At 34.7% G+C, this 72,089-nt stretch overlaps 1 long non-coding RNA gene across 5 annotated transcripts; it reads right to left on the reverse strand.

Annotated features, from left to right (window-relative positions):
- Positions 1-36,677: 36,677 nt before the first annotated feature.
- On the reverse strand, positions 36,678-43,133 carry LOC145132725 (uncharacterized). 5 transcript variants are annotated; one of them, XR_013718215.1, is made up of 7 exons: positions 42,127-43,133; positions 42,004-42,053; positions 41,827-41,913; positions 41,541-41,741; positions 40,881-40,935; positions 40,524-40,600; positions 36,678-37,386 (listed from the first exon to the last, which is right to left on the reverse strand). It is a non-coding gene; the product is annotated as an uncharacterized LOC145132725 (long non-coding RNA). The 5 variants fall into 5 exon arrangements; XR_013718214.1 differs by lacking the exon at positions 40,881-40,935 and having other exon boundaries at positions 36,680-37,386; positions 42,127-42,189; positions 42,400-43,130; XR_013718216.1 differs by lacking the exon at positions 36,678-37,386 and adding an exon at positions 39,468-39,834.
- Between the last annotated feature and the right edge of the window lie 28,956 nt (positions 43,134-72,089).

Raw genomic sequence — 72,089 nt, forward strand, 5'->3', positions numbered from 1 at the left:
GACGTATATGGTGATAGGTCAGGGATCATCTCATGGGGATTCCATGACACTCTGAACATATGGATCGTGAGAAGGAAGAGTGGAAATACCGAATTGTATAAAGATGCTCACGACTTCCACTCTTGGACCAGGGTTGACCTTACGGAGTTGTCTAAGGATCCTTTTGCAAATCCATCACATGAACCCAAGGCGACTCAGTTCAAGTCATTTTTGGAAGATCAAGTGGCAAAGGGCTTTCCCTCAATGAAGACTGCAGAGTCTATCATCAAGATATTGTCACAACTAGGAATTTTGATGCTTTGTAACAACAATAATGATAACATTTGTGAACCAAAAATGTGAGAGCATGTAAGATGCTTATTCAATAACAACAAAACTTCCATCAAACACTTTATACAAGCACTGCAAATAGTCAACAAAGAATTGGAAACCCTAGAAATCCCGGTTTAAGTCCATTTTGGATTAGGATTTTCTTATTGGGCCTAATGGACCAATAAGCTTCCAATTTGACTATTTTGGGCTTAGAACTCCTATATGGACTCTAATTGGACCCACTTTCATTTATTTTGACATTTTGGGCCATAATGGGCCTAGAATGAAATAAACTACCCTAATGGACCTTATTGGGCCATAACTAACCTAATTAGCCCTAATGGGCCATAAGACTCATACTTGATGAATATTGGGCCGTGAATTTATCTAAAAGGGCCAATGGGCCAAAAACCATCAAATTAGGCCCATATTATGGACTCAAACTCAAAAAGGCCCAACACATTCCTCTCCTTAGCCATTCTCGGCCAATATATATATATATATATATATATATATATATATATATATATATATATATATATATATATATATATATATATATATATATATATATAAGAAGATTAATGGAGTTGACTTCTAAGTTGACACATCATTATTACTCAAAGGTTATCAAAGTATAGTACATCTCATGCATCTAGGGCATCTCATGTTCCCATGCAACTTCTCTCCCCTCTCCTCTCTTTCTTCTTCGGTCGAAACCAACTCAAACACACACACACTTTCAAAAATCTCTCTCAAACACATAAGAACTCTCTTCTCCTTTTCATCAAAATTTTCGAGAATTAGAAGTATTCCAAGGAGTTTTTCATTCAAAAATCACTTCTAGTTACAAATCTTGGTAAGTTCTTACTTAAATCCAAAGTTTAACTTCTATAGCTCATCAAAAATCAACTTTTAATTCATTCAAATTCATGATCTTGCCTCTCAGAACACATCTAAGCCAAAGATCCTCCAAGAAGCTTGCTAGGCCGAGAATAGCATCAAACTTCTTCCATTCTTCTTCAAAACCGAACCCACAAACTCAAGGTGAGTTCATACCCCTCTCGTTTCGGTTTTCACAAGTTTTATGGGGGAGAATACAAGTAAAATGTGTAGATCTATGAGTATGTGTATGCTATGTATGATTTCATGTATGTATGTGTGATTTTATGTGCTTATGTGTTGAATATGTAAACAAAAAAGGAATGAAATCTCAAGATCTATGGTATAAGAAGGAAAACAAACATGATCTAAGGTATACTACACTAAACAAGTCAAGAAAAGTACCCTCTAAGATTAAAATCAAAATATAGCAACATAAAACCAATTTTTGGGCTTAAATTGTCAAATAAACAAAAGTTGGGTTAAAATTGCCATTCACGGTTTTTCTTAAGGGTCAAAGGAGTCAAAACAGTTAAAATAAATGTTTTTATGAATATTATGCTCTTCAAAGGACTTGAAATGTAAATTGTAGCTTATTGGGCCAAATTTTGGGCTTTTCGGCCCATTAAGCCCAAAATTGCGAAAAAAACAAATTTTCAAGGGCTGAATGATAAATTTCACAAAACAGGAGGTAAAAAGTGTAAACAAAACTATTTCAAGGGTTAAAATGCTTTTCTTTTCCAAAAAGGATAAAAAATGTAAAGTTTTTGGAATTCGGGCCAAAATTGTAAAAGTTGCAAAAAGTTTGGACTTTAACCGAAAAACACTTTTCTGGAAGGGCTGAAACTGCCAAAGAATAAGCTTTGAGCTAAAAATACCACTTGAACAAGTCTATCGGTCCATTGAGTTGTATCAGACAATTTCGTGTGTGAATTGTATGCAAGCTCAAGTTTCATTCCACTTCTACTCCATTTCTTCTTTATTTTCATTTGCTTGATTGATCATTGGTGAAGATCCTTCCATCAAGGACCTTACACCTGCTTATTAAGAATTTGATCAAACAAACTTGGGTTAAACGTTTGTTCATTGAGGGGTGGATGTAGCCTGATCAACTACATTTTCTCCGAAGTACAACTATTACATACCCCGATAAAAACCTCGATGGACGGTAAACCTAAAAACATACCCCTTGTTACCAAGAAAAGAACATCAACTCAATCTACATAATAATTAAAACATCTTAGGAGTAATAATAGTTTATTCATATACCTCCTCTCAGTCACCATGGAAGGAGAACACCAAGGCATTCAGTTTCATCAGGCCTTAGTGGCCCACGGAATGATCGAGGACGAACCCGAGGGAGACCAAGGGGGAGCACACGGCATTGGGCCCGACGAGTACACGGACACAGACTACGAGTTTGATGGGACCGACGACGATATGGATGAAAAACAAGACTCAGGCAAGGATTCTGCCACATCACCTACCAGTGAGATGCAGCAGGACCACCCCGCCCCCCAGGAAACCCCTCGAGGGAGAATCGCTCTCCGGAAGCTGAGATTGCTGCTCTACGGCAACAGCTATTCGCCATGGAAGCACGAGCGGTGCAAGCGGGACAGGAGAGAGATGAAGTCATTAGAGAAATGACTGAGATGGCCCAGTTGTTGGCACAACACTTCGGTATATGACCTCACTACCGTTGTCGAGCGCTCCTTAGAGTGTTAGGACTAGTCATATCTATCGTTAGTATTATGCTTATATGATCTATGCTATGTACCATCGACTCTATGTTTAAGTGATTACACTACTCATAGAGTCGTTACGCTGCCGAACCTACACCACTTATGTATGCTCCTTCGAGCAAATTTTCATGTAACAAAAATGCGGATAATATTAATGGAAAATTTTATGTGTTCTATTGTGATGTTGTTATCCGTTATGTGTTATGTATCCATGATTGTATGTTAACATGCGGAACCATTTAAGTATACACCATACACCTAGTTTATAGGACCACAATCTCACAAAAAAATAATAGGCGCTCAACATCTTGCCGTTCAATGACAGAAAGATGCCCCAACGACCAACCCGTGGAAACCCTGTACCAACCACACCCGAAGTCAACTCAGCTGCATTCCAAGCAGCTGTATCTGCTGCGGTTATTGCGACCATGGCGCAAATCCACCAAGGGAACAATGGTGGAGTTAATGGACAAGGAGCTGGAAGTTCGAACAACGGAATAAATCAAGGACCTACCAAGACATGCTCCTACAAGGATTTCACCAACGCCAAGCCACGAACCTTTAATGGCACAGGTGGAATGATAACCCTAAAGAGATGGATGGAAAAGGTGGAATCAGTATTTGAGATATGTGAATGCCCCGAGGAGGTGAAAGTGAAGTTCGCCGCATGCACATTTGTTGACCAAGCTCTCACCTGGTGGAATGGACATGTAGAGGCCATGACTCTCCCCGTAGCCAACGCTATGCCGTGGGCGGAGTTGAAAGAAATGCTGATGGCCGAGTACTGCCCACGAGGCGAAATCCAGAAAATGGAGCAAGAGTTATGGAATCTCACCGTCCGAAACTCCGACATAGATGCATACATGTCAAGGTTTAGTGAGCTGTCACTGTTGTGCCCTGGCATGATCACTTCAGACGGAAAGAAAATCGAACGATTCATCTGGGGATTAACCTCCCCAATTCAAGGAAATGTAATAGCTGCAAATCCTGAAACCTTCGACAGTGCCAAGAGGTTGGCTAAGAAACTGTACGACCACAACAACAAGAAGGGCGAGAAGCCAGTGGAAACTGAAGGCAAGAAGGAGAGTGACAACAAGAAGGGAAAGAACAACAAGAGAAAAGGGCGACAAGGCTCGGAGTCGTCAAAGAAACAAAAAACAGTGACAGTCAATGCTGCAACCACCCATGTACACTCCACACCACATGCTCCAACTTCAGCTAATCCAAGTGCCCCTAGGCAGTATTCTAGGAATCTCCCAAAGTGCAACAAGTGCAGTCTTCATCATAATGGCGAATGCAGAGAGATGCATTGTACCAGTTGCAATCGGAAGGGTCACACGGCAAAGTATTGCAGGACCTATCCTCCCCAAAATCAGCAACAAGGAAACAACAACCGCAACAACAGCAACACCAACAATAGCGGCAATAATGCAGGATCAAGCCCCACCTGCTATGGATGTGGAAAGACTGGGCATATCCGTCGAAACTGCCCCAACATCAACAACCCTGGGAATGGAGGAGCAGGAAGAGTGCTGACCATGGGACAAGGAGAAGCGGTTCAGGATCCCGCTGTTGTCACCGGTACGTTTCTCCTAAACCACACTTATGCATGCATCCTATTTGATACCGGGGCAGAACGAAGTTTTGTGAGTAATAAGTTCAAACACTTGTTAAAACAACAATCCCAGAAGCTTAATGAAACCTTTACGGTTGAAATGGCTAATGGGAAAACAGAATCCACTGGGGAAATCTACATCGGATGTACCCTGACCTTGAACCATCACGTCTTTCAAATAAACTTAATGCCTGTTTCCATTAGGAGTTTTGATGTGATTATCGGCATGGACTGGTTAAGCCCCCACCATGCTGAAATTATGTGTCACGAGAAGGCCGTTCGCCTTCACCTCCCAAATCACGAAACCCTAATTATATACGGAGACAAACCCAACACGAACCTTCGTCTTATCTCGTGCATTAAGGCATAGAAGTATCTACGAAAGAAGGACTTGACGTTTCTAGCTCATATAGTGGGTAAGTCCAAAGAAGAGATCAATATTCGAAACATCCCTGTGGCTTGTGATTTCCTGGATGTATTTCCTGAAGACCTTCCGGGGATACCCCCAGAAAGACAAGTCGAATTCCGAATTGATCTAGTGTCAGGAGCTGCTCCCATCGCCAAATCACCCTACAGATTGGCTCCTGCGGAAATGCAAGAGTTATCCAGTCAACTCAGCGAGCTTTTGGACAGAGGATTCATCCGACCCAGTTTCTCACCTTGGGGAGCTCCGATCCTCTTTGTTAAGAAGAAAGATGGTACATTTAGGATGTGTATTGACTATAGGGAACTTAATAAGCTCACTATCAAAAACCGCTATCCACTTCCGAGAATCGACGATCTATTTGACCAACTCCAAGGAGCAAGTTACTTCTCTAAGATAGACCTGCGATCCGGATACCACCAACTCAAAGTCCGGGAGGAGGATATTCCCAAAACCGCCTTCCGAACTCGTTATGGACATTATGAATTTGTCATAATGCCCTTCGGTCTAACGAATGCCCCTGCCGCATTCATGGACCTAATGAATCGAATCTGCCGACCATTCCTTGACAAATTTGTCATCGTCTTCATCGACGATATCCTCGTCTATTCTCGAAGCGAAGAGGAGCACGGCCGACACCTCCGACAAATCCTGGAAACCCTGCGAACCGAAAGGTTATACGCAAAACTCTCTAAGTGTGAGTTTTGGCTCCGTAGTGTGAACTTTTTGGGTCATGTTGTTAGTCAGGAAGGGATACACGTGGATCCTTCTAAAGTTAAAGCTATCGAAGGATGGGCGATCCCAACAACACCCACCGAAATTCGTCAATTCTTAGGTCTCGCAGGCTACTACAGGAGGTTCATTCAAAATTTCTCCAAAACAGCCAAGCCACTTACCTTGCTTACACAAAAGGGCGTACCCTTCGAATGGACAGATAAGCAAGAAGCTGCATTCCGAACTCTGAAGCAAGCACTCTGCAGTGCGCCGGTACTATCACTACCGGAAGGAACAGAAGACTTTGTAGTTTACTGTGATGCGTCGAATCAAGGTTTAGGCTGTGTACTCATTTAGCATGGAAAGGTGATAGCTTATGCGTCCCGGCAACTAAAGACACATGAGGTGAATTATACCACCCATGATCTTGAATTAGGAGCTGTGGTCTTCGCCCTGAAAATTTGGAGACACTACATTTATGGTACCAAGTGCACCATTTTCACCGACCACAAGTGTCTCCAGCACATTTTAAATCAAAAGGAGTTAAACATGAGACAACGAAGATGGGTTGAATTGCTGAACGATTACAATTGTGAAATCAAGTACCACCCAGGTAAAGCTAACGTAGTAGCTGATGCCTTGAGTCGGAAGGATTACTCGAATCGTCGTTTGAAGACTCTCTCCATAACCATCCAATCCCACCTGACCTCGCAAATCAGAGCAGCCCAGTCGGATGCCATGAAGGCAGAAAACGGGACGAGCGAAGCGCTACGTGGAATGGAAAAGAATTTCGAAGTGAAGGAGGACGGAGCATATTACTTCATGAACGGCATTTGGGTCCCTAAACTTGGGGGATTCAGAGATGTAGTCATGAATGAAGCCCACAAGACGCGATACTCCATCCATCCGGGTTTAGATAAAATGTACTTGGATGTCAAGCAACATTATTGGTGGCCTAGCATGAAGGCAGAGATTGCCACTTACGTTAGCAAGTGCCTCACATGTGCTAAAGTAAAAGTGGAATATCAAAAGCCCTCGGGATTACTACAGCAACCAGTAATTCCCGAGTGGAAATGGGAAAGGATTACTATGGACTTTGTGACCAAACTACCCAAGACGACTGATGGTTTGGATACCATATGGGTAATAGTTGATAGGTTGACAAAATCCGCTCATTTCCTGCCAATAAAAGAATCATACAAGATGGAACGTCTGACAAGGATCTATATCAAGGAAATCGTGAGACTCCACGGAGTGCCCATATCTATCATCTCTGATATAGATAGTAGGTTTACTTCACGCTTTTGGCAATCGCTTCAGAAGGCTATGGGAACGCAACTCGACATGAGCACTGCCTACCACCCACAAACGGATGGGCAAAGCGAGCGAACCATTCAAACGCTAGAAGATATGCTTCGCGCATGTGTGATAGACTTTGGAAAGTCGTGGGATATCCACTTGCCTTTGATCGAGTTCTCGTACAATAACAGTTATCACTCAAGCATCAAAGTCGCTCCTTTCGAGGCATTGTACGGGCGTAAATGTAGATCACCGTTGTGTTGGGCTGAGGTAGGAGACACCCAGCTAGCAAGAGGACAAACCCCAGACAATGCATTAACGGGACCAGAAATCATACGCGAGACGACCGAGAAGATAATTCAGGTTAGAGCCCGACTGCAATCATCACGAGACAGACAAAAGAGCTACGCCGATAAGCGACGAAAGCCCTTGGAATTTAGAGTCGGGGATAGGGTGTTATTAAAGGTCTCTCCCTGGAAAGGGGTGATTCGTTTTGGGAAACGGGGAAAACTAAACCCTCGATACATTGGACCCTTCGAGATTCTTGCCCGAATCGGTCCAGTGGCTTATAGACTGCAGCTACCCGCTGAGCTCAGCAGTGTACACCCCGTATTCCATGTTTCCAATTTAAAGAAGTGCTTATCCGACGAGACTCTAGTCATTCCATTAGAAGAAATCGAAATCAACGAGAATCTCCTGTTCATCGAGGAACCAGTTGAAATCATGGATAGGGAGGTGAAGCGTACTAAGCAAAGTCGCATTCCGATTGTGAAAGTTCGATGGAACGCGAGACGCGGACCAGAATTCACATGGGAACGTGAAGACCAAATGAAGCAGAAGTACCCTCACTTATTCTCGCATTCTCAAATCTAGCTTTCAAAAGAATTTCAAGACGAAATTCCCTCTAACGGGGGATGATGTCACAACTAGGAATTTTGATGCTTTGTAACAACAACAATGATAACATTTGTGAACTAAAAATGTGAGAGCATGTAAGATGCTTATTCAATAACAATAAAACTTCCATCAAACACTTTATACAAGCACTGCAAATAGTCAACAAAGAATTGGAAACCCTAGAAATCCCGGTTTAAGTCCATTTTGGATTAGGATTTTCTTATTGGGCCTAATGGACCAATAAGCTTCCAATTTGACTATTTTGGGCTTAGAACTCCTATATGGACTCTAATTGGACCCACATTCATTTATTTTGACATTTTGGACCATAATGGGCCTAGAATGAAATAAAATACCCTAATGGACCTTATTGGGCCATAACTAACCTAATTAGCCCTAATGGGCCATAAGACTCATACTTGATGAATATTGTGCCGTGAATTTATCTAAAAGGGCCAATGGGCCAAAAATCATCAAATTAGGCCCATATTATGGACTCAAACTCAAAAAGGCCCAACACATTCCTCTCCTTAGCCATTCTCGGCCAACATATATATATATATATATATATATATATATATATATATATATATATACATATATATATATATATATAAGAAGATTAATGGAGTTGACTTCTAAGTTGACACATCATTATTACTCAAAGGTTATCAAGGTATAGTACATCTCATGCATCTAGGGCATCTCATGTTCCCATGCAACTTCTCTCCCCTCTCCTATCTTTCTTCTTCGACCGAAACCTACTCAAACACACACACACTCTCAAAAATCTCTCTCAAACACATAAGAAATCTCTTCTCCTTTTCATCCAAATTTTCGAGAATTAGAAGTATTCCAAGGAGTTTTTCATTCAAAAATCACTTCTAGTTACAAATCTTGGTAAGTTCTTACTTAAATCCAAAGTTTAACTTCTATACCTCATCAAAAATCATCTTTTAATTCATTCAAATTCATGATCTTGCCTCTTAGAACACATCTAAGCCAAAGATCCTCCAAGAAGCTTGCTAGGCCGAGAATAGCATCAAACTTCTTCCATTCTTCTTCAAAACCGAACCCACAAACTCAAGGTGAGTTCATACCCCTCTCTTTTCAGTTTTCACAAGTTTTATGGGGGAGAATACAAGTAAAATGTGTAGATCTATGAGTATGTGTATGCTATGTATGATTTCATGTATGTATGTGTGATTTTATGTGCTTATGTGTTGAATATGTAAACAAAAAAGGAAAGAAATCTCGAGATCTATGGCATAAGAAGGAAAACAAACATGATCTAAGGTATACTACACTAAACAAGTCAAGAAAAGTACCCTCTAAGATTAAAATCAACATATAGCAACATAAAACCAATTTTTGGGCTTAAATTGTCAAATAAACAAAAGTTGGGTTAAAATTGCCATTCACGGTTTTTCTTAAGGGTCAAAGGAGTCAAAACAGTTAAAATAAATGTTTTTATGAATATTATGCTCTTCAAAGGACTTGAAATGTAAATTGTAGCTTATTGGGCCAAATTTTGGGCTTTTCGGCCCATTAAGCCCAAAATTGCGAAAAAACAAATTTTCAAGGGCTGAATGATAAATTTCACAAAACAGGAGGTAAAAAGTGTAAACAAAACTATTTCAAGGGTTAAAATGCTTTTCTTTTCCAAAAAGGATCAAAAATGTAAAGTTTTTGGAATTCGGGCCAAAATTGTAAAAGTTGCAAAAAGTTTGGACTTTAACCGAAAAACACTTTTCTGGAAGGGCTGAAACTGCCAAAGAATAAGCTTTGAGCTAAAAATACCACTTGAACAAGTCTATGGGTCAAAAGTGCCAAGAAAATAGTTTAAGGGCTTAAAGTGTCTTTTGTTTGTATAAAGGACTAAAATTGTTATTTTATTAAAGAAGGGCTGAAAAGGTCAAAACCAACATTTTGAACCAATTATTTTATTGTTAAGATAATTGAATCAAAAATACCAAAAACTACAACTCATGAAAATAGAAAGATGAATATACGTATAAATCCAAAATCGTTAGAAACAAATCGATCGGTCTCGTGTCGATACAAAAATATCAATCGTCCAATCAAACCTTCCAACAATTATACAATACCTAAAACAAGTAAACATTCGAAACTTTGGGCTTGAAAGTTACAATCATGCTTGTTGGGCCTTTGTGATCCATTAACATGATTTTTGGGCCCAAGGGATAATAATAATAAATGTTATTGGGCCTTCTATGACCCAATTTCATATTTAAGGGACCCTCAATGGCTTTAAGTGCTATTGGGCCTTAGTGGCCCATTAGCATTGCTAGTAAGGTCCAAGTAAATTAAATGCGAAATGGGCCAATGTGTCCTTCGTATACCCAACAGCCTAAAATAACTCACGAAAGTAGCAGGACTTTGTATTCCTCTTCTCCTCGTTTGTTAGGTTTATGTGTAATCAAAGTAAACAAATTCAGGTCGTTAATCAATAGTAATCAATGTTGTTTGGATTAAGTGAGTAATAACGGGCGACACCTCTAAGGGTCGTTCATAGTCTGTAGTTATAATCAAAGTCTCCTGGAAGGAGAGCGAGAGTTTGTGTATAGATCTATACGGGGGTGACTCCCCCACACCTCAGCTGTTCGCTACAGTTAGACTCGGCCAGTCTAGGGTGACAAAATATTAAGATCAATCCCGGCGTACATTAGGATGCCAAGACAGACGAACTAGTCATTATTATGCATGGTTATAACGACTCACAAAATTAATTAATCCAATACCATCCGAGAAATCAAGGAAGAGTAATCAAAATCAGTCGTTGTGACGGTATAGCAATTTGAAAAACAATTATATTTTATGTTATCGGAAAACATCGGGTTTTTCGAGGAAATCAATACCACTCGCTTGTATTTTTCTATAACTATAATACCAAACTCCCTTTTATACACGTTTTGAAATCATTCATGCATCAAGTTATGGATCTTCACACTTTGGTAAACAATTGTCTTTTCAGAAAATATCGGATTTTCTGGGTTTTATAAACTACACAAATCATTTTTATCACAACCCTGCTTATGAACTCACCAACATTTCATATGTTGACGTTTTTCAAAATAACTTGTATTCTCAGGTAACAGGTAAGCTGCAGGGTAATATCAAGTATGTTAGGAAGCTATGTATTGAAAACTCTTAAACAACTTATGTTATGGATGTGTAATATTTAAAGCAATGTACTGGATGTGAACAATATCAGTTGTAATGTATTGATGCATGGTGATGTTTATGTTATGATTCATTTATATCCATTGTGATGATATTCAATTTAAGTCACGCGAGCCCTCGGACGTTTCCGCCATCTGGTTTCGGGGGTGTGACAGACATACCCGAGTGTCATTGATCCCAAAACCAATCATCCTCTTCTGTCTATGATGTGGCCTGCTACTAATCAAGTAAAGCAGATCCCTATCCTTCAGAACCATCCAGATGGATCTCTAAAATCCATGCAATACTGGGTGTTTGATGAAACTACAGCTTCCGCTGTCATCAAACTTGAACATGGATGTATTCGTTTGTATGACAAAAAGGATCTGCTACAGTTTGGAAGGTGGGATATACATCAGCTTTCTCATCATCAGATCAAGGTGGTTGAAGACCTTTTTGAGTCTGCTGCTAAGGAGTACACTTCGATGGTTGCTGATATTATTCAAAAGGAGATGTGGAATGGAGCCATGGGAAAGTCAGACGTGCTGGTGGTTGATAAAGACTGAATCATGCTAGCCCCAAACCAAGGGGTAGATTGAAGGGCCAATATATATGGTTTGGGCTAGGCAACAATGGATAGATGAGTTAGGGCATTTGTCAATGTATTTTGAAGTCTTTTGTGTGTATTTGACGTTTTCGGTCTAGGCCATTGTTCTCGGTTGGAAGTGACCGAAAACAGGCTTTCGGTCAGCCTGACCGAAACCTGTTTTCGGTCCATATTGGTATATATAGGTTGTCAGGCTGTCAGTAGTGTAGTTGTTGATCTACAGTTTTTCATTGTTGTTTTCGGTCCATTGAGTTGTATCAGACAATTTCGTGTGTGAATTGTATGCAAGCTCAAGTTTCATTCCACTTCTACTCCATTTCTTCTTTATTTTCATTTGCTTGATTGATCATTGGTGAAGATCCTTCCATCAAGGACCTTACACCTGCTTATTAAGAATTTGATCAAACAAACTTGGGTTAAACGTTTGTTCATTGAATTGTTTATTATAGTATCCTACTTTTGATTTTTTTTTATTATAGTATCCTACTTCCATTTCTTACTTTGATCAAACAAACTATGGTTAAATGCATGAACAAACAAACATACTTTCTTTGATTTATTTATTATAGCATCCAACTTTCATTTCTCACTTTAATCAAACAAACTAAGATTAAATGCATGGAATAACAACATAGTTTCTTTGATTTGTTTATTATAAAACCCTGTTGTAGTTCTTTGAATTATAACAACGTAATGGTGGTGGTTAGAGGCATCCTTTTCTATAGAGAGAAACAAAGGTGATGGTACGTGATATAAGGTAAAGAATAAATTACAGAAGACAAATGAAATTTTAAGAACATGAAGAGATGGAAGCTTGGGCTTGTGATGAATTAACTCTCCCGTATCATGAGAGTCGATAAAAATTATGACGAATCTCATGCCTAACTATTTAATGATGTAAATATACAAATTTAATACAGATATATTAAACAAACTATCAAATATTCTTTGTTATAATAAAGAGGCAGTGAAGAAAAAGGTCAATATTTTACATGCGTCGGTGTTTCAAGTGTGGTTTATGGAGTAGAGCATGAGAAAAAGGAGTCGAGTAGAAGAAATAAGCAAATCCATAACCTCACGGGTCAATTGTTGCGATAAAAATGGTTTTAAAAGCACTTACGCAGAATAGGTATCGCGAGGAGATTGATGAAAGGTAGCAAAGGTGGGGTTAGGGAATGCAGGATCCGGCGGAAGGTGAATGCAGTTGGTACTAGTTTTTAGGGTCATCCACAATACCCACCACTAAGGCTTGGGGGAATAGTGTGGTCTCCCGCTGTAGTATCGCCACTGTGGCAGGGGAACACCCCCTGGGTGCGGTCTTGGCTGCAGTGTGGGTAATTTTGGCCGTGTTTCTTGATTGGGTGTGGAGATTTTGACCATTTGAACAGTTATTTTTTCAAAATTCATTTTTTTAATAACCCTATGTATACATATTTTTTTTACAAAACCTCACTCACATTTCTTTATATTTTACCATGTTTTTCTCAAAACATCTCAACATGTCTTCTGCAAAAAAGCCTATCAACGAAAAAACACCCACTAGAAACATCTCAACCCCAACACCTTCGTATGATCAACCGATTTATTCGCCATGCTTCCGTATTATCCACAACAAATCTTACAACCACAACCACAACGACCAACACAACCACTTCCACAAACACATCACAACCCGACCTGGATTTTAATTCGTTTGAATTTTTGTCTCAACCTAAGTTTATTCAACAAACATAATCACAACCATGAACACCCATTTCTAATTCCGAACCCGAATTCGTTCAAGAAACACAACCCACTCGAGCGCCAAGTAAAAGAAAAAAGAAGGAGGCGACTAAAGGATAGGAACCCTTAGAAGTCTTAGTATCGGCACAATCATGGAATGATATTTCAGAAGATGCGACCACAGGAAAAGACCAAAAACTTGACCATTTTTGGATGCGGGTTAGATATAGGTTCCATAAAGGAATGAACCGTAGAGAATATCGTTCAAAACATCAATTGTATTCGAAATGGGGGAAAATGAACAAGGAATTCATGTTGTTTAATGATTTGTATAACAACACGAAACGTCAATGGAAAAGTAGAGAAAGCGATGATGTGATTTTGCAGAAAGCGCTAAAAATGTACCCAAAAAAAACATGAAGGCTTTCAGGTTTCTTGAAGTTTGGAATCTTGTGAAAGATAACAAGAAATTGAAAAATAGAAAAACATCCGATGAGCATATCGACAATGGTTCAAAACGCCCAAGAACATTTGAATCCGACCACACAAACATCTGATGCTCATGTTGGTTTCGACCTCAATGAAGATGAACCCGTTCAAGTTTCACCACCTTCCCGACCAACGGGAAGGGAGAAAGCAAAAAGCAAAGGCAAAAGCAAAACGTCAGATTCATATGAGTTGAAAGAAATAGGGGGCGATATGAATGGTATAAAAGAGAAAATGGACAAAAATTTGCAACTTGCTTCCGAAAGAGAGCTTCGAAAACAAAGGGAAAGTGACTTGAAAATACTAACAATAGACATGTCTGAAGCTGACTGGGGAGGAGCTAGAAATTGCTATGAAGATGAAAGCCGACCTCAAAACACGTTATGCTAATTAGGATTTTTTTTCTTCTTTTTTTAAAATCGTTTGGTGTGTTTTTGTTAAGTTTGTAGGTTTAAAATTTCTACTTTTTTTCCTAAATTTTTAGGATTTTGTTAATGTGATGTTATATATATTTTTTCAAGTAATGCAATGTAATAGTTTTTTATTTTTAATTAGTGAAATATTATGTTTTTAGTTAAAATTAAAGTTTTCATTTATTAAAAAAAAAAACAAGTGTCACGCCACTTCTTGGGCGTGACAAAAAATCTCACTTTCGGTGATGTGATGCCTATATGGCAGTGTGGTAAAATTAGGGAGTGTGACACCACTCCCTCCGGCCTAACCACTCACCACATCCTACCATTAAACCTATGGGATACCCACCACTACCACTTCACTCTACATCATTTTTTAATTCAAAAAATACATTAAAAACATATATTGTTTTAAACTAGTTTTCCATTTAATTAAAATACCACATTACATTAAAAAATCATTACTTCAAAAAAACGCAACGTTAAAAAAAGGCAAACATAACTAAAAAAAACTCCCCCTTATTCATATATCGGGTTCGAACGGATTCTTTCATCACCAAAAATATCTCCAAATCTCCTCCTTCCAGATCGTCCGCTTTCATCTTCAAAATCTCCATATCGGTTTTTGTTTGTAGTGTCGTTTGCGCTTCTATCATTTTTTTGTTCCACCCGACTCAACATCTCCGCCTTGGTTTCTTGAATGTGGACATATTGATCAAATTTCTCTCCAAAATGATCGATAATAATAGATCTTGAAGCCGACGAACCCGCTTTTTTTTTGCTTCATTTCTTCCAACTAGCCAACAAAGAGGTTGCTCGTCTTCAAGATCTATCAGATCATCTTTGATGTCGATGTGTCTTCCCCCGTCCGAATGTTGGGAAGTAGCATCGGGGTTTCTTGAACGCTTTGAACCGGAAAAGTTTTGTGAAATTCCTTCCATTTGATCTTTCCATTTTGGGGCGTCTTTCAAATTTAGCCACGGTTTCATATATGGAAAACCTTTGCGGGTTGGCGTTGTTTCTTCAAATTGATCCAAAGTCGCTTTAAAGACATCGAAATCCTTTGACCCTCTTTTGTGTAAGTTTTTGACGTTGTTGTAAATTCCTCCATACTCTGTGCATTTTAGTCACAAATCACGCCATTTCGAGCTAATTTGATCGGGATTCGACTTTTACTTCTCATTAGTGCGTAGAACACGCTTCTCACTTTCTCCCAAAAACAATTATAGGTTTGTGAATCTCCTTCAATTGGGTCTTAGGAAACCGATACTCACGCCTCCGCTAGCTTTTCTTCTTCCTTTTTTGTCCATGGAACCCTATCAGTTGTATTGGTTCGTACCAGTCTTTTTCCTTTTTTTTATTGGGGTGGTGGTGGTGGTAAAGGTTGTCATTACTTCAAAAACGCAACGTTAAAAAAAGGCAAACATAACTAAAAAAAACTCCCCCTTATTCATATATCGGGTTCGAACGGATTCTTTCATCACCAAAAATATCTCCAAATCTCCTCCTTCCAGATCGTCCGCTTTCATCTTCAAAATCTCCATATCGGTTTTTGTTTGTAGTGTCGTTTGCGCTTCTATCATTTTTTTGTTCCACCCGACTCAACATCTCCGCCTTGGTTTCTTGAATGTGGACATATTGATCAAATTTCTCTCCAAAATGATCGATAATAATAGATCTTGAAGCCGACGAACCCGCTTTTTTTTGCTTCATTTCTTCCAACTAGCCAACAAAGAGGTTGCTCGTCTTCAAGATCTATCAGATCATCTTTGATGTCGATGTGTCTTCCCCCGTCCGAATGTTGGGAAGTAGCATCGGGGTTTCTTGAACGCTTTGAACCGGAAAAGTTTTGTGAAATTCCTTCCATTTGATCTTTCCATTTTGGGGCGTCTTTCAAATTTAGCCACGGTTTCATATATGGAAAACCTTTGCGGGTTGGCGTTGTTTCTTCAAATTGATCCAAAGTCGCTTTAAAGACATCGAAATCCTTTGACCCTCTTTTGTGTAAGTTTTTGACGTTGTTGTAAATTCCTCCATACTCTGTGCATTTTAGTCACAAATCACGCCATTTCGAGCTAATTTGATCGGGATTCGACTTTTACTTCTCATTAGTGCGTAGAACACGCTTCTCACTTTCTCCCAAAAACAATTATAGGTTTGTGAATCTCCTTCAATTGGGTCTTAGGAAACCGATACTCACGCCTCCGCTAGCTTTTCTTCTTCCTTTTTTGTCCATGGAACCCTATCAGTTGTATTGGTTCGTACCAGTCTTTTTCCTTTTTTTATTGGGGTGGTGGTGGTGGTAAAGGTTGTCATTACTTCAAAAAACGCAACGTTAAAAAAAGGCAAACATAACTAAAAAAAACTCCCCCTTATTCATATATCGGGTTCGAACGGATTCTTTCATCACCAAAAATATCTCCAAATCTCCTCCTTCCAGATCGTCCGCTTTCATCTTCAAAATCTCCATATCGGTTTTTGTTTGTAGTGTCGTTTGCGCTTCTATCATTTTTTTGTTCCACCCGACTCAACATCTCCACCTTGGTTTCTTGAATGTGGACATATTGATCAAATTTCTCTCCAAAATGATCGATAATAATAGATCTTGAAGCCGACGAACCCGCTTTTTTTGCTTCATTTCTTCCAACTAGCCAACAAAGAGGTTGCTCGTCTTCAAGATCTATCAGATCATCTTTGATGTCGATGTGTCTTCCCCCGTCCGAATGTTGGGAAGTAGCATCGGGGTTTCTTGAACGCTTTGAACCGGAAAAGTTTTGTGAAATTCCTTCCATTTGATCTTTCCATTTTGGGGCGTCTTTCAAATTTAGCCACGGTTTCATATATGGAAAACCTTTGCGGGTTGGCGTTGTTTCTTCAAATTGATCCAAAGTCGCTTTAAAGACATCGAAATCCTTTGACCCTCTTTTGTGTAAGTTTTTGACGTTGTTGTAAATTCCTCCATACTCTGTGCATTTTAGTCACAAATCACGCCATTTCGAGCTAATTTGATCGGGATTCGACTTTTACTTCTCATTAGTGCGTAGAACACGCTTCTCACTTTCTCCCAAAAACAATTATAGGTTTGTGAATCTCCTTCAATTGGGTCTTAGGAAACCGATACTCACGCCTCCGCTAGCTTTTCTTCTTCCTTTTTTGTCCATGGAACCCTATCAGTTGTATTGGTTCGTACCAGTCTTTTTCCTTTTTTTATTGGGGTGGTGGTGGTGGTAAAGGTTGTCATTACTTCAAAAAACGCAACGTTAAAAAAAGGCAAACATAACTAAAAAAAACTCCCCCTTATTCATATATCGGGTTCGAACGGATTCTTTCATCACCAAAAATATCTCCAAATCTCCTCCTTCCAGATCGTCCGCTTTCATCTTCAAAATCTCCATATCGGTTTTTGTTTGTAGTGTCGTTTGCGCTTCTATCATTTTTTTGTTCCACCCGACTCAACATCTCCGCCTTGGTTTCTTGAATGTGGACATATTGATCAAATTTCTCTCCAAAATGATCGATAATAATAGATCTTGAAGCCGACGAACCCGCTTTTTTTGCTTCATTTCTTCCAACTAGCCAACAAAGAGGTTGCTCGTCTTCAAGATCTATCAGATCATCTTTGATGTCGATGTGTCTTCCCCCGTCCGAATGTTGGGAAGTAGCATCGGGGTTTCTTGAACGCTTTGAACCGGAAAAGTTTTGTGAAATTCCTTCCATTTGATCTTTCCATTTTGGGGCGTCTTTCAAATTTAGCCACGATTTCATATATGGAAAACCTTTGCGGGTTGGCGTTGTTTCTTCAAATTGATCCAAAGTCGCTTTAAAGACATCGAAATCCTTTGACCCTCTTTTGTGTAAGTTTTTGACGTTGTTGTAAATTCCTCCATACTCTGTGCATTTTAGTCACAAATCACGCCATTTCGAGCTAATTTGATCGGGATTCGACTTTTACTTCTCATTAGTGCGTAGAACACGCTTCTCACTTTCTCCCAAAAACAATTATAGGTTTGTGAATCTCCTTCAATTGGGTCTTAGGAAACCGATACTCACGTCTCCGCTAGCTTTTCTTCTTCCTTTTTTGTCCATGGAACCCTATCAGTTGTATTGGTTCGTACCAGTCTTTTTCCTTTTTTTATTGGGGTGGTGGTGGTAAAGGTTGTCATTACTTCAAAAAAACGCAACGTTAAAAAAAGGCAAACATAACTAAAAAAAACTCCCCCTTATTCATATATCGGGTTCGAACGGATTCTTTCATCACCAAAAATATCTCCAAATCTCCTCCTTCCAGATCGTCCGCTTTCATCTTCAAAATCTCCATATCGGTTTTTGTTTGTAGTGTCGTTTGCGCTTCTATCATTTTTTTGTTCCACCCGACTCAACATCTCCGCCTTGGTTTCTTGAATGTGGACATATTGATCAAATTTCTCTCCAAAATGATCGATAATAATAGATCTTGAAGCCGACGAACCCGCTTTTTTTTGCTTCATTTCTTCCAACTAGCCAACGAAGAGGTTGCTCGTCTTCAAGATCTATCAGATCATCTTTGATGTCGATGTGTCTTCCCCCGTCCGAATGTTGGGAAGTAGCATCGGGGTTTCTTGAACGCTTTGAACCGGAAAAGTTTTGTGAAATTCCTTCCATTTGATCTTTCCATTTTGGGGCGTCTTTCAAATTTAGTCACGGTTTCATATATGGAAAACCTTTGCGGGTTGGCGTTGTTTCTTCAAATTGATCCAAAGTCGCTTTAAAGACATCGAAATCCTTTGACCCTCTTTTGTGTAAGTTTTTGACGTTGTTGTAAATTCCTCCATACTCTGTGCATTTTAGTCACAAATCACGCCATTTCGAGCTAATTTGATCGGGATTCGACTTTTACTTCTCATTAGTGCGTAGAACACGCTTCTCACTTTCTCCCAAAAACAATTATAGGTTTGTGAATCTCCTTCAATTGGGTCTTAGGAAACCGATACTCACGCCTCCGCTAGCTTTTCTTCTTCCTTTTTTGTCCATGGAACCCTATCAGTTGTATTGGTTCGTACCAGTCTTTTTCCTTTTTTTATTGGGGTGGTGGTGGTAAAGGTTGTGTTTCCGACACAAAATCCGGCGAAATAGAGGGTTGTGAATGTGGTGGTTGTGAAGAGCTTTTTGGATGGAAATGTTGGAATTGTTGTTGATAGGCCAAGAAATGTTGAAATTGTTGTTGGAAAAGTAGTGTTTGGGAAATTTCACTGTTTTTGGATGGAAATGTTGGAATTGTTGTTGATAGGCCAAGAAATGTTGAAATTGTTGTTGGAAAAGTAGTGTTTGGGAAATTTCACTTGTAGTGCCCTTTTCACTACATTAATACAATTTCCTCCTCCACCTGACCTTGATCTAGTACCCCTATATGTATTGTTGCAGCAAGTGTCGTGCTTTGGCAAAAGTTTGCAGTATGACCTTTCTTCTTGCACATGTCATAGTGGAAACATTCTCCAATGTGGTGTCGGTTTCATTTGGTGCATAATGGATTGTTCCCAATGTAACCCTTCTGTTGGGTTGGACCTGAGGCTTGTGTCACAGCATACACCTTTTCAGTTTATTGCTTTTTCTGCTACTTCTGGTTTCATCCGCTGGACTTGCGATTTTGTGGTTGTTATTGACTTTTGGAATTTCAACTTTTGCCATCATTGATCCTTGTATGAATTCATTTTTGGTCAATTGCAGAGCTAGGCGCTTAGCACCAAGGTATGTGTTTGGTTTTGACAAAAGTTCCATCCCTTTTATTTGTGGTGCTTGACCCCATAAATACTGCTCCACCTTCTTGGTTTTGACAAAAGTTCCATCCCTTTTATTTGTGGTGTAAGCTTTGACATTGAAACTTTTCATTTTTAGATTCTAAAGTTCATGCTCTAGGCTTTGTACTTCATCTCGGGGATAATACTCCTCTATTAGGAGTGCTTTCATAATTTCCCACGATATCGAGTTGGCAACTCAGATGCCAAAAGTCTTTACACGGACAGTCCACCATGTCAGAGCTCCACTTATAAATATGCATGCGGAAAAATGCACCTTGCCACCCTCAGAGCAGTAGTAGATGTCAAAAACAGTTTCAACTTTTTCTATCCAATGACGTAAACCCACAATTCCTTCATTCCCATAATAGTTTCTATGCTTGCAATTTATGAAGTCCTTGTAGGAACAAGTCCTCTTAGGCTCCTCTGGATGTGAGTGACGAGTGCTTCCAAGTCCGTTTCCCAGCCTGTTCATTTCCACGAGTTGTCTTCCATTATTCAAAATCCTTTCAATTGTCGTTGCGATTGTAATGCGTTCTGATATTAGTTTTTCCAATTCTGCCATGGATTGAGGAAGTCCTGACTCGGGAGGTAATGGCATTGTAGTGCTAGAAGTCGGTGTTCCCATTACTAGAGCCACTACTGACCTATTTGTTGGTTGGCTTCTTCGGGTTTCTCCATTAGTTGGCCTAGTGGTTTGTATTTCTTCAGGGTACAATCTGGTGCATCTTCTTCTCGGAGGCATTTTTGATTTCATATTCTAGTTAGTAGTAGATGTTAAGTTTGTGACGAATTTCTAGTTATTTTTAGGGCATACATATTAAATGACTATTTTCGTTCGTAGCCTTTTCATAATGTTATGATTCACGAACATGATTCATGTAATGGTCCAACATATTTTTTTTAAACTTAATATCATATGCTTCAATACCTTTAGACATTAACATTCGATTACATCAGTCTTTATTGTTTTCAAAATGTAAAGACATAACATTAGTGGTACAAAGCCCTTCTAACAAACAAATAAAGTTAAAATATGCTTACATGTGCTAATATGTATCCGAAAAGTTTGTCACCAAAATTTGCAGTTTCTCAAAAGCTTACCCCATTACTTCCTTAATAAAACCTCATAAATTGGGCTACCATGTGTGACTTCTCCTCATACTTTCCCTATAGTATTATGTGTTTCCCTTCCAACACTTCATGTCTCTCTTCTAGTGTGGCATGCCTCTCCTCTACTTCGTGTTCCACTGAAAGGGAAATTTGGTTTTGAGTCTCTATACTAGCTAGTCACTCTTGCATTGCAATTCAACCAATTCTGTGGTGGCAGTCCATCCTTTGATGGAGATTGTCTTGCGAGATCTGGTATTGATCTAGTTATCATTCTATTCGAGCCATTCCTACCTTCATTTACAGTATTTGTCCTTGCATGGTGCTCAATTCATCGCTGACATACCAAACTTGTCTATATAAGCGGGTGTTCTATTCAAATAGGGAAGGACAAATTGGCAATGTCTATATGTGGTGGGGATGCAGCCCCCGATGCTTGTCTTTTCCCATATGTTCCCAAAATCCGCTTTTTAGTTGTTTACTAGTTCAACTGATTGCTTTCCTAATCAGGTTGGTCTATCCCCCTTTGGGTGTAGGAGGATCTCCTATTTTGCTTCATAGTAGTGTGTTCCCTGTCTGGGACTGAAATTCTGGCATTTTTTTGGCACGACAGCTTGAAAACCCAAGGAAAGAGCAAGTGGGAGTAGGTGCAGTGGCAGATGATTTTGAATCGGTTACTATTATCTCCTCGACGATATCATCCTTAGCTATATCTTCTTCAAAATCTTCCTCAGGCTCCTCCATTTCTTCTGCTGGATGCTCTTTCAGATCCTCTTCAGGCTCGATCTCTTAAGATTTCATCAGTGCATGTTCAGCTAGGAGTATGGGTTGGTATGCGACCATAAAGTATAGTAGTAAGGGTCTCCTAGTAGCATAGGAAACATAGGTTCAGGTTCATCCTACTGGTGGCATAATCACCCTCCATAACTCATCCATCTAAAAAAGAACCTTAAAGTAAATTAGTATATCATTTTAATACACAAATATATTACATGTATTACACACATAATAAAGACAATACTAATTGCTTTATTGACTTGTGATCATATTTTAAGTTTCTTAAACCCCCAAGTTTTTAGTTCATTAACTACTTCGTTTAAGTTGGATAATGCATGAGGTCCGACCATAATAAAACTTAGGTGCACAAGCTAGGTTTAGTTGTGGTATGACCTATGTCTTACGAAACCTAATTTAGTATTTGATCTAAATCCTTGTGTTTAAGTTTCCTTTTTATTAATAGTGAGTTATAAAGCTTTATATATATAAACTAGCACTAAGGGTTTAAGTTTTTTTCCGCCACATGAATTTTTATAACCTAGAAAACCCAACAATAACATCCACATGAATTTCTAGGGTTTCTTGATACTCATACTTTATAGCTATAAATGGAGAAAACATAGATTCTTTCTATGTTGCATCGGGTTTAAGTGTTTTTCCGCGACATGAATTTGTATAACCTAGAAAACCCAACAATAACATCCACTAATTTTCATGTCATCATTTATTTTTTATTTTTTTGAGTTTATTTTTTTAATTATAAAACAAAAACATTTTTATAAAACATAATATTTAATTAAAACATAATATTTTTAAAAAAAAACATAACCTTCAAAAAAAAACATAACATCTAAAAACTAAAAATATATAATATTTAAATTAAACCTGCATAACCATAGTCCTAATCGCCCAAATAAATTTTCTTTATCTGCTCCTTCATCTCTTGTAGCACTGCTAGATCTCGGGGTGTCAAACCCTCATCGCTAGCCCGAAGAATTGACAACTGATTTGTCATTTGTTCTCGCTCTCTCTTCTCCTTTTTTATTTCCTCACTATCCACTTCAATAGCTATAGCTTTCTCTTTCCCTTTTCATTTCCATATCCCTCTCCTACTACCTCCCGTTTTCATTTCGACCGTTGGTTGTGTTGGAGGTGGTGGTTGGGTGGTTGTTTGTAGTATCGAAGAGATAGTCAGGAAAAGATTATGTTGCGAATTTGGTTTTTGCCCGAAAAGATTTTTTTGAAGGTAACGTAAGTTAGGAAATTGTTTTGGAGGTAAAGCGGAATTGAAAGAGGCTCTTTGGTATGTGTTTTGTGGTGATCCTTGAGATGATAACATGTTAAAATAATATCGACTAAACTTCAAATTTGGTCCATGTGATTAGCAAAAAAATATGGATAAGGTCCACAATCTTTTGAACTTGCAAGGATGATCCTAAATTAGATATTTTTTTCTAGTTATGGTCCCTGTTAAACATAAAAAAACCATTTTGTCCTTTTTATTTCCTTTTTCATTTTTTTCTATTTATTTAAATACTTTAAATTTTTTTAGTTAATTAGAAATAAAAATAACCCAACAAACTCTCTCTCTCTCTCTCTCTCTCTCTCTCTCTCTCTCTCTCTCTCTCTCTCTCTCTCTCTCTCTCTCTCTCTCTCTCTCAAACGCAGATCCTCTTTCTTTTATTATAAAGAAAAAATCACACCCTTATAGAAAACCCTAAATACTCTAGACCACCATCGTCGAATCGTTGCCTCAAACCAATGAATCGCCACGACGCCACCTCAGATTCAACCTCCGACACCAAAGCATGAGAACGCCACCTCAAATAGGTTGATTGATTTCAAGAGAAAAAACCTCAAGAATTTGAAGCTTTAGAGGGTGGCTAGTGAGTGGTGTGTATGTTTTTAAGAGAGAGAGAGAGAGAGAGAGAGAGAGAGGTGTGGGCCTGGTATTTCTTTTTAAAATAAAGAAATGCAGAAAAGAAATTAAAAGGGCAATACTGTCTTTTCATTTTTTTTAGGACCAAAACTACAAAAAATAATAATAATAATAAGATTTTGGAATAATAGTGCAAGTTGAAAACTTTTTCGACTTCAATTACATTTTTTTGCAAACCATATGGACCAAATTTGATTTTGCAAACCATATGGACCAAATTTGAAGTTTACTGGATAATTTTTGAAACCAGCAAATCGGAATATTGTGTTTAGTTGTATGTCTGGGTTTGATTGAGGGGTGTTTGGGTTTTGATTCCTTTTTTTTTTTGTTGAAGAAGAATTGAATCTTAAAAGATATAGTGAGAAAGAAAGAAGTTGTGTAAATTTGAATGAAATATATTGTATTTCTAATTATAAAAAATATATGCTTTTTTTTTAGTTAAAGTTGACCGTTTGTCAACATTCGGGCGACGGTCAAAAAGGTTTGCTTTTCATCAAGTTGTATAGCCGACCAGAAGCAACGCGATGAGGAGGGGACGGTGGGCTACCCGTGACGGCGTTGTGGCACGGCCACATAGGCAAAAACGGCGTTATTATGGCTCTTAAGCACCATAAAAACCAGTGTAGAATGAAAAATTGTTTCCGCAATCGTCTTTCTTTTGTTATTAATCAGCAACACCTACATCCATGCACACAACTCTGAAAACGAAGGTAACATTTGGCTGTCCATATCCAATTGGACTATGTGTGGCGTTAATGCCTTATTAAATAGATATAACATTTATAATTATATGTTTAAATATGCTTATAACACAAAAGATAAAAAGAAAACAAAAACATGTAGTAGTAAAATAGATAACCCAGCAGGAGATGTTCGTTAACGCCACTTTAGTTTGAATTGGAGGTAGACATTAGGAGCAGACCCATCAAGAAAGCTTCTGTGGACATTTGTTAGGGTTTTCCAATGATGATTGCGGTTCTGTCTTACTTGAACATGTTTCAGATAATGAGGCCAATAGACCTCCCTCAGCATCAGCCTGCAAAAGTGATTGCTATGTTTGAACCGCCAGTCTGCATTTGCAAATACGAGCTTGGGATGGCAAATCTCAAAGAATGCATCGAAAAATAGGGATCGTTCCCACAGGCATTCATCATCTTTCGTTTGAAACAACAGGTGTTGGACGTTCCTAGCAGGAGGAAGTATGAGCCTTGTTCTTAAATCATCAATGTCGATGTCAATGTCCAATAGTGGCTTCGAGTTTTTAGTTGTTATGCGAAGGCAGCTGGCGCGTGATATCCCTCATCTTAAGAAAAAAATTAGCATCAAGCGGAAGGTCGAGTGAGAATGAAACTATCATTTTCACTAGAGACGAGACTGGAATGAAGAAACTGGGCAATGTGCCACCACCGATCTAAAACAAAGTAATTTTGGAGCATGTACTTGGACCTCGATAAGCTTGTGTGGGCACAAAACCAAGGACAAAATCTTGATGAAAGGACATGTGAGATGGAAACTTCCCGACTTCCAAGATGTCATAAGAAATGTCAAACTATCAAGAAAAGGAAATTCCGATTTGAAGATTTCCAGGCACGTGTTATCCGTTATCAGACCACCTAATTCTAATCGTGTCACACTGCTCCCTATTGATATTGGATAGGCGGTGAATGGAGGAGGGGGGGTCCGCGTGCCGCCAAAATGGTACATCTTGATCGCAGCTAAACACACCAACATTCGGGACATCACTGATTTCCAAAGTAGTAAAGTCATGTATAGCATGTAAACCTATTTTTAGTTCGTAAAGACGTGGTAGGTTTTTAACCTTTAGCGTCTTGAACCCTTTGCAACAACCTAAAAGCATTATATTCACAAGTAACCTACAAGACGACAATATGCCATGGAGTGCCTCTTCACTTATGCGCAGATCCCTACTCTCCAAGTGCCGTTCTCGTAGGGCCACACAGTTGATCACATGAGTCGTTGTCATCCAAAGAGAATGGTTCCTCGCCTGTGAAGTTCTAACTTTTGGATAGTTTTTGAAAAAATAGTGGGTGTTTGTTCTTCGTTTTTTTCATAAAAAAGAGTTTTTGATCGAGTTTTGGGCTTAAAAAGGTGAAAACGTTGTTTTTTGACATAATCTGCGAGGGGTTTACTGTCGAAGTCCGTTTACAGCCGGCCTCGGACATTTTCGGCCCAAGCGTTCGGCCCACAAAGTTTTCGGTCCGGAGACACGTGTTCGGTCAGGAGGGTTTGCGGTGGAGCGGGTCCAATTTCAGTGGCACATCTCGTTCTCGGTCGGAAACGGTTCTCGGCCGAGGTCGATCTTCGGTGCGAGGCTCCAGCACGTGTTCGGTCAAAGCAAGCTTGCGCTTGTGCTCCTCCTTTATGGTCAACAGCAAATATTCAAAAATCTTGGTGCGAGAAGATTCGAACCCTGGTCTCTCACACATACAACCCACGCCTTACCAGTTGATCTAGCAAGCTGGATGTTTAACATCTCCCCCATTTAAATCATATAGCTTCGCTAATTCGGTTTTATTTTCAATTTTAGCCTAAAAATTAATTTTTCAAATTTTAAAATTTCATTTTCAATCCAAAACTTTGACTTTTAATTTTTCACTATCATTTTTAACCTTTAACCTTAAAATTTTGACTTTGACTTTCAAGTTTGACATTTGACTTTAAACTTTGACTTTCTCGTTTAACCTTCAAATTTTCACTTTCAGCTTTCCGGTTTGACTTTTCAAGTTTGACTTTTTGAATTTGACTTTTAAGGTTGACTTTCTTGGTTTGAAGTCAAAGGGCATTTTTAGTAAACAATGAGTTCCTCAAACATCCCGGTCAATGAAGTTTCATGTTCTCAATCTTGTGAAGCAAAAATTAAACTTTATCGTGATAAATATGATTTACTAAAAAGGGAAGTTAAGGACCTTAAATATTAAGGATATACACTTAGGAAGGCCCAAAAACCTTTGAAAACACAACTAGAGGCCAAAACTAAGGATTTTAGGAAACTTCAAGAAGAATACAATAATAAATGTGAGAATTATAATTATGTTAAGAAACAGCTTGCTACCTTGACTGTCGAACTTGATGCATTGAAAGCTAAATATAATGATGTTGAATTCAACTTTAAGAAATTTGATGTCAAGTGAGGTAGTTGCTTCCATGATAGAAAAACAACTAAAATTTAAAGATAATCAAACCAAGGGTCTAGGGTATAATAGCATTCCACCTCCCTTTAATGACAACTATAACCCACCCCTTGAAACAAATGAGGTAGAGACACCTGCTCAGTATGGCCCACTCCCTGATCCAGCTTCAGTTAAGACTGAACAATCCAGGCCAACTGAGGATATTGAGCTGAACGATTCTAATGACTCTACTTCATGTGCACGTAAAGTACTAGAAGATGAGAACAAGGAGAACACTATTGAACAAACAAATGACACCTTGAACTCTAAATCTGTTGCTTCTAACTCAGTTACTTCTAAACCTGTTGTTGGTAAATACAGGCCACCAAAACAAGCGAAACAAAGTGCCTATTGTAATTTTGCTTGTGGGAACAATCAGAGACAAGGCAAGGGTGTGCCACCAGGGGCAAGCAGAAACAACTTCCAAGTGAAGATACAAACATGCTTTCACTGTGGGACACCTGGACACATTGTCAGAAATTGTCCAAATCGGGCATATGTTCCCTACTATGCACAAGGATGGCAGAACGTGCCAAGAGGAAGATCCTTCAAAGGAAATCATTCAAGATCACAATTACGAAATGGTGACTGGAACATGAAAAAGGCCAAGAATCAAAATCCCAACAACAAGAAGGGAATGTCGGCGAAGAAGCCAAGCTCAAGAGATGCTATAGTGAAGCCAAGACCGGTTAGGTCAAATCCATCTTGACGGCCGACTTCAAGTTCAAAAGCAAGTACTGAGCCACCCATCCGATCGAACAAGAAATGGGTTAAACCCGACTACAGATGGGTTCCGAAGGTTCACTCTCCCAAATCTTCTAATGATTCTAATATTTCTTCATCTTCTGTTTGTGATATGCGGGATATGTCATGGGAGAGAGTACCTTGCGTAGACGACAAAGGTCAAACCAGTTTCAAAATGGACTGGGTTCCAAAGACCAACTGATCCCGCTCTGTATCGGAGCAGCTATGGAGGCATATCATCAGACTTTGGTTTGTTGATAGTGGCTGTTCCTGGCACATGATAGGGGACATCTCTCAAATGTACAACATTCAGAACTTTGGTTGAGAGTATGTGTCCTCCGTGGGAAGGGAAGAAAGGAAAGGATCACACATGGGGTTTTGTGCTTAACGATGTGAAGAAATCGAAGACAGACGCTGACGCCAAGCTCCAAATGAAGATTGACAAGAAAAGTCAGCTACATTCTTAGGGGGGTTTGTTGGGTCAAAGAAAAGAAAGCTATAAACCAAGGGGGAGATTGTTGGGTCAAAAATATGGTTTATACTTTGCTTTTCTAAGCGTTTATTATTTTTAGTCTTGGGCCGAAAATAATATTTAGTTTATTTGTAGCTTGGACCGAAAACTCATGTGTTTTCGGTTTAGCATTGCGTTTGGGCCTTGAGTTTGCGGCCCATATATATATATATATATATATATATATATATATATATATATATATATATATATATATATATATATATATATATATATATATATATATATATATATATATATATATAGATGTAAGGGTGAGGAGTCAAGGGAGAATTCATTCATAATCACATTGTAGAGAGAGAAAGTTAGAGAGAAGAAGAGTGTGTGTGTGTGTGTGTGTGTGAATCTTGTGTTGGAGCATCAATTTTATCATCAATACATCATAGATTCATCTTCTTCTTCTTCTCCTTCTTCCATATTTGATCTTGCACCATCCACTTGATTGGGATTCTGCACCATCAAGTGGATCTGATTGATACATCAAGCAAAATTTGGGACTTACAGTTGGTATCAGAGCTTGAATTGTATCAATCTTTTTGGCAAGATCTGGAGCGTTTTTTCACTTTTTGTTGAAGGATTTTACGTTTTTGGATAGTTTTTGAAGAAATATTGGGGGTTTGTTCTTCATGTTCTTCATAAAAACGAGTTTTTGATCGAGTTTTGGAGCAAAAATGGGTGAAAAACATGTTTTTTTTTCGCGATTTCCGACGGCCATTTTCGCACAAACAGCAAGCTTTTCTCGGAGTTTTCAAACGACATCTCGTTTGCGGTTCAGCAGTTTACGGCCAAAATCTCGTTTGCGGCTAGGGTTTGCGAGGAGTTTGCGGCCGAAATCTCGTTTGCGGTTCAGTGGTTTAAGGCCGAAATCGCGTTTACGGCTAGGGTTTCACGTTTTCGGTCAGACCTAGGCGGCGACCGTAATCTCGGATTAGGGTTCCTCGGCGTTTTGGGCTTCCGAAGTCGCCCAACTCGTTTGCGGTCCTCGAATTTTCGGCCCTCGGCCCACGAGGTTGGCGGTTAGCAGCGTGCACGTGTTCGGTTCAAGCGAGATTTCGGTCGCGTACGTATGTGGTTCTCGCGTGTGGTCTAGTTCGCAGCAGCAGCGAATATTCAAAAATTTAGGGAAGTTGCAAGATTCGAACCTGGGTCTCTCCCACACACAAGCCACGCCTTACCAATTGATCTAGCAAGCTAGATGTTTAACATCTCCCCCTTTTAAATCATATAGCTTCGCTAATTCGGTTTTATTTTCAATTTTAGCCTAAAAATTAAATTTTCAAATTTTAAAATTTTCATTTTCAATCCAAAACTTTGATTTATCATTTTTGACTATCATTTTTGACTTTTAACCTTAAAATTTTGACTTTGACTTTAAACTTTGATTTTCTCGTTTAACCTTCAAATTTTCACTTTTAGCTTTTCGATTTGACTTTTAAGTTTGAATTTTAAGTTTGACTTTTTAAATTTGACTTTTAAGGTTGACTTTCTTGGTTTCAAGTCAAAGGGCATTTTTGGTAAACAACGAGTTCCTCAAACATCCCGGTCAATGAAGTTTCATGTTCTCAATCTTGTGAAGCAAAAATTAAACTTTATCGTGATCAATATGATTTACTAAAAAGGGAATTTGAGGACCTTAAATATGAAGGATATACACTTAGGAAGGCCCAAAAACCTTTGAAAACACAAGTAGAGGCTAAAACTAAGGATTTTAGGAAACTTCAAGAAGAATACAGTAATAAATGTGAGAATTATAATTATGTTAAGAAACAGCTTGCTAGCTTGACTGCCGAACTTGATGCATTGAAAACTAAATATAATGATGCTGAATTCAACTTTAAGAAATTTGATGTGTCAAGTGAGGTAGTTGCTTCCATGATAGAAAAACAACTAAAATTTAAAGATAGTCAAACCAAGGGTCTAGGGTATAATAGCATTCCACCTCCCTTTAATGACAACTATAACCCACCCCTTGAAACAAATGAGGTAGAGACACCTGCTCAGTATGGCCCACTCCCTGATCCAGCTTCAGTTAAGACTGAACAATCCAGGCCAACTGAGGATATTGAGCTGAACGATTCTAATGACTCTACTTCATGTGCACGTAAAGTACTGGAAGATGAGAACAAGGAGAACACTATTGAACAAACAAATGACACCTTGAACTCTAAATCTGTTGCTTCTAACTCAGTTACTTCTAAACCTGTTGTTGGTAAATACATGCCACGAAAACAAGCGAAACAAAGTGCCTGTTGTAATTGTGCTTGTGGGAACAATCAGAGATAAGGCAAGGGTGTGCCACCATGGGCAAGCAGAAACAACTTCCAAGTAAAGATACAAACATGCTTTCACTGTGGGACACCTGGACACATTGTCAGAAATTGTCCAAATCGGGCATATTTTCCTACTATGCACAAGGATGGTAGAACGTGCCAAGAGGAAGATCCTTCAAAGGAAATCATTCAAGATCAAAATCGTCAAATGGTGACTGGAACGTGAAAAAGGCCAAGAATCAAAATCCCAACAACAAGAAGGGAATGTCGGCCAAGAAGCCAAGCTCAAGAGATGCTCCAGTGAAGCCAAGACCGGTTAGGTCAAAGCCATCTTGACGGCCGACTTCAAGTTCAAAAGCAAGTACTGAGCCACCCATCCGATCGAACAAGAAATGGGTTAAACCAAACTACAGATGGGTTCCGAAGGTTCACTCTCCCAAATATTCTAATGATTCTAATATTTCTTCATCTTTTGTTTGTGATATGCGGGATATGTCATGGGAGAGAGTACCTTGCGTAGACGAAAAAGGTCAAACCAGTTTCAAAATGGACTGGGTTCCAAAGACCAACTGATCCCGCTCTGTATCGGAGCAGCTATGGAGGCATATCATCAGACTTTGGTTTGTTGATAGTGGCTGTTCCTGGCACATGATATGGGACATCTCTCAACTGTACAACATTCAAAACTTTGTTTTAGAGTTTGTGTCCTCTGCGGAGAGGGAAGAAAGGAAAGGATCACACATGGGGTTTTGTGCTTAACGATGTGAAAAAATTATGGATCTGTTCCGAGATTGAATTATGCGTGCTGTTCTCAAATCATCCAAATGCAACTTTCATTGGTGAATTACGGATTGATTTTTCTTCTCGATACTCCTGAGTTTACTTAAACTGAATCGTTTCAAAATCAATTTTTTTTAATTTTGCGCATTTATTTTATTTCTTCCTTATGCTCATATTTAGGTGGAGAAATCAAAATATAAAAAAATTATTTTAAAAAAAATTCTTATTTTAAAAAAATTGTGTCTCTCTTTGGTAGGTAATCATTTGGGAAGTGATATGAAGTCTAGTGCTAAAGTGCAATTTGAGATTTGTGTAATGCACTAAAGCTAAATTGTTTAGGCTCTGTGCTCAATGGCTGGTAGGGACGAAGGATTCAAAAGGACTAGACTAGATGTAGATTGACAATGAAAGGACTTGATATTGTGGACTTAGATAGTTCTATTTAGTCTGACAATACGATGCTCGGATAGATTGAGCAGGGAGATAAACATGAGAATCTGCAGGATATATTAAAATCATATGTATCTAGAACTGTGGCTTAACATTTCCTTGATGTATGGTCTCATGACCTTAATTCCGGTACTGATAGAGTGACTGGGGGTTCTGATAAAGTAGGTCTATAGAAAATTGTTTTCTTGCTTTCTATCTGTCGGTCATATGTTGTATCATCTGTGTGATTGAAAGAGATTCGACCTGGACTGCAACATATGCAACTCTATTTCTATGCACCTCCTTATCTATGCAATTATTTATGTCTGTTAGTCATATGTTGTCTCCTCTGCGTGATTGAACTAATCCGACCTGGAACACAACATATGCAACATTCTACTTCTCAACCCCTCTATCTATGTTAGTCACATGCTGTCCCTTTTACGTGATTGGAAGAGATCCGACCTGGGACACAACATATGCACTTCTGAATCTATCTTCTTTCTTAATGATTGTCTACTCATCTAAAGTAAAGAATTCTTTGGAAGCACTTGATTGCCAGGGTATATTGGGAAATGGGAAACACACTCTAGTACATCTAAAATTAAATCATTTAATAGGTTGCCTGTAGATCTCGCTGCTTAATTTAAGTGGACAACAATATCCTTGGTCGTCGCTAGCTAAATGGTCTATTTAGGAATATAGGTACAACTGTTCTGTCATTTATAATCTGTCCAATTTGTCAACATCCTTCGTGTTTAAGTGGACAACAATACCAGTGATTGACCAAATCTAAACATGCAGGCGTGTGCTGATAAACGATATTGAATTGTCTGACAACTTTGATCCCAAAAGTCTTAAATTTTAGTTATTATTTTTGTTTTGTTAAATTTGTTCATAGTTTCCCTCTATGCACAAATTTAGGGGGATAATTAAAAAATTTAAAAACCAAACAAAAATCAGAAAATTAAAAATCCAAAAATAGTGTTATTTATGTTTTATTTCTTTTTCATAAAAATCAAAAAATCCAAAAATATTTTTGTTTCTGTTTTATTTTTTTCAGAAAATATGAAAAATACAAAAATATTGTGTGTTAAGTTTTCTTTTAGTTTTGATTTTATCTCTAATTTTTCTTTGTCTTGAAAAGTGAATTTAAATGTAGATGAGACTCATGGAGACTGTATTGAGATTTTCTAAGCCAAAGCTTCATCCGTGATTATCGAAGAATTCTCATTCGAAGGAACAAGAAATGAAGATTATTCTTTCAACATTCAATCTTTCAACCCCAGAAGCAAGGTGAAGCTGCACTTGAAGATTATGTGACAGGTTGCATTGAAGCCTCCTCAATCAATTTGCTGTTATTTACGTACCTGCTGAAGTGATCCAGAAGATTCGTTATGTCTGATATTCTCTATAAACATTCTCAAGTTGAAAGTGATGATTTTCAAGAATCTTTTCAAGAAGACTATACACCCAACGTGCGTTCAATGTCAAATTTTGAAGAGAAGCCCAACTGTTCAAGATGAAGTCATTCACCTAGAAGATTCAGTTGTTTATCTTGAAGTTGTAAAGAAATAGAAGACAAAAAGCTGAAGCCAAGCTCCAAATGAAGATTGACAAGAAAAGCCTGCTACATTTTTAGGGGGAGTTTGTTGGGTCAAAGAAAAGAAAGCTATAAACCAAGGGGGAGATTGTTGGGTCAAAAATATGGTTTATACTTTTCTTTTCTAAGCATTTATTATTTTTAGTCTTGGGCCGAAAATAATATTTTGTTTATTTGTAGCTTGAACCGAAAACCCATGTGTTTTCGGTCTAGCATTGGGTTTGGGCCTTGAGTTTGCGGCCCGTATATATATATATATATATATATATATATATATATATATATATATATATATATATATATATATATATATATATATATATATATATATATATATATATATATATATATATAACACACACACATATATATATATATATATATAACACACACACACACACATATATATATATATATATATAGTGTATGTGTGTGTATCCAAGTGTACTTGACGTTTGCGGCCTAATAGACGTGTGCATTGTTGGATCATTCTTGCTTCTACTCCTTATTCTCATTGATTTACAGCTTGTTTGTGTGTTTGATCACTAGTTGGTTCCAGATTTGGGGAGTTACATGATTCATAGTGGAATATAGTTTTTTTGATTAATCCATTCAAACGTGCATTATCCTTAACTAATACATCCCTTTGTTCAAGGGCCAAAACATGACTACTATCAGGCATCAGCTAAGGTTCTAGCATCCTTTTCTAAAGACATTTCTTTCTCCAAACGATCTATTCGTAACTTCTTCTTCTCAAAAACGCTCTCTTATTCTTTACAGCTCTTGGTAGGCGGAGTCTTTGTCTACCTTAGCTTTTTGATATGCCTCTAAGGCATCTGTAAGAGACATGTAGATTTGTTCTAAGTAAGGCTTGCAAATAGTAGGACATAAATTATTTCAAGATACCATAAATTGTACCTACTCGATGATGTTTCAGCCAAAAGGTGCGTTAGAAACCATGAAATACTAGTTCTTCATCTTCTTCGCTTCTAACTCATCTTCTGATCCAGAGGACCAAATATCATTCGGAACACAATCTACATCGGTCTTTCCAATCTTGCATAACTTTCCATTCTTCTAGATCCTTCACAGTCCTTATCAACTCCTGAAGACCAAACTTGTTCTTTTCCTATGACAAAGAAAGCTTTTTCTTTCTCAATAGCTTCAACAACTCTTTCCAAGTAGTATGCAAGATTCTTCACCTTGTTAGACTTACAGTCTCTTGCGAAGTGATTGATTCCATTGCAGTTGTGATAAATTATGGTGTCACTGTTGCTTTCAACATCAGAGGTTTTGATACTTTCAGAAGAGTTTTTCACTAGAGAGTTATGTGTTGCTGGAATTTCTTCTGGTTTAGTTTTAGTAAGAGTTGTCGTGTTGGAAGTGCGTGGATGGAAGTGTTGGTTCTGAGGACAAGGAATGTTAGGTCTAGTGAAGAGTGGTGTTTTTGGAGGGTATTGGTGTGGGAATCTTTAGTTGTATTTGTGAACCAGGAGAGCATATTATTTCTGGAAGTCTTCTTCAGAAGGGTATGGTTCATTAAGTTTAAATCCAAAAGGACTCTGGATGGCTAGATCGATGTGTCCTCCATTCTTCTGATGTTGTTGCATGACTGTTGACTCCCGAGCTTGAAGTTCTCATCAGAGTTCAATGAGATTCATCTTTTTGAGATTTCCATTTCCTTGTTAGATCATTTAACAGTTACCCAACCATCACCAAGACCATATAGAAATTTCAAATTTATTTCACGATTTGTTTTGATGGTTTTAGAACTGGTGATTTGGTTGAGACTAAGAGAAAAATGAGTAGCATCAGACCTAACACTTTTTCCAGGAAGGATATGAAAGTTGTTGAAGTCATTCAGAGCAGAAGTGAGCTTTTTATCTTTGACATTTTTAGTTCCTTCAAACAGAGACTAAAGAGTTGTCCAGACTTCATGACCAGACTTACACAACTTGATGTGGTCAAAAAGATCTCATGGTATACCACAAACAAGTTCAATAACAGCTATTTCATCGTTTTCTAGTTTGGCGAGATCTTCTAGTGTTTGAGGTCGTGGTTCTCGTCTTGGTTGAGCCCAACACCACTACCCAAGAGGGCAGCAGGAAGGTCATCAAGAGGAAGTGTTGGAACCACATAAGGACCTTCAACAACAGAACGCTAAACATCCTTTCCTTTTCTTTTCAGATAATTACTCATTATAGTTTTCCATTGCTCGTATTCATTAACAATCAATATGGGTGCTCTTGTGGAACAACCCAAACCGTTTGAGACATTGACAACATATATCGGTTGTAAATTATCCATTTTGAATAAGATTTTGAGTGACGATGGTATATAAAGAATAATTTTGGGCTTCCCAGAAATGTAACTCGCCAAGGTTCCTTACAATGATAATCTGGTGAGAGTTGATAGTAGACTACCAATCTAGGCTCTGCTACAAAATGACGAAAGCAGGAAAATGCTTTAAGTTAAATGACTATAAGTAAGTGCGGAAGAACTAACTTAACAACTCAGATGTAAAACAATAATGAAAGACCAGAAGCGTAAATAAATAAACATGTTGTAGAAAGAACAATCTTCAATATATTAAGATGTATTCACCAAGATTTGCATGAAAGGTGTAGGGAGAACCACAAACCGATTCCCCTTTTATAGACACAATGTGATGACATGAGATATAATAAAGTACAACTTAAAGATACAGATATGACTAAGTGATCTAGTCATTAACCAATAATCATTACAACTTAGCAGACATTAACTCCTAACACAAACAGACAAAATATAAGTCAACTTGTTCTGATAACAAAACAATCGTTTGATGATTTTTTCTTCGGAACACACCAAGACTTATGATCTCTCAACTTTGGACAGCGACTAATATTTTTAACTTCGGAGAAGGTTACTTAAATGTTCAACAGAAGCTCTTAATACATTTCCTTAATCAAATTCACAAATTTAATGAAGCATGTGATTTTTTGAAAATCGGTTAGCATTAAGTTTTAAGAGTCACCAAGTCCAAAATGTAATCAAATGCTTACATTACCATTATGGATGAAGAACTTTCATGGATTAAGTGAAATGAAAACAAACACATAAACCATTTGTTGCTTACTAATTTGAGTTTCCATTACATAACCAATAAATTAGCCAATATATCAAACATTCATTCATCTAAACTCACGATTAAAGACAAACAGACATTAAAAGATTTTTAACTAGAAAATATTTCCATAAACTTAAACCACAAGTTCATAAGCAATCTTCAAAATAACTAGTCATCCATGGGTTAAACCAACATCAAACAAAGATAAACTTAGCCTAACATGGCTAAAATTAATGAAAAGTAAAATAGTTTAGAGTTACCAAACTTTATCCAAATGAAAATAAGATGAAAATGATGTGTTCTTCAAGTTCTCCTCCTCCTCCAAGAGCTCTCAAGATGTAGAGAAAAGCCTCTAATTTTTGGATCTAAAAAGTGAGCAAAAGAAGCTCACCAATTTTCCCCATATAGCATCCATAACTGAGATTTCAAATCTGCCCTTGCAAGCTCATATAGACCGTTTTGTAGATTCAAACAGACCACATGAGTGAGGTTGAGATGATGAAATGCTTCGTTCAAAAGTCTAATTCATCCATGAGCTCTTATGATTATTTCTCCAAACCACTTGAATATATTCTAGGCCCATTTCATCCATGAGCTCTTATGATTTTTGCTCCATATCTTCCTTTAATCTACCCAAGCCAAAATCATCAAATCTCTTCTTAGATCACTAGCCCATTTGTTTGCATCATGTTCTTGAAACCAAGCCTAATTATTTTCATTAAGTAATTTGGAAATGCACCGCAAGCTTCATGTTTTGAGGTCACGTACTCTCATAATGGCTATGCATTGAATCGTCTTTAATAAATCCGCAATTGAACTCAAAAGACTAGAAACCCTGATAAATATATAAAAGAGCAAAAATAGGAAAATATGCATGAGGAATAACTAAAATGAGATGAAATATGCTAAAACAAACTATAAAAAGAAGTAAATAAAATGAAACTATCAAGTGGATTTACAAAGAAACACCATAGAAAAAACAAGGATCACAAACAACACCCTTTTCTTTAACATGAGGCCTTTATTTATACTACTAGATACATACATCAAAGACTTATCCTTCCTTCAGTTCTTTAAACTTCTATCATCTTTATGTCAAGAGGTTTTTCATGCATGCATAACACACACATGCAAAGTGTATTCACCTCTTTAATGTTAAGCCATATACATGTCAGGTATAGACTTTATCCTTGTAGTTTGTGTATAGTATATACTCTCTTAAGTCAACATGACTTATCCATTTGTTCTTGTATTTTTTGTCTCTGGATGGGACCCACAATTAATCTATGTCATCAAAATTCATTAAAGAGTTTGAGGAAGTGGCTTTTTCCTTATCTTTTGATGAGGTACAGGATGGATAAATATCTCTAATATGTTGTCTATATTGATAAATCTTGCTCTGTGTCTGTGGCTATTCGGTTCGGTTTTTGGTTAGATCGGTTTGGTTTTATCAGTTTTATTTAGATTGTAAATATAACCATAACCAGACCAAATAAGGTTCGGTTTAATTAGTTTCGGTTTATTCAGTTACAGTTTATTCTGTTCGGTTTACCAGATAAACCAAATGTAATTTTGCTCGTAAAAATAAATAATAAACTAAAAGAAAAAAAACTTACCAAAACTATTACCAAATAAAAAAATATATTGATATATAACATATTATATTCAATCTTTTATGAAGATGAATCTTTTTGTTTGTCAAGAGGACAACATTCCAACAATTTAGAAGTTCACATTCCATTATCATAGACGTAAGGATAATATGGTTAAATTTTTTTAATTATTATAATAATTCTAAGGTATAAAAAATGATTATAAAACATTAAAAACATTATAAAAAATGATTTGGACAAATATGATATTTTGAAGTTTTATGAAGGGTAAATATGATATTGAGAAATTAAGCTGAACAAATATAATATTTTGAGGTTTAAGAGGGGCATATATGAAATTCTCCCTTGTTTTTATGATGACATTTTTATTTATTTTTGTTATTGATGTATTTTTTTCAAATATTTATTATACTCCCTCCGTCCCAAAATTATAGTCCATCTTTCCTTTTTGGTTTGTCCCAAAATAATAGTCCACTTCTAAAAATAAATAACATTTTTATCAAAATACTTCATCATTATTACTTAACCAACTAAGCATTTAATGGAACATTAAATGTAAAGTAAAGACAAAACTGTCATTTTATTGTATAAAGTTAATGGTAATTAATGTTTCATTAATCTGTATGTTTTTTGTCTGTGGAAAATAATTTTGGGAGAATTCCTCCATGCATCATCTTTTTTGTCATTTAGTGTTTTTGAAGCCCATTTTGATTTGATATATTTTGTTTTTTTTTGTTTTTTTTGTCTTTTGTTGTCTTTTATTTATTTATTTATTTATTATTATTATTATTATTATTATTATTATAAAAGTATAATTATTATTATAATAATTCTAATTATAATAATAAAATATATTATTTTTAATATTAATATTAACATTAATATTAACTAGATAAGAAAACCCGCTTCGCAGGGTTGGATTCGCCACTAATGTTATCGGTCGTGCTTGAAGGAGTTTGTTGAGGATTTTGTACTTGTTTTGGATTGTTTTGCAGAGTAGCATGTAAGTTGCCATGTTTAATAGATAGGAGACCAAAATAAATTTAGCATATTACCAAAACCGCATCTACCTAGTATCCATTGCTTAAAAAGTAAACGGGAAATTAAATATCCTCCTACTTTTTGTTCCTACAAATCCTCCTACCAAATTAAATAGTGACATGTGTAATATTAATGAAATTTTATGATACTTTAGTAAACTAATATGACATATGTCATCATTTAATTGGGTAGGGGGATTTGTAGAAACAAAAGTAGGAGGATATTTAATTTCTCAAAGTAAACCAAAGTCTGAATGATCATATAATAGAAAGACAATGTTATAAAATAGATTTTCAATGTACAAATAAATGTATGTTGCTTTTAACCGCCCATGCTTTCCTGCCATCTTTAATAATGTTCTTCATGTAAAGGTCAAGTTTTTTTCTCTCCGGTGACAAAGCCAGACAATAAACGTAAATAGTTAACTCGACTCAAATAGTAAAAAAACTCTTACCCCATGCTACATATAAGATTGTGAGTACTGGTTTTATTAATTAAATTAGATATCAAGATGAGATTCACACAAAAATATTTGAGCTGTGTCATATTAGCAACACTTTATACACAAAATGAACTTAAACATCAGATTAGTTTCTTCATATCAATAGATTCAACTATTTGAAATTTTCCTACACGAATGAAATTACAATCCCCCGTTAGATCGAAAAGAAACAGAATCTACAGCATAAAAATGAACCATTGGAGAATGAATTTGCATTGCTGCTGTAAGTGGACTTTATAGCAATGTACTTTTATGGCCATTGTACTTCATTTATTGTATACATAATTTTTTAGTAAATATATGAATTATAACAAATATTTTTTGTAACAAATTACCAGGGATAATAAATGCGTTCAACATCTTTTTTTTTTTTTATTGATTCGAAAGAGAATTTTGTACGGTTTTTGACAAAATCGGCATCAACATATCAATCATTATGCCATCATGCGACAATGATATCTCTTATTTTTGATCCATTCTCTACCAATAAATAATATATGATTAGGGTAAAAAGATCGAGACTGAGTCTTTATTTTTTGCGCAAATCCAAAAACTGGCTTTGGGCTAGCTATGTTTTTCGGCAAGTATAGTTAGAGCCTGAGGTTTGTTTTTTTTTTTTTTTTTTTTCTTTTTTGTTGCATATATAAAGAATATATGCTTAGAGTAAATAAAAGAAAGATAAATTAGAAAAGGAATACTGATGTAAAACTGTAAAGAAAAGTATAATAATCAAATTTTACTTCCAAAACACGATTAATATGTGAATTTATTATATGGAAAATCTATCAAAGAGAAAAGGTTAACAAAAAAACACACCTGGGAAGAAATTGGGCATGAGCAACATTGCATAAAGACCTAGGGCAAGTAGCCTTGAGATCCACCGTCGGGTTACCCTGATTCAAAGCAAATGATTAGGAATTTTTTTTCCTGAAATATTAAATATACATAATATATTACCAATAAAATTAAAAGTCTGCTTAAACACAAGTAATGCTACAATAAACAAATAAATTATAAAGTATATTGCTAATTCTTGTATTGAATAGCAAATTTGAAATATACGGAAAAGGAACTCTGACCTAAATGTTTTCCAAATTGGTAGCGAGAGAAAAAGTCAAAAAATGGAGAAATTTGAAGCAAAAAGCATAGCACTGAAAAAGTACTTCTTTTTACCATTGCTTGAAATCTTCAATCGAAATCCAGGCCACATTACACTTTTAGTAAACTCCTAAGGCAAAATTATGAAAAAATGGAAAAAAATAAAACAAAATTATAAACATCCCGCAAATTTTGTATTTGAACATTATATCAACATTCATTATAGTAAGTATACGAAGCCCTTTACCGCTTAACACCACATCAGGAATCCACTGTTCATGATAGTATTCCCATAAAAAAAATGGATAAAAAATGATTTAAATTAAAATAATTTGCAACATCAAAACATAAGATTAAAAAAGGTGATAGGTTGTAAATTGTGTCAATGAGTGTGAGATTTACATTCTTTGCAACAGTAAACAATGCTGAAGCATACAACATCAGAATGTGAAACAAATTTATTTTATAAGATGATAATTCGTAAGAGTAGAAGTAACATTAAATAATACATGATAATTGGTCAAACACTTATGGATGAGTCTTTTTTTAATTATACATGATAGTTGGTCAAACACCTATAGATGGGTCTGTTTTTCTATCAAACAACACTTACCTCCTGTGTAGTAGTATCTTCAAATATTTTATAAAGTCCCTTTGATCTAAATTTTAAGGAGATATAGACAAAATTGCAAAAATGGTCCCTGTGGTATATAATAATAATGATGATAATAATACCAGTAATGAATTTTAGGGAAGCATCTGTGAGTTGTTTATTTTGTCCCTCATCTTGTTGACAAAAACACTAGTAGCTGCCACGTGTCCATAAAAGTTAAGAATCTCAGTCAATCTTTGTGATAATGATGACCAATGCATGATTGAAAAGTTTGACATGAGATACACATCATGCTTTGAGGTAGCCCATACCAGATTCCTTAGCTGTTTACCATAGAAAATCTTAGGGCTATTTTGGTAATATCAGTCTAATAGAAACAAAAGGTAATGATATATCATATATAGTAACCTGAAAATGAAGGATTGTAGGTTTCACTGATCTTGTATAATGAAAGAACTCATAGTAGTTACTATCTTTGGACTTCTATTTGCATTTCTGTAAACAACAACAACAACAAATTTATCAGAATATGAAGAGTGGAAAAAGGAATTGTATTTATGAAAGTAGATATTGTATTTGCAGTACCTTATCAAGAACATCACTCAATTAGCTTTCTTTCATTGATGAACCTCTACCTGCACCACCATTGCCACCAACAAATTAGTTAGTTCGGCTTGAAAAGATGGTTGAGAATGAAAATTTAGAAACCTGGGTGAAGCATTTCATCGGGTAGTGGGTGTCTCAAATATCAACATAAACAGGTTTGTATATCTGAAAAAATGACAAAATCAATATTTCTTATGTGTAAAATGAAACACGTAAGACCTACAGATTTCCGGAATTGTAAATCAAACATGTTATATTAAGCTATTGAGTCTTCATTTCAATTTAGGTTTTGGGTGAAATCTTAAATCAAAATCAAAATCACTAAATACTCAATACGGATTACCTGGAAGCATGAATAGAGACGCAACTCTTTACCTCATATTTTTACCACTTCGTCACTATACTGTGTTGGGTGGAGGGAGGTGTTGTAGACTGACACGAAGCACATGAGCGGCCTCCGGGGACTCTTTCCAGTCGACCATATACCCTGTTTCTGAAATGCTGAGAAAATGCTATTTTTGTTGAAGCGCAAAACCGACGGGTATGGCTGATGGAGCCATCTTCATCGTCATCACGAAAGAAGTCGAATTCCGACATTGGAGGCAGAGAAAGGTACGACGGCGACTGCTCCTCCTGGTGGTCATGGTGATCTAGAATCGATGGCTGAAGGATCAAGTTTTAGAAAGATCCGTTATCTAATTCCGACCGCCACCGAGTCCCTCCTTTTCCCCCACTCGATTTCCCGACGAATTCAACCAGAAACAAAAGCAGCAGAAGGCCACCGGAGCAGCCCCTTACGCACCACCACCGAAAAATGTCGCCACTGCTGTAGTTGCTGCTGCTGCCGCCGCCGACCTCCATCTGCCGCCGCCGCTGCTCCTACCATCGCAGGTAACAATCGCCGCCCTACCCTCGTTGATTTCCACTGCGGCGTTCGAAAAACCTTCCCGACCGTTCGCCAGCCGTAGCGTCTCCGTTGGTCTAGCTGTTGCCACGCCCGCCGTGATTTCCAAAACGGGGTTCCGGTAACGATCAAAGAAGTGGTTGCGATGACCAAATTGGAGCGGTGGGCATATACGAAACGAAAGGAAAAGTAAAGAATAGTGGTGTAATCGAGAAGCTGAGCCAGATAAAGACAAAGACAAGGTAGATTGCTAACACGTGTCTAGTAAGAATATAAACAATGACAAAAAAAAAAAAAAAAAAAAAAAAAAAAAAACCCACCAAAAGCAGAAAAAAAACGTTTTTGAACATATACATATAAACAGAGGACCATTTCTGCCAGCCCTTAGAAACTTTACTATTCCTAAAGGTCCACAACTTATATATATATATAAAGTACGTGTGTTATCAAATTGTTCAACTATTATCAATTATACACTGTGTGTGTTCAACTATTATCAATTATACACTGTGTGAGTACATCAATTATCAAAAATATTATCATGTCTTCTGCAGTGAGATGATGCTAAATTATTGCATGAAAACAAACAACTTTTATAAAGATGAAAGAAGATGCTCCATTATCGCCAAAGAAGATTTCCATTATCAAAAAATGACAAAATATGATGCCAATTTGTCAAAAGCTTTAAAGTTTTGTCTGCCACATCTACACTCTGACAAATGCAAGTTGATTCAATAATTCTCAAGATGATCCGGTAATCCTTCGGTTTCCCGTCTCAAGATGTTTCAAGACTCCAAAACTCCTATATATTGAAGGGACATGTTTTAATGAAATCTATCTCAAAGTTCTCTAAAAATCTCTCTTATAAAACTTCTGTCAAATGTTTAGTTCATGTCTAAGAAAAGAGTTCTCCTATCTACTTCTAGATGTTCAAAATCTTTAGATTTTCAAATCATACTTGCTCCAGACGGATGCTCTGATTGTAATTTAAAAGAAGGTAATATATAAAGAATTTTATTCAATTATTGTCTTAACTCTGTTATCGCTATGACAGTCTCTTTTCGAGTTATTCTAACTATTAATTCTACAAGATTTGAAATTTTTGTTAAAATAATACTTGCATTTAATAATAATCAAATTCATGCTTGAAATATTATGTCTGATTCAAAGATACAAGCTAATCGTCATTATTATTGTAATCAATTAAAAGCTTTACAAGTTCTAATCCATAATCATGAGTTTAGAAGCAAAGATAGAAAACAGTTTTATAAAATAATGTATGATTTTTATCATCAAAAAATATCTGAAACTACTAGTTAGCAAATGGTATCAGAGCTACGTTTTAGACCAGAGATTAGTATGTATGATAACTCTGTTTGTTATTTGGTTAATTTTTGTTTGAAGAATTTTAAGAAAATTATGAGTTTTGTTAAGAATGATACAGAGACCAGACCAGTGATTGGTTGGATTAGCGTAAGACGTGCAAGTATGGTAAGTCACGGAGCCGGACCACAATCATCGTTGGGCCGATGCCCTCTCTGTTCATCCTAGATAAAACAAGTAAGTTTTCTTATAAAATCTTTAAACTAAAAATTAATCAAATATGAGTAGATTTTCACGCATATTATCTAAAAAATATGATACTGGTAAAAATATTATGAATAAAGAACAAGATTATGATGATAATCATATAAACTCTATTGAAGAAACTATTGATAATATAGAACAAAATTTAAATGATTGGACTATACCTAAAACAAATATAAACACAATTTATAGAATAGGGACTTTTGATTATTTTCAAAGTTACTCAATTAAAATGACTGAACAAACCCTATCCATTGGTCAAAACCAACAAAATATAAATTTGTTATCATCAAGATCTATTTTCGAACATAGACAAAAATATAAATTTCTTCATTTAGGTCTTGTTCAAATTGCTATCAAACCTCTTTTTAGAATTGGTGTTGATGCTCCTGTTCTCTTAATATTAAGAGATAAAAGACATACAGATTTTCAAAATTCTATTTTAGCTATGGCAGAAACAAATATCGCAAATGGACCAATTTATTTTAATTGTTATCCGAATTTTTCCGTAGGATTATTTGACAAAAATATTTTAGACACTTTGGTTTTAACTGTTGAAACAAAGAATTTAGAATTTAAAAATAACTCTAAACCTTTAGCAATTATTTATCGTGTTTGTTATAAAACCATGACAACTACCTTAGAACCAAAGACCCGTTTGTCAAATCCAAGAAATGAAACAATTATTTACGAAGCAAATACTAATCATACAAAAGTTCATATGCCTAAACGACTTAAATGGTCAGAAATTACTCAATCATGTAATTGGAATTTACAAAATGTCATTGAACCAAAATCTTTAGATTCTTCAAAACAAATTTCAAATATAATTGAGCATAATGATGGCTCAGTTGATATAAACTTTTCTTCTACAAATTTTTCTTCATCTAGATTTTCTACTAGTTCTATTCCTGAAATTGGTACTTCTAAATTTTCGCTTTCAAAATCAAAGTCTTTAAATTTAAAAACTGTTGACTATTCTAGTCCTATTCCTAAACCTCTTTATCAAGAAGACCAAACTAGTGATACAAGTTTACCAAGTCCTACTAAATCTGATTTTATTAATGAACTTCAAAATTATAGACAACAATTATGACTAATAAAGTTCAAATAAATTGCAATTCTTTAAATAGAAATAGAGTTACTGCTATTAAGAGATTAAGAAATTCAATAAAAATATTTAAAAAACTCTTGCAAGAAAAGATATTAGAATTAAAAAATATAAATAATGATAAAGAACTATTGGAATTAGAACAAGAAATTAATAACATAAAAGCAGTATTAAAAACCTTTAATATACATCTTGATAATTATTTAAGAAATTTATCTAAATATACGTGTTAATGAGTTCTAAAAGACAGATTAGTTGTAGTAATAATAATAAATTTTGGAATAATTTATTAAAGACCAGATGGAAAATTATTGCAAGCATTTCTAAAGAAATAAATAGAATTAAACAACTTAAAAAAGACGAAGAAATTAAATTAATTAATACTGAAAAGGACACATATAATTATAATATTCAAAAGGAAATAATATATTGCTTATCAAAAATGATTAAAAATAAAACTATTGTTATTAGTGCTCAACTTAGTATTATTAAAAATATATCTTTTAGATTAAATCAATCAACTTGTTAAAATGAATATTAATATAGATATTTCTAAAATACCATCATATGTTAATTTTGATTATTTAAAAGAAGAAGAATATTATAAAGATTATAATAATATAAAAAGAATTTGGCATGAAGAAAACTTTTCATATTATATAAGATTTTTACATTTTGGACTTTGGGAAGATTATGTTTTATCAAATCAAATTCACTCTCCGTTTTTTCAATGGTTCGAATTAATTTATGCTCCTAAACATAATATAGATTATCCTTTTAAAATGCAAACTATTTTTCCTGTTTCTTCAAAAACATACAAGGATGTTATTACTAATCAAGAAATTATTTCTGAGTATCCGCCAAAAAAGGAAATCATTATTGATAATAATTTTATTGCAACTCCTTTAGTTAAAGTTCCGAGTCAGATAACAAATGAAAAATGTTTTCAAAACATTATTTATCAAAATAATTACTCAAATGAAACTCTTTTAACTATTTCAGATCAACTAAATAGGATTGAAGAAAATACTATAAATTTACAATTATCAAAAGAAAATAAAATTAAAACAAAAAATTTTTATAATAATATAGCAAGTTCTAGTAATGTCAGCTTTATTCCTCATCAAATAAATGGAAATTTTAATCTTGGAAATAAAGATTTAATTGATGAATTAGAAAAAAGACTTACTAATTTTCGTATTTCAAAAAATGTATCTATAAATATGTTAAGAACAAATAATGACTCTTTTGACGAATCTGATGAAAGTAATAATGAAAGTGAATTAAATTTAGACAATCTTACTCAACAATTCATAAATGACAATGATGATATAAATCAGCTTACAAATGATTTTTCAAGATTAAATAAGATTAATTATTTTGGTAATAATCCAAAACCAACTATTAAAAATTATTGGAATAGACCTTCTCTTCCTGATATTCAAATTGAAGAAAGAGCTTTTCAATATGATCGTTCAGCTTACGATGGTACTTCTGTTTACGAATGGAATATCGATGGTAACTCTGAACATCAAATTCTTAATATTGTTCAAGAAATGACCATGGCAGCTAATGCTTACAAGTCTCACAATAATACTCAACTTCAAATTGTTAATATTATTATTTCTGGGTTTACTGGTACTCTTAAAGGTTGGTGGGATTTCTATATTACACCAGAAGAAAAGAATTTTATTATGAATGCCAAGAAAACCGTTATAAAACAAGAAAATAATTTACCAATTCAAACTCAAGAGGATGATATGGTTAATACTTTAATTTTTGCTATAATCAAAAACTTTGTAGGAGATCCTACTACTTTTCAAGAAAGAACTTCTGAAATTCTAATGAACTTACATTGTAGAAAATTAACTGATTTCAGATGGTACAAAGATAATTATCTCGTTAAAGTTTTTTCAAGACCAGATTGTAAAGAATCTTATTGGAAAGAACGTTTTATTGCTGGACTTCCAAAACTTTTTGCCGAAAGAATTAGACAAAAATTAAGAGAAAATTTTAATAATACAATTCCTTATCAAAACTTAACTTATGGAGACTTAATTAATTATATTAATAAAGAAGGATTAGCTATTTGTGCTGACCTTAGATTTAAAGAAAAACTTAAAAAAGATAGAATTAATAGTAAGAATGAATTAGGAAATTTTTGTCAACAATATGGTTATCAACCATTAACAGGTCCGTCTACTTCAAAAACCAAAAAATATAATAAAAAATCTTCAAAATATTTCAAGAAAAAGAAATATAATAAATCAGAAAAATATAAGAATTATAAGAAAAATAAATTTTTAACATCAAAAAACCCTTATAAACGATCTAATAAAAATTCTAAAAGAAAATCAAAAGACATTATTATTTGCCATAAATGTGGTCGTAATGGTCATAATGCTAATAATTGTTATGCAAAAACAAAAATTAATGAATTAAATATTTCAGAAGAATTAAAAGAACAAATTAGAAAAATTATGTTAAATTCTGATTCCGATTCTGATTCTAGTTTTACCGATTTTCAAGAAAATGATTTAAACATCTTAGAACAAAATACTTCAAGTTCGGAAGATTCTGATACATGCAAATGTGTTGGAAAATGTAATTGTAATTATTCAATTAATGTCCTTACAAACAATGACAAAGATCTTTTAAAAAATTTGGATTCAATTAAAGATAAAAATATCCAAGAACTGTTGATAAAACAAATGCTTAATAAGAATGAAAATTCTATTTCAAATAATACAAAAATTTTTAATTTAAAAGACATATATGAAAGATTTTCTGAAACAAAACCCATTTCCATACAAGAACTTCAAGAAGAATTAAAATTAGTTAAACAAGACATAAAAGAAATTAAAGGCAAAATTATAACTCTTGAAAAGGGAAAAAATATTATTAATTCACAAAATAATGATAATAAAGATGAAAAGGTTATCGAAAGAATTATAAATGATCAAATTTCTCAAAAATGGAATACTCAAATAACTCTAGTAAAAAATAATTTTAAAATGGATATTACTGCTCTAATTGATAGTGGTGCTGATATGAACTGTATACAAGAAGGTTTATTTCCCACTCAATTTTATGAAAAAACTTCTTCTAGGCTTACTGGAGCTGAAGGAACCAGTTTAAAAATAAATTATAAAATTTCCGATGTTCATATTTGCAACAATCAAGATTATTGTTATAAAACTCATTTAATTTTAGTAAAAAATCTTACTTCTCCTTTAATTTTAGGAACACCTTTTATTACTAAATTATATCCTTTTATGGTTCAAGATGATGGAATTATTACTAAAGTTTTTGGAAAAGAAATTATGTTTAAATTTTGTGAACCTCCGTCTTATTCAACTATTAATATTCTTAATTATAAAACAAAACAAGCAAATTACCTTATCAATGAAATTAATGATTTTCGTATACATAATCAATTACAAGATAAGTATATTCAAGACAAAATTATAGCTTTAAAACAAAAGTTTGAAAATAATGTTTGCTCAAATATTCCAAACGCCTTTTGGAACAGAAAACAACATATTGTCAAATTACCTTATATTAAAACTTTCAATGAAAAGGATATTCCTTCAAAATCAAGAGCTATTCATATGAATAATGAATTAGAAGCCCATTGTAAAAAAGAAATTCAAGATTTATTAGACAAAAAATTAATTAGACCTTCTAAATCTCCTTGGTCTTGTTCAGCTTTCTATGTTATGAATGCTGCTGAATTAGAAAGAGGATCACCAAGATTAGTTATCAATTATAAACCTTTAAATAAAGTTTTAGATTGGATTAGATATCCTATTCCTAATAAAAGAGATTTATTGAAAAAACTTTATGATTCAAAAATATTTTCAAAATTTGATATGAAATCTGGTTTTTGGCAAATTCAAATTCATGAAGAAGATAAATACAAAACAGGTTTTAATGTTCCTTTTGGACATTATGAGTGGAACGTTATGCCCTTTGGTTTAAAAAATGCTCCTTCTGAATTTCAAAACATTATGAATGATATTATCATTCCTATAAACAGTTTTTCAATTGTTTATATTGATGATGTTCTTATTTTTTCAAAATCTATTGATCAACATTTCAAACATTTAAATCAGTTTTATGATTTAATTTATAAAAATGGCTTAGCTGTTTCAGCTAAGAAAATGCATTTATTTCAAAATGAAATTAGATTTTTAGGACATAACATTGTTAATAATACTATTAAACCTATTATAAGAAGTTTAGAATTTTCTAATAAATTTCCTGACGAGATTATAGATAAAAAACAACTTCAACGATTTCTAGGATGTCTAAATTATATTCATGATTTTTTCAAAGATTTAGGAACTCTTTGCAAACCTCTTTATAATAGATTAAAAAATAATCCACAACCTTGGACTCAAGAACATACTAATATTGTTAAACTTATAAAACAAAAAATTCCTTCTTTACCTTGTTTAAATTTACCACATCCTTATGCTAATATCATAGTCGAAACTGATGCTAGTGATATTGGATTTGGAGGTATTTTAAAACAAAAATTATCAAATTCTTCTGAAGAACAATTGGTTCGTTTTTATTCAGGTGCTTGGAATAATACTCAAAAGAATTATTCAACTGTTAAAAAGGAGATTTTAAGTATTGTTTTATGTATTACTAAATTTGAAGATGATTTATTTATGAAAACTTTTTTATTAAGAATTGATTGTCAATCTGCAAAATCAATTTTAGAAAAAGATGTTAAAAATATAATTTCTAAACAAATCTTTGCTAGATGGCAAGCATTGTTAGGCAATTTTGATTTTGATATTGAATTTATAAAAGGAGAAAGCAATTCATTACCAGATTTTCTTTCTCGTGAATTTTTGCAGGGAAAATGAGTTCATCGTCTTCCTCTAAGATTGAAGACAAGAAACCAATTAATCAAAAGCTTGTTCCTTTCTCAAGTCAGAATCGTTTTTCTCCATTAACTCCAATTGCAAAAAATTCTCAACTTTATTCAAATATGCTTCAATCAAAATTAGTCAATCCAAACATTTCTCCAGTTCAATCAATTAGCCCTTTTTCAAAACCTATTCCTTCTGAAACACAACTTTCAACAACTTCTAAACCTACAAATAAAGCCCCTTATGGTCTCAATTCAAATCTCTTGAAAATCCAAATACTTGAAGATTCTCAAATTCTTAAGCTCAATCAAGGTTTTCATGTTCTTACTGAACACCTCTTTGGCCGAGGAAAAACCTTTCATGAAAACTCTTACAAATCTCGAGAATATTATCAAACCATTCTACAAGAATCTGGATCTGTTCAGATTGATCACCGTTCTAATAATAAAGAAGGATCTATTGATTTTAGCAAAGCCCGAATTCTTAAAATCATTTCTCCAGAAAATTGGTCATCCAATCTTTCTTTCGAAAAACCCCTTTATCAATTTCCTGCTTATCTAAGGTATTCATATTATGATTACCAAGAAGCTTGGACTAAAGCATTTTTTCTTCGAAACTATTCTCATTCATGGTTCATTTTCTTTGATAAAAATTTTACCTGTGAATATCCCAGATGGTTTGTCAATTGGTATCGCTATATGGGACTTGTTCCTAGTTGTTTACCCACTGAAATTCTCAAAGGCTTTTCTAAATTCAAAGAGCTATTTATTCAACAAATCCCAGAATTTGAATATTTGTTACAATTCACCATGTTATTTAAAGTTCCATGGATTATGTCCTGGACATTCTCTTATCAAGAAGCAACAGACTTCAATCCCCCTTGGCTCAATAGACAATTTCGTCTAAAATGGTGGGATAAAGTCACAATTTCTCAAGCAAACGAGCAAGCTGTTTTCAATCATTATCAATCAATATATAATCAAAAGCCAGAAATTGAAGCAAATCTTATCAAAAGTCTATCTTCTCCAGATGCTAATCTTATTAGCAAAATTCGTGCCGCTGCAAACTCTTCCCCTGAAGATCTACAACAATTACTTCAAGAAATTCGCAATTCTCCAACTAATTCAGAACATTCTCCCACATCTGTCAAAAATAATTTTCAAGATGCTCAAGATCCTTTTGATGATCCATTTGCAGATTAATTAAGTTTTTAATTTTGGTGTTATACCTTCAATGTAAGGTATTCTTTTATATGTGTTTGTTATTCAAAGGGGGGTAGTACGTGTGTTATCAAATTGTTCAACTATTATCAATTATACACTGTGTGTGTTCAACTATTATCAATTATACACTGTGTGAGTACATCAATTATCAAAAATATTATCATGTCTTCTGCAGTGAGATGATGCTAAATTATTGCATGAAAACAAACAACTTTTATAAAGATGAAAGAAGATGCTCCATTATCGCCAAAGAAGATTTCCATTATCAAAAAATGACAAAATATGATGCCAATTTGTCAAAAGCTTTAAAGTTTTGTCTGCCACATCTACACTCTGACAAATGCAAGTTGATTCAATAATTCTCAAGATGATCCGGTAATCCTTCGGTTTCCCGTCTCAAGATGTTTCAAGACTCCAAGACTCCTATATATTGAAGGGACATGTTTTAATGAAATCTATCTCAAAGTTCTCTAAAAATCTCTCTTATAAAACTTCTGTCAAATGTTTAGTTCATGTCTAAGAAAAGAGTTCTCCTATCTACTTCTAGATGTTCAAAATCTTTAGATTTTCAAATCATACTTGCTCCAGACGGATGCTCTGATTGTAATTTAAAAGAAGGTAATATATAAAGAATTTTATTCAATTATTGTCTTAACTCTGTTATCGCTATGACAGTCTCTTTTCGAGTTATTCTAACTATTAATTCTACAAGATTTGAAATTTTTGTTAAAATAATACTTGCATTTAATAATAATCAAATTCATGCTTGAAATATTATGTCTGATTCAAAGATACAAGCTAATCGTCATTATTATTGTAATCAATTAAAAGCTTTACAAGTTCTAATCCATAATCATGAGTTTAGAAGAAAAGATAGAAAACAGTTTTATAAAATAATGTATGATTTTTATCATCAATAAATATCTGAAACAAAAAATATCTGTCATAGCGATAGAAAACAGTTTTATAAAATAATGTATGATTTTTATCATTAAAAGCTCTGATAGAAAACAGTTTTATAAAATAATTGATTTGATTAGATGTTGCATTAAAAGTCTGAATCAATAAAACAAGAATAGTCCAAACGAAAAAATAACTCATAGATAGTCGAAACAAAAAACAACATATAGATAATTGGAACAAAAAATAAAACAACGGTAGTTCGAACGAAAAAAATAACGTGGGGATAATCACACCGGAAAAAACAATAAAGGGTAGTCAGGAGAAAAAAATGACAGAAAGATAGTCGGAACAAAAATATAACATAACAGATAGTATAAATGAAAAATATAATATATGAATAGTCCGAACGGAAAAATAATACAGAGATAGTCTGAACGGAAAAACAATATAAAGATAGTCGGAACGAAATAAATAATACGAGGATAATCCGAATGCAAAAATAATACATGGATAGTTTTAACGGAAAAAAGTAATACATTGATATCTGAATGAAAAAAAAAATAACACAAAAATAATATAACGAACAAAAAATATATTTTTAATAATAATAATAATAATAATAATAATATAAAAAATATTAAAAAAAAAAAACAAAGAACAAAAAAAGGATAAAAAAAATAACAAGACAAAACAAGAGGGATAAAAATGGGAATTAAGGTACATACAAAAAAACCTGGTCAAAGGGGAAAGCACTTCCTTCTACAACTTGGTGTTTGAAGCAAAGCTAAAGTTGTAGGCAATTTGTAAACTTTTTCGAAACCTAAATGGGCGAGGAGCCGACAACCACACCTTCTCATTCATTTAAAAGCAGCAACCATAAAATATTTTGTTACCCACTTCTTTTTTAAATCATAACAACTATATCCAGCTACCGTGATTGAGATGAATGAAAGTCGTTGGAAGCTCTGCATTCATCGTAAATCACGGCAACGGTGATCAACTATTTCCTGAAACAACCTAAACTATTGGTAATCTCGACCTTATGATCACCAATCAGAAAAAAGCGATTAGTTGTGATAGGAATACCAATGGTTCGAAAATTCAATACAATCCAATTATATCCTACAACACCACCAAAACTCACAACAAAACACGGATGTCAACATATTTCCCTTATTTTATCTCATCTCCTCAATTTCTTGCTTTCATCCCTATATGTGTTTCCTCTACTTGTGAATTGAGTATCTGAAGACAGGAAAGAGTCTATATACGTTCAGTTATAGTAATTTAACAAGTGTGTTAGAAAAAAGACGTAAATAAATCGTGTTTGACAAAGTGCTTGAGAGAACATTTCTTATTCGATACGATCATTTACACCTCCAGAACTGACACAATTATTATGCTACCCAATATTCAAACACTCTCATGATCGGCACTAGCTTCTTATGCTTCCAACAACCATGTCGACCATCAAGTAATGTAAAAACACTTATACACAACCTTCAACATGTGGATGTTAGCACCAATCACTTGCACTTGCAATTCACGTTCCCTTATTTACAGCACCAACTACAACCAACTTGTCATGGCATGCAGCCAATTGAATGTAGTAGCCGAGTTATCTCAACTTATTATTTCACATGAGTATCTTAATATAAAACTCTGACACAGACATCCTACAAAAGAGACATGCAATCATACATAAGATACCATTTTCTAGCACTAGACACTCATGTAATGGTACATTATCATTCAGATAACGATACTCATCTCTTTGTCTCTTGACTAAGAATGTGAACCATGCACATGTGCAACTTTTTTGTCACTTTGGAAAAAACTCCAAGCATTAACGGTATGTACTAAATTTCATTAAAGTTTAAGATCAAATGATAATGTAATGTTGTGCGAAAAGTAAATGTATCTTGTCTAGTCTCGAATTTTTGTTCACCTTTTCAAAATTTTAAACTTACTTCAAATAAGCATAAGATTAAAAGCTCCACTTACTATGTAACAATAAGCAGTCCTGATTTGCAATGCAAATGATAACAAAGAATTTCAACCGGAATATTAAATTCTCAAGTCGCATTGTTTCTGATTGCAAGATTGTCATTCAATTTGAATTGGCAAAAAACTTACTCTCAATAAGAATGATTGAAATTCAACAAGAATTCTTAATAATAATAATAATAGATCATTACATCAAAATTGTAGGGCTAGTTATGTATTTCCCTCATTTGATTTTGGTGATTCTAATTCCCTATTTTCACATTTGTGCATGTGTCTCTTGTTTGCATAATTGGATGCTCGAGAGAGACGGATCCAAAGGTGCTCAGTCATGACACTTTAGTAGAAGGGGATAACAAAAGGTGGGAAGATGAACTATTAGTTGGCTTGAGAAAGAGAGAGACTAGTTGTGCACTGAAAATTTATGGTGAAACATTCATCTTTAAACCATCCTTCATAACCTTCTGGGTAAACGAACCTTATATGCACCAACACATGGTGACAACGGTTAATCATTATGTGTCTTTTTCTCATCAAAGAACATGACTCATTTTGATTTAGCAAGCCATAAACCCATATCAAAGCACATCTTGTTATCAAAATTTGAAAACCACAAGGAAGTTGTTTCAAAGAAGACATTCAGTTAGTAAAACTCGTATCAGTGATACACATAGAAGACCTCGAGTTAGTTCGTCTTCTTGTCAACAATAAAACCTACTTTTAGGGATCTGCCTACACCACCAAAGTTGCTACAAAACTATTAGAACTGCCCTTGGGACTGTGCACCGGGAGCAGGCTCTGACGATCAAGTCAGATCGTTGTATGAAATGATATGGTTCCTCCTGGACGGAGAGAACCACGTGGGTGTGTGTATCGGTATAATGGAGGTTGATTAGAAGATATTTGGAGACCCCCTTTCTTGGAGGAGGAAGTCTTCTATTTATAGGGGACAATTAGGTCAGATGGAATTAGGTCAAGCCTTAGGTAAGCCCAATTCAAGACCAGCTAGTTGGTTGCGACGTCATCAAGCTGCGTGGTCGCGAAGTGGTGCCAGGCAGGCTATGCTGCAACCAGGCAGGGCTAGCCAGCATTACTGCCAGCTAGTCGGGTAGTCATGCTATTGGGCCATGATAATGGACCAATATATATATATATATATATATATATATATATATACACACACACACACATATGAACATTCAAATGTGTATACATGCACATTTCAAAAATAAATCGTCAACTTTTTTTTAAGATTAGATATGGCTTAGACGCAACATTCGAAGATTAATGGTGGTCTTGGTTTTGAAAAACGATGAGGAGATTATGAGTTCTCAACTTCTCACAAATCTTTAAGTTCTCAAAATAATTCACACACACACACACGCACACACATGGTGTATGTGTGTGTGTGTGTGTGTGTAAGTTCAAACAAAAACACTAAATAAAGTGAGAACGTGATAATACCATTTTTATGTTATTATTCTATTTTGAATTTAGTATGTGTAGTATTATAGTAATTATAATGTGAATATTAACATATAAGTATTCATATATTCATTTTTATGTTATTATTCTACTATAAATTTTACATATGTGTAGTAGTTTAGTAAATTTTAATGTAAATATTAATGTATGGTTGTTCATCTATTCATTATAAAGTTGTATATACAAAACTCATAGCAGGATAATAACATAAAACTAGTGTTCTCACGTTCTCACTTATATATATATATATATATATATATATATATATATATATATATATATATATATATATATATATATATATATATATATATTGGCATTTTCTCAAGTGCTTTTTAATAAAGTTAAATTACTTTTATACCCTCCGAGTCTCATTTTGTACCAACATATAAGCTTAGATATGTTGAAGAGGTTACATTGATAATGCATTACTCCAATTCCAATACGAGTGTAAGTTCCATTCACGCTTCTTTCAATTCTTTTCCCATGATTAACCATAAAAAGTTGTTTTCCTATAGATATTATGACATAAGTGTGAGTATCAACACGTAATGAAGAGAATAATCTAGATGCAGTAACACAAACAATCAACCTTGCAAGGGTAGGACCACTTCATCCTTCTTAATCCAAAACAACCAATTTCTAATAGATGGAAGTCTAACTACATTGGCATCTTTGGGTTTTTTTTCTAATCTCTCATAATATTTTTTTGAGTCGCACAAAAGGCAAATCCTTTTTTTATCAATGTCACTATCTCTTTCAAAATAAAAGACACATTGGTTATTTCTAGAATAAGTGTGATTTTAATTTATTTTTTTTTTGGATCAAAATGTGGTGGAAGAAAAATAAAGAGCATATTGGTCATTTTATTATGTTATTTGGTTTGACTAAAAAAAGGAGTAGGAAAGTGGATCCTATATAAGAGGTGGTCATTTTTAATTTTGAGTTTTGGGTGAATAATAAAAATTTATTATTAGGAAAAGTAATAATATTAAAGGGTATTTTTGGTATAGGGTGCACTTTAAAATCACAAAGTATACGAAATAGTAGGTGCAAATGGTGGGTTAAAAAGAAAACAAAATGGTATTTTGGTCTTTTTACCTACGTTGGAGATTTTACAATGATTGTGGCCGGAAAAAACAATGAATTCTTGGATGTTAAAAAATTGGAAAACAAATAATTGGAAAGGGTATTTTTGGCAATTTTTATGGAGGATAATAATGACTTGGTGCACTTTGAATCACATTCGAATGATTTTTGGTTTACAAAGAAAGGTCAATTTGGTCATTACTTCAAAGATTTTAAAAAATTACAATGTGGGTGATTTCAACCTTTCAATAAGACTTGATGGACATACTTTTACTTGTTTTTTCTTTAACAAATTAGAATTTTGTTTCTATATTAGTCATTAGCTATTGTTGCAAAAGGTTAACTTTACCGGTCTTATATTATTAAAATACAATATTCTAAAATAGTTAATTAATATTTGGTGGACTTTTTTGCTTTTGAAAGTGATTCTTCCTAATCAGGATTATTTAAAGTACAATACCCTAATAAAGACTTGATGGATGTAATTTTACTTGTTTTTTCTTTAACAGATTACAATTTTGTTTCTATATTAGCCATTAGCTATTGTTGCAAAAGGTTAACTTTACCGGTCTTATATTATTAAAATACAATATTCTAAAATAGTTAATTAATATTTGGTGGACTTTTTTGCTTTTGAAGTGATTCTTCCTGATCAGGATTATTTAAAGTACAATGCCCTAATAAAGACTTCAAGATTTTTAAAAAACACTGCCTTAATAACCCCTACCTTGATGTAACTCATAATAGCAAGATACTTGTACAAAAAGAAACATGTGTCTATCATAGTGGTCGCAAGGTTTTTGTTGCTCGATTTTATGTGAAAAACAAAATTTCCATGCTTCAATTTAGGAAAGTCTTAATCCGTATGTTACCGGTTCTTTTAATTAGCATTGAATTTCAGTTTTTGAAGATTAAAATGCTATAACATGGAAAAACAAAATTAATCACAAGGATAAAAGATAGATGGCCTTCATTTGGTTTTTGTTTTTTTAATACCTGGCTTTAAAGTTTTTTAATGTACTTAAAACATACAAGCAAAAATTATTATATGTTCTATACCTTTTTTTTTTTAGAGAAGTAGCATATTGTTTATTTTTAACACGTAAACCTCCAAGGAAGTTAACTATTATAAATGGAAGACTATTTGTTTCATTGAATTTAACAAATAATTATCGAGTTGAAGAGTTATTGTGTCATTCAAAGTTAAATTATTATATCTAACTTTCCTCTTCTTCATAAATAGTGTTGAAAATCTAAAAGCGTTGTTTTATTAATTATAGTACTATATTTATTCCTTTATTTTTTGCTATTTTAAGTTGTCCACCCGGATACTACACATATTTTACCGTAGTATATATATATATATATATATATATATATATATATATATATATATATATATATATATATATATATATATATGAAAATCTAATCTATCAATGAGTGTTACTATACATATCCTTTACTCATATAAATCGTGAAATCATATAGAGGTATACAAACACTATTTCATTCACAAAGACGTATATTAAACACTTTGGGAAGGGGAAAGAAAGGGTACGTATATAATTTTCCTTTATAATTTGTTTGCTATGTTTGCTAGAATAGATGCGAAAAAGTCAAATGAAAAAAAAATCAAAACACAAAATATTCTTTTAATTATTTCAGACAGTACATTTTTTTTTATCATATATAATGTAAATGTTATACAAGATAGTATAAAGGATAAGTTCGTGGCATTTAAAAATAAAAATAGTTTATTACATTAAATGATAAAAATAGTTTATTATAATTAAAAAAATAGTCCATTACATTAAATGATTAAAATATATGATATATTTAAATACTGTTAATATGTTCTAATCAATTTTCACAATTAACATGTACGTATATTACAAGGCATTTTTCGCGAAACAAGTCTATTTGTGGGATTTTAACTAATAATCTTGACCTAAATGCCGTGTAATGGCATATGAACTAACAACACAATTCCATTTTGACCATATTTAACCGCTGACTCAAATGGTTGACAATGTAGTCTTAGTTGGCAATGGACCAAATTTTGACTGGAAGGTGGCTAGCAATGGACTAATTTCCACTAACAAAACAACTCAAGATTGACCGTCTAGTTTGGGTTGGCAAGGGACCAAATTTGTAGTCTCCTATACCTATAGAATAAAACGCTATTAACCATTTTATAGTAACTTAGTAAATTCATTTTGGTATTTTGGTGCTTGTACTCGGACACACTAGATTTGCTTCCCTTTTAATATTTTTTAATATTATGTAATTGATTTTTCTTCTTGCCTCGTTTTATGCTTGATTGACAGTGGCCTTAATATAATTCCGCCGTTTAAAAAAAATCACTTATATAGTTTAGACCGAAATAGAACTCAAAATTTCAAGAAAATGAGAGCATCTTTAATTTTATTTTTAGTAGGGAGTAAATTACATCGTTCGTTCCTTGTACATATGTCAAAACGTATGTTTATTGCCTATTTTTTTAAAAATTAAATCGGACCGCCACTGAGTTTTGTTTTTTCTTGCACGCTTAGTCTCTAATGACATGAAATGACTTTTTTTTTACCCTTAATAATTTATTTTTTCATTTTATTTTGTTTACTTATCAGTTTTAAATTAAAAAATAAAAAAATAAAACAAATCTCCTCACCCTTCCCCTTCCATTTCCCCATCTCAAGATTTTCAATAGATTACCCACCACCATCTATAATCGCCAGCACCTCCCACACCACCATTTATCACTGTCAGCACCTCTGACACCACCACTTATCACCGTCGGCACCTACGACACCGCCATCTATCACCTCACTATCTCATTGAGCCGCATCACCTCACATACTCTCCTTCCTTTCACCCTTTGTATCCTTCTCTTATTCCATCAGCACCATCTGCTACCTATTCTGACACTACCTATCACCTCCAGGCTACAATTCAGTAGTTTATCTTTCATTTTATTCAAAACCTTCTCAGATTCGGACCTATAGCTTCGGTAAATGCATACATATCAAAATTGATATTGAGATCCGCACCATATATTCCAAAATTAAAATCAACGATGAGAGAAAGAAATGGAAAACCACCCCTTCATCTTTGTGACGTTGAAGTGTGGGAATCGATAAAACAAATGAAAAAGATAGAAAGAAACTAGCATTCAGATTTGATCATATCTGAAAGGTCTGCACTTGGTGCCGATTTGAACGGATCTAAAATGGTCTTCAACAACCCTCTACCCTCTGTAACCATGTCGTCGGAGACAGTGGCCGCCTCGACCTCCGATTCGAACAAAGATGAAAGAAAGAGTCTAACAGTTCTTAATTGAGACCGAAGAAGATAGGGAGAGAGAGAGAGAGAGAGAGGGGAGAGAGAGAAAGAGAAAAAGAGGAAGAGAGAAAGGGAGAGATATGGTTCTTCATTTGGGTGTCCTAATGCTCATTGGAGGAGATGAAGTCAGTGAGGTGATGTTCCTCAGCAGAAGATGAATCTAATGAAGTGTTGGTGGGGTTCGGTAACCTGGAAACGAGGGAGGTAGAAGGAAAGAGGGATAGGGAATGGGAGGGGTGGGTTAAGGTATTTGATTTTTTTTTCATTTTTTTTAATAAAAACTAATTTATAATTAATATAAAAATAAAATATTAAGGGCAATATAGTCATTTTATGGTTGACAAAGGATACAAGTGCAAATTTAAATTAATGGCGGACGAAACACGCAAATTTTAAAATAATAAGGGACATTCTGAGTTAATTTTTGAAAATAGGGATTGAATGTGCCTTTTAACACCTATATAATGGATGATTCGTGTAATTTACTCTTTAGTAGGAGATATTTAGGTATATAAAGATCGGTACCAACAATTTGATTAGAATAACCAAGCATTTAATTTTCAAAACGACCAATCTTTTGATTTTAATAACATTTAATTATTATTTTGACACATGAAATATGCACAAATACATGTCTTTTTTTTTTTACAAAACTGTAAAATTGGTCATTGTGGTTAGCTGAAAGTTCTCACTTTGGTCCAAAAAGTTTTAGACTAGCACCAATGGTTCAAAACTTTGATTTTGTTGCGAGTTTGGCTCAAAATTTAAAAATCATATGACGGTTTTGCCCTTATTATTTTCATTTTCTATTTTTTTATTCATTTTACAATTTTCATAATTAAAAATAAACCCAAATATATAAACCTAAACTAATACCCCCATCCCATTGATATCCGTTTAATCTCTCTCTCTCTCTCTCTCTCTCTCTCTCGCTCTCTCTCTACTATTCGTCGGAGCCCATAGGTGTAACATCCAAATCCCGATGTACGATATTTATTTATATATTAAACTAAGGGTTGCCACGCCGTGGTGACATCACCACGACGTGGCCATTTGATTTATGTTCGTGCATTTTAATTGGGAGTCACGCCGTGGCGACCATTTTGAGCCAAACCCTAATCTCCAGACTTTAAGCCTTATTTAAAGGAAGTTAAGGATAGGGTTTCCTCCACCCTCAAATGACTCTTTTGCAAACCCTAATTCTTTTAGAAGTTTTTGTGCTCATTTTTGCAAATTATTGGTGGTTTTGAAGGAAGAAAAAGAAGAGTAATGCATTGATTCAGCAAGCAAGCCTCCCCTTCACTTGTGTGCATCTTCTAGACCATTTGCAAGTCCTCAAGTTTACATATTTTCTTGTATTTCTTCACAGATCTAGGTTTTATGGCATATTATGGTCCCTTTGAGGTGGTTTGATTGGATTGAAGAGACAAAGTTTGCAACTTTATCGTTTCTTTATGTCCCAAGAGCATTATATCTCATAGATCTAGGAAATCATGGTGATTTGGAGACTTTTCTTGAAGTTTAGGTTTTATTTCATCATTGACCTAAATATGGGAAAGGACATGCATGGGGTATGCATGTCCATAAAGTTTACATTTTTAGGGTTCAAGAGGATCCTTAAAGTGCTTTTGGAACTTTTGGATTGAAGATTTCATGGATTAAGTGCTTAATGGTCTAATCACATGCATTAAGTTGCCTTTTTAGACTTTAGAATTTAGATATAGACTTAAGGGGATGTCTTAAGGAATAAAGTTGGAAACTTTATCCATTAAGATGTAACATCCCAAAAATACTAGAATTTTTTTATTTTAAAGTCAACCAAAACCATCAATCATTCATTTCAAACCATTGAAGTATGACAATTGGGAAAAATAGTTATCAGAGTACAATCCCAAAATCATAAAATGCTGAACACTGGTGGATGCAATGCGATCATGATGGGCCCTTCTCCTTTAAACCAAAAGTACCTGAAAAACATTTAAACATAAACCGTAAGCATAAAGCTTAGTGAGTTACCCAAAATACCACATACCATTCATGATAGATTTTGAGCATATCTACATTCCTATATGATCATGCAACCCTAATAGCTTTGGATCTAAGTTTTTCTCTATTGAACATGCAAATTGAATACCAAAGCAATAACCCTAAGACTAGCATACAATTTTTGAAAATACATATACAAACTAGGGTTAGAAGATTACCTCACTTGTTATATTGTAATAACAAGTATTCCTAGAAGATCCTTGACTCTTGAAAGCTTAGTGCCCATCGTGTTGCACCTCTAATGGAGTCATAAACACCCAATGCAAAGGATGAGAAGGAGAGACAAGGATTTTCAGCCAGGGTAAGTATCATATGCTTAGATCCGAAAATCCTAGGGTTTGAGGGTTCATATAAGGCTAGGTTGCTTAGACTTGAAGCTGGACTTGAATAAGGAAACCTTAATTCTTATCTTAAGCCCAAAGCAATCCATGGACCTTTTCTTAGAGCCCTCGGAAGAAATCTTATGGGATTACCCATAAATTTCATCTACTCTACTCTATGAAGTCCTAAGCCCAGTTTCACAACTATCAATGATTTGCAAAACAACTCCTCCATTATTAATCAGTTCATTTAATCCAAAAATTAATATCAAATTAATTTCTGATTAATTACTAATTAATAATATGATTTCCAAATAATATATTAATCTTGTAATATAGTAATAAAATCATTTTGAGTACAAATTTATTAATTTCACATAATACATTCCACTCTCTCTCCACTTGCCATCTCGTCAAGTTGCATGAGTGAAGGCAACCCAAAAGGACCATGCTACAAATCAAATCAAGTACATACCAATTATAATTATGGGCTTAGACACCTGATCCAATAGTCTCCCATTTGGATAAGTCTAATAACTATAATTGCAAGTATGACTTCAAAATTTGACTAGCAATCGTAGCTCTCAAAAGCCGTTGTCGAACTCTGATCTTATCAGTGACACGTCCTTTAGATAAGCGATCAAATATTCCACCATTCTACAAGATGTCATATGGACATGAGACATGGATCATAATCATTCTCTCTGTCCAAGGTTTGTTTCCCGATTTCCGATTCAAGACGACTGACTCAGACTACAATTGAACACATCAACTTAGTCCAGGCTTGGCCAAGAGCTTAGGGTGTCATCACTAAATCATCGAGGGGCCCACATATATCTCTTTTATCCCATTTATTTTAAAAGGAACGAATAAAATTCGACTCATATGCTTGCACAACTTACTCATCAAATTACACACAACAATACATTTTATAACATCAAGTTACTGATGTGTTTACGTATTATCAATGCATAACCTCGTAAACAATAACTCATATGTCTCCGTTTCAAGAATATAAGATATTATCGTCTCACAATCACTCGTGATAAGTTCCATGAAGTGATTCAAATGAGTGGGTTTAATCCAATACTCCGGTTCTTATTTCATAAGTACTCATGAATACTGCAACAAACTTGTGATATGTCTAAGCACTTAGACAATCTACAGTCGGATTCATGATAGTCTTAATTCACTACTTACTTCCAAAGTATGATCGACTGTGAATGTTTGAATAACAGAGTTATTTGGGAAGTAAAACATGCGAAGTGAAACACAAGAATAATCTAATCCAATATGGTCTCAAAAATTTTGAATATAAATAAAACACTTATTATTTAATCACCATATTATTTAGACCTTATTCATTGTTTAATGTTTCGACTAATCAACTCAATACTTGAATTAAAACAATAGTCATCCCATGCTCCAAGCATGCACACTATGTTTATTTATGGTCATTTCTTTGTGAAACAGATCAATTGAACACATTTCCAATGATGCTCATTACATAATTCCAAATCCTTATCACAAGTGTAAGAATACGAAATTCTTGCCACTACTAGAATCTGTATGAGTCTAAACTTACTTGCAATGATCCCTTTTGTAATGTCAAGGCACCAAAGTCATAGAGACTTTGCCAATGATATCACAAAACACTCCATTGGATATTGGTTACAAAATAATTTCATGGAATTGAAGTCTCACATTCAAAGAGCATTCCTTGAACATCCTTCTTGCATTAAAGTTACTAATCTCACACACAGATCTTTATAACCAACTTCCATTATGGAAACATTTCCATATTCCCATATGACTATCAGTTCTGAACAAGAGTTACCTCTATTCAGAACATGTCAAAATGGTCCTTCCAAAAATATATTATACTTCCAACTGTATACAAGCAACCAATCTTTGGCAAACCTCATATTGTCCTTGACAATTGTTTAACAACTTTAGTTATATCTGGTTCTAGTCCTTTTCCCTCTTAATGCTCTAGGAATTTGGAAAAATTAGAACGAGTGAATATTATAGCATATGTGATCAATCCTATACCATAAGCATATGGGATTCGATACATAAAGTCTTACATAAAGACATGATACTTGATCAGTCTTTTGCTATAATAATTCCATATATAGAATTTCCTATGTTGAATCATTTCAACATGATATTCATATATGTCCATGACTAAGTTTCATTAAAATTTCAATATAAACTTTTATATCTGAAATGAAGTGTAAGTATCTTATCCCTTTAATCTTTCTATAAAGAAACAACTTCCAAACTCTACAACCTTGCAAATTAAAAACTCGTTTCCTATAAATATCATTGCTATATTGCAACACTTGCCATAACCATTATGCTCCCACTAGCATAAAAATTATACTTTTACCAACATAACAATCATGCTCCCACTAGCTTTGACATGTTCCCATAAATCAGCTGGACTTCCAGAAATCAATACTTATTGACTTTCTTCCCAAAGTTCAGATTTATGATACGTGGTGCTTTGATAAGTATTTATCTAGACTTCTCAAGCTCATACACCTTTCATTAAATAGCTTATGTGTGTGTCTAAACCTTTTCAGAATTTATAACAATAAGTCCCAAATGTTCAAACTAATTTCCATTTCTCACAATTCGAACTATGAAAAGGGATGTCGTAATCATACTCTAATTTTAGAATGCAATTTGCACAACTGCTAACTCTAATCCTTTAAAATCTACAAGTGAAAGAGTTTCATTACAATCATTTTCATGAGGTAGAGAGAAACCTCTTGCCACTTGGATTTTATGGTGTATGTGTTCCTATCCATGTGAATTTGTTATTTCCAACCACTACCATAAGACAAGGTTTATGACAAATTTAAGCTCTCATATGGACTGAACTTGCTTATTCTTAATTTCTTGTCATCCGGTAGCACAAGGGCCTAGCAGTGCTTCCAAGTTATTGAGCAGCTCACGTATACAGATCAATGTACTTTCACTGATCAAGGTGCTTTTCTGTATGCAATCAAATGAGAACTCATAGAACTCACATGCATAGTCAACTTAACTGGAATGGGCATAGAAACAAGAAAAATGTGAACACGATAGGTTACCAACCTCAGGTCGTGTGCTAGTGATAACTAAAGGTCTATTCTTGATTAGTTCCTGAAACTATTCAAGACCATTAAGACTCCCACTGACCTCTTAACATATAATATTCTCTGTCAAGGAACATTCCTTGACAAACAAATATTTAAGAGTTAGTGCGGGTTCTTATCAAGAAACACTTCATATAATTGGTCTTAGTTGGTATTTGTTTTAACCAAAACATCACAACTACCAATTTCAAATGTACAAGAGTAAGAAGACATTTCTACTCCACATTTCATGAGGTGTAATAAACCTACTTAGGATATATCACTCAAGGTACAACTTGGAGTAACTAGAGTATAACTCTAAAACTTGATTTTGGAACGAAGTATGACTCATATTCTTGATTTAACCATTTTAACAATACTTGATTCCTCTTATTAGTCATACAATTGCATTAAGGTGTCTTTTGAGGATCAATTGTGACATGGTTCCATAATCATAAGAATGATCATAAAACATGATACTAAAGTACTCTCATTTCCTTTCAGATTAGAGAAACCTTTATCTTTCTACCCAATCTGATTCTTCTTATTCATTCTGCTATACATTAAAACTTTTCAATGTATCAGAATTACACTTAATCTTATAAGTATAACCATATTTACTGAACCATTAGTAAATCATGACGAATAGACTTATCGTCCTTTGTGGTGGATCTGACTAGTTCACATCAATGTATACTAGATCCTTTAGTCCTTCACTTGATTCACATATATGAACAAGGAATTAGCCTCAATTTGCCAAAGATCAAGATTCTCATACATCACATGATCACCTGTATGATTCCAAGTTTCTGTCTAATTGAAACGTGGGTGATGAGAATCCTTCCTCACTTGGCAAATTATGACACTACCACAAGCGACATAACTAAGAATCAAATCCATTTTCAACAGAGAAACCTATTTCCATCCTTCATTAGTCCACATTAGTGTGTCGATTAACCACATACGCTCCACTAACGACCAATAAGGTCCAATGTGCAATTTCATGAGTTAGCATCAAATTCACATTTTCCTAAAGTAACTAAGATTGGGAATTTATAAAAGCATTTGGTTACTTTGTATTTTCATAATACTTTTAATGAGAGTTTACGTGTCCTATCAAACCCGTTCGGCTAACGACCCTCCACTAGTCAAGGGTGCGATGGGTAAGAGTGGATACCCAATGACAGTCATTTTACAGGCCGCATCCTTAAACACCCCTTATAGACCAGCTTCGTGAATGAGGCCTACTAGCGGTAAGACTGACATTTTCTTATACATATATAATATATTAAACTTTTAATTTTATATAGTATAAGGGTGTATTTTAAACTTTTAAAATACTAAGTGGTTCAAGCTTTTAATAAATTAAACTTTTAATTTAATTAAATTTAAACCATATAATGGATTTATTAATGGTCCTTTAATTAAACACTTAATTAATTTATTAATAAAATCCATGAGGATGTATTATTAAAATATTTAAAATACAATGGTTCTAAAATTTAAATTTCCAAAATTAAAACTTTTAATTTCGAATTCAAACTATAAAACCAAAGGGTGTATTTTAAAACTTTTCAAAAAATACTAGGTTAAATCTTTGAATCAAAATAATCTTATATTATCCAAATTTAACCAAATCCTTTATTTTTTATAAGGATATCATGTTACCCTTCAGAAAAATCGATTTTAGGCAATAAAAACAAGTTATGGTAATTATCCTATTCAAAAATTGATCTGAAAATCGAAAAATCAGGAAACTGACGAGTCAACTCGTCGAGTTGGATTCTGAACTCGTCGAGTTCATCCAACTCGTCGAGTTCATATTGAACTCGTCGAGTTTATGCTCCAGACAACAAGTTTTCGACTTTTTTGTTCTTTAGACAATTCACTATTGCATCAATTAAATTGAAAAACATCGTAGGCTCTGATACCACTTATGGATTTTGAGCATATCTACATTCCTATGTGATCATGCAACCCTAATAGCTTTGGATTTAAGTTTTTATCTATTGAACATGAAAATTGAATACCAAAGCAATAACCCTAAGACTAGCATACAATTTTCGAAAATACATATACAAACTAGGGTTAGAAGATTACCTCACTTGTTATATTGTAATAACAAGTATTCCTAGATGATCCTTGACTCTTGAAAGCTTAGTGCCCATCGTGTTGCACCTCTAATGGAGTCATAAACACCCAATGCAAAGGATGAGAAGGAGAGACAAGGATTTTCAGCCAGGGTAAGTATCATATGCTTAGATCCGAAAATCCTAGGGTTTGAGGGTTCATATAAGGCTAGGTTGCTTAGACTTGAAGCTGGACTTGAATAAGGAAACCTTAATTCTTATCTTAAGCCCAAAGCAATCCATGGACCTTTTCTTAGAGCCCTTGGAAGAAATCTTATGGGATTACCCATAAATTTCATCTACTCTACTCTATGAAGTCCTAAGCCCAGTTTCACAACTATCAATGATTTGCAAAACAACTCCTCCATTATTAATCAGTTCATTTAATCCAAAAATTAATATCAAATTAATTTCTGATTAATTACTAATTAATAATATGATTTCCAAATAATATATTAATCTTGTAATATAGTAATAAAATCATTTTGAGTACAAATTTATTAATTTCACATAATACATTCCACTCTCTCTCCACTTGCCATCTCGTCAAGTTGCATGAGTGAAGGCAACCCAAAAGGACCATGCTACAAATCAAATCAAGTACATACCAATTATAATTATGGGCTTAGACACCTAATCCAAAAATTCATACATATCATCCTGAAGGTGTAACAGGTCTATTTCACCCCTGAATCCCTTTCGACTCTCTGAGTCCCTTACGACTCCTTTAGTCCCTTCCAACTCTTTGATTCCCTTCCGACTCTTTATTTCCTTTCCAACTCCATCAGTATCTTTCAATCGGTATGGGTCTATTTTACCCCTACATCTAAGCAAGATTCATGAAGATAACAAGCACATAAATGCATGCTAGTAAGTGTCACAAAGACAAATATCATTCTACAAAACATAATCCAGTGGGCCGACATTGGTGCCTTCGAACCACAAGTAAAGTGAAGAGACTCACCTCAAACTGATGATATCGTGCCTTCAAACCACGAATCACACGCGCACTAGTCCTACAAATGCTCTTCACACCAAACACATCCAAACCAATTCTAATCATTATTTAGGGTAATAACCCATAATTAAAGGTCCAAATAATATTCTCTCTTACTAAGGATAAAAGACCATTTTACCCTTCCCATACTGGACCCAACTAAACATAGCCCAAGGCCCAAAAATGGTCCAAATGGAATTTTGGGACTACGCCATGTGTACTCCATTGTTACGCCCAATGTACTGGTATTCATAGAAAGGGATATGAGGATAAACCCGTTATGTAATGCGTACCCAGAGTTAACGCCTTACATACTCCTCTGTTGTCCAAAACCAAATTTATGCTCTTAATACCTGAGGACTAAACGTCTAACTCATAGATCCAAATCTTGGGAAGGTCTTAACTGATAAAGTTGACAACTTTAAGCTTTTACATGGCTGAATAGAGCCCAAAACCAAACCCTAAGTCCAAATCACTCTTTAATAGCCTCAAACTCTTGCATAAGTGAGAAATAGAAACAAAGACTCCAGTTTTATGATCCAAGATCATCGAAAATATCATAAAGTAAAAAACTTGAGCTCTCGAGTAGCTTTTACTTACAAGAACCAAACCATGGGACCAAAAGAATGCAAATATCAAAGCTAGTCTAGATCTAAGCTATATAAGCATAAAGGAATGAAATTTATACCTCCATACGGTTGCAAGGGTGAAGGAAACTTTGGATCTACAAGCTCCAAGCCCAACAATCCTCAATGGTGTGCTTCTCCTTTTTCCATAATACTCCAAGAATACTTTAAAGGTCCAAAACAAGCTCTAGAAGGTTAGGGTTCCGACATGACAGAAAGAGGGAGAGTGAAGACTGGTTATGATGAGGCCTTAAGGGTCCGAAGGAGTTTAAATAGGGTCCCAACCCTAAAAATTAGGGTTTTAGGGTCAGCTCGAGTTCACCCTGCATACATACTGAGTACGCCCTGTATACTACATGGGATTCGTGTTCCTCATTAATGACGTATTCCTTGCTTACACACCGAGTACGCCCAACTTAAGGAACGATTTTGGAAGAAAATTAATACGCCAAGCCAAAAATAAAAATACCTGGGAACACGTGTACTGCATAAGACCTTGGAAAGGATCAAATCTGAGATTTGGAGTTCTTGAAATCAGAAGAAAATGGATTAAGCTCATTTGATTTGTTTAGACCAGTCCCCACGGCATGACCTTAGACTTCCACGGTGTGGCGATTGGGGAATCATCAACTGTCTTGGTATATTGTGCCCATAACGTAGCCAAGGAATGCCACGACATGAAGGGCTACTGTTGGCAATTTTGACCTTAACTTTGACCATTGACTTTGAGGATTGACTTTTGACTCGTTGACTTTTAGCCAAATTTCTAGTTTTCGAAAGATGGCCTAAGTATTTATCTTATGTGGTGATATAGGTGGCGTTCCGCACTTATCTCCTGTTTTGCGAGCCATTGACTTTTGACTTTATTAGCGAGGTGAGTCTTCACACTATACTTGTGGGTCGAAGGCACCAATGTCGGCCTACTGGGTTGTGTTATGTAGGATGCTAGCTGTCTTTGTGACTGTTGTATGTATGTTTGGGGTTGAAATACACCTAGGTTTGGGCCCACTATTATACGATTGGGTTGAAATATACCTTAGGGTTGGGCATTAGGATGTGTATTGGGTGGAAATATACACCAGGACTGGGCCCATTGATGTGTATTGGGTTGAAACATAACCCATGGTTGGGCCTACTGATTTGTATGTTGTATGTGGTATTTTGGGGAACTCACTAAGCTTTATGCTTACGGTTTTGTGGTTTAACATTTCTAGGTACTTCTAGTTTGAAAGGGAAGGGCCCAACGTGATCACATAGCATCTCCTTGATTTTATTCCACATTGACATTTGATTTTACTATGATGATTGAGAATATTTTATACTATGGTTGATTTGAGGCAATTGGTTGTAATTTTGTGTGTTTGAGAAATGAAAATGTTACCATTGTTTTTGGAACGTTACAAGTTGGTATCAGAGCCTTGGTCTATGGGATTCGGGCACACTTTCGGGTGTGTCTGAACTCAAACTGAGGATTAGATAATCTTTTTGAAATGGAAATAAATTTTCTAAAAATATTTTTATAAAGAAAAGGGGTGTGATGCGTGCAATCAGCCGAACTCAAGGAAGTGATTCCAAAAATACTCATACCTAAGTATTATGACTAGTATGACTGTTATGAGAATTGCATGCTAGAATAGGGATAAGGATGCATTTAGGAATCACATGACACGTTATCTACAATCCAACATGACACATTTTCAACTATGTAAAGTCAATAGTAAGTGTTGATCTGTCTATTATAGTGCATGTTTGTTATTTGTTCAACTCAAAATTATACCTAATTTGAGAAAACTATAATTTTACGAATCCCTAATTCTTAGAAACCCAATCTTTGCTTGATTTAGTTGTAAGTTTTTTTCCTTTTATGATGGTTTGGTTTATAAATGTTGTAATCATTTGGTGGTTTAAAATGTAATGCTTATGATTGTTTATTATTAGGAAATCAAATGAAACTTGTCAAGAATTAGAACATATCTGATAACACTTGCTAAACTCAAATGACCATTGATAGGAAGTAATACAGATAACATTTAAAAATAAAAGCACACAAAGACACAATATTCGACATACTCACTAAGGATACAAAAGACAAAAACAAATGACTAGAAGGCATCCTTATTTATAAACTTGGGATCAGATATAAAACCCTAATGGCTAAGCCCATTAATCCATAGGCCTATGAAAGGTGTCAACCAATCACAACCTACCATGCATCTGCTTCTGGAACCTTCATCCTTGAGATAAATTGCATTGGCACCATCAATATACCACTGACACATCAAGTGCCA

Source organism: Lactuca virosa, chromosome 8, assembly GCF_052849685.1.
Source record: "Lactuca virosa cultivar CGN04683 chromosome 8, Lactuca_virosa_CGN04683_v6, whole genome shotgun sequence".
Classification (NCBI taxonomy): domain Eukaryota; kingdom Viridiplantae; phylum Streptophyta; class Magnoliopsida; order Asterales; family Asteraceae; genus Lactuca; species Lactuca virosa.